Here is a 72,089-nt window from a genome sequence, read left to right as displayed (position 1 = left end):
GGTCAGCCCTGTGTTAATTTGACCTGGTTGTAAACGGTGCCGCTCCACCCTTAAGTGAGCTGTTAGTGGAATCCTTTTACTTGCGAGCTAGAGGCGGGGACGTAGGCACAGTTGGCCGAACCCCGATAACATATCGTGCGTGTTCTTTACATTTCCGCAACTTACTTACTGCACGTGTATGTTATATTGTAAATGATTAGATTTACATTTGCATAGACAGACCCTAGGTTAAGTAATACTGCTTATCTGGTTTAACCTAGGTGATAATTTTTAAATACCCAATTCACCCCCCCTCTTGGGATTGCACCAAAGCTAACATCCAATATTCCTGCTATCATTACTAAAATTACATTTCATATATTCTGTTTTATTTCTACTTATCCTAAAGCCTCTAGATTCCGAAGCTTTTCTCTATAATTTTAACTCAACCTCTACTTCGTCCCAAGTTTCGTCAATTAATACAATATCATCTGCAAACAACATAAACCATGGAACCTCCTTTTGAATACTCTTAGTCAATTGGTCTATCACTAAAGTAAAAAGATAAGGACTCAAAGTAAATCCTTGATGTACACCTATGGCAATTGGAAATTCTCTAGTTTCTCCATCTATAGTCCTTACACTAATCATTATTCCATCGTACATATCCTTAATGACATTGGTATACCTACAAACTACACCATTTTTTTTCTAAAACCCACAATAGAACTTCTCTAGGTATCCTATCATATGCTTTCTCAAGGTCAATAAATATCATATGCAAGTCCCTCGTCTTTTCCCTAAATTTTTCCATTAATTTTCTTAAAAGATAAATAACTTTTGTGGTAGATCTCTCAGGCATAAAACCAAATTGATTTTCTGAGATCTTTGTTTCTAACCTTAATCTTTGTTCAACTACTCTTTCCTATAGTTTCATCTTATGACTCATAAGTTTAATTCCACAATAGTTATTACAATTTTGAATATCTCCTTTATTTTTGTATATAGGTATTGAAGTGCTTTTCCTCCATTCATCTAACATTTTCTTAGTTTTTACAATTGTATTAAATAACTTAGTTAACCATATAATTCCGTTATCACCCAAGCATTTCCAAACTTCAATTGGGATGTTCTCTGGTCCCATAGCTTTCCCATTTTTCATCTTTTTTAGTGCAAACTTAACTTCGTTAACTCTAACTTTGCGAATAAATCTTATATTTTTAGTCTTTTCCTCATTTGACAATTCTAAGTTTAAGCCTTCTATTTGGTTTTCGTTAAACAACTTACTAAAGTAACTTTGTCATCTTTCTTTAATATCTTCGTCCTTAACCAAGACAATATCATCCTCACTTTTTATATATTTTACATTTCCTAAGTCCTTACTTTTCCCTTCTCTAACTTTAGCAAGTTTAAATATTTCTCTTTCCCCTTCTTTTGTACCTAATCTATCATACAAACAATTAAATGATCTATATTTAGCTTCACTAACGGCCCTTTTTGCATCTTTTCTTACCTCCTTATATTTTTCAAAGTTATCTTTGTTTCTACATTTTTGCCACGTTTTATACGAAATTCTTTGTCTTTATGATTTTTTGTACATCTTTATCCCATCACCAACTTTCTTTGCTATTCGAGAATCTTCCCCTTGATTCACCTAAAATCACTTTTGCTATCTTTTTAATAGAGCTAACTAATCTATTCCAAAGAGTATTTGTTTCTATCCCATCCTCTAAGGTCCAATCCCCATCTTTGATCATTTTATCTTTAAATTTTATTATATTTTCTCCTTTTAGGTTCCACCATCTAGTTCTCCTACACTAGTTTATTTTATCCTTTTTCTTCCATTTTTTAATACATATATCTAACACTAAGACTCTATGTTGTGTGGTTAGGCTTTCACATTGAATAACTTTACAATCCTTGCATGATAAATGATCTACCCGCCTAGTTAAAGAAAAATCAATTTGACTTTTATTTTGTCCACTTTTAAAGGTTATTAAGTGTTCTTCTCTCTTCTTAAAGCAAGTATTCATTATACTAAAATCATATGACATAGTAAAGTCTAAGATCATCTCCCCAGACTCATTTTTGTCTCCATATCCATATCCTCTATGTATCCTCTCATAATTTTTATTATCTCTTCCAATGTGTCCATTCAAATCTCCTCCTATAAATATTTTCTCAGTCCCTGGTATGCCTTGTATAATACTATCCATATCTTCCCAAAATTGTCTCTTAAGGTTTTCTGCTAAGCCAACTTGAGGAGCATAAACACTAGTGATATTTATTATCTCTTTTCTTAATACTATCTTGATTTTTATAATTCTATCCCTTACTCTAGTTACATCCACAACTCTATCTTTTTAGTTTTTGTCTATAATAATGCCTACTCCGTTCTTATGTTTTTCTTTTTCAGTGTACCAAAGTTTAAATCCTAATTTATCAATTTCTCTAGCTTTCTCCTGAGTGCCCTGATATTTTTAGTTTGATGGTTGAGTAGAGGGAAACTACTTGTATGGGTGGGTAATCTTCCATATTCTTAGAGACTTGTCTATATACATAGCCCGAGGGCTTACCGAGTAAGGTGAGTGCCCTGATACTGGATTTATAGCAGAGGGAAGCTACTTGTATAGGCGGGTAATCTTCTCTATTCTCGAACTTTATTATTAAAAACAAATATTAAATGTGAGTATTTATTTAAAGATTTATGATGACATTAATGATGTGTCTTCTTAGTAGGGGTTGGTGATAATTGGCAAACAATATTATATTTTGTAATATTTAAACACTCTGCCACACACTACTATGATTTTTTCTTCCTTACTGAGATGTGTCTCACCCTAGTGGATGATTATATTTTTAGGTCCATTAGGAGATCAGGCTTAGGGCTCTCGTAGGGTAGTATTTTTGGTTTATCTGGGAAGTCTATAAAAACAATTTATGTAAGTTTATGTTTTTTTTTTTTTAATACCAGTATGTAATATAAATGAATGGTGGCGAATGGTTGTTGGGTATATATATGTATATAGGTTGAATCTGGTATTTGAATTTGAGGTTAGATGTTTTTATTCCGCTTTATAATTGTCGTGTATGGTATCATAAGCAAGTGAATGTAAGACGTGACCTTCGGGCCCCACTTAGAGGGTCGGGCGTTACAACTGGTATTCGAGCATAACGGTCTTGCGGACTTTAAAGGATAATGAATACTAAAGCATAGGTTTGAGTTAGGATAGGAATAAGAGTGGGTAGGTTAGGATGAATAGTGGTATGGAAAGTTGGAGGTGATAATCCCTTGATGTCTTCTGTAATTTTTCAAGGGTGACAATTTTTTGGAAAACTACAGTAAATCCATTAATGGTTTTATTTCTGGGTTGAGAAAGTGGAATTTGGGCACATAAGTTGAAATGATAGGTCGATTGACTGTGTAGTTGTATTGGTGTTATAACTCTGTATTGAGATACTATGAATGAATTGTGGATTGGAACTTATGTGTTATAGTAATTTTTCGTGCTGAAATTTGTTTTAGTTGTGATAAATGAGGGATTATAAGCTTATTTTTATTCTATCTTCAGGATGGATCATAGAGGGAAGGGCGTTCATATTGGAGGAGATATACATGTGGATACATCCAGTGAGGATGACGTTGACGTTACGGCAGTGCTGCGTAGCATAACACATCATGCTAGGCAGGAAGAATGGAAAGAGCAGGGACAACCACTTGCATTTGGGGGCTCCATATTTTAGCAGTCCACCCGAATGAATCCACTGGCTTTTGAAGAAGGTGCAAATCCGATCGTAACTAAGGACTGGATTCAGGAGATGGAGGAACTCATGATTGTGCTACACTGTACTGAGAAGCAGAAGGTACAATACGCCACCTTCAAATTGGTTGGGGAGGCAAAGAGATGGTGGAGGTCGAGGAACAGCAGCCTTGGCATACATCTATTACCTAGAGTCGTTTCAAGGAGGTGTTCTTCGGAAGATACTTCCCGATTGCCACCCAAGAGGCGAAAGTATAGGAGTTTCTACACTTGACTCAGGGGTCCATGTCGGTGCAACAATATGTGACTAAGCTTGTGGAGTTATCATGTTTTTCTCCACACATGGTTTCGGATAAGCCGCTGAAAGCTCGGATGTTTGAGAAAAAATCGAGGATACGCGCTTAGGTGGTGGCATTGATGACTCAGAGTTTCTCTGAGATGGTGGATAGTGTCATGACAATTGAGATTAGTATACAGGAGTGTGAGGTAGAGGCGAAATAAAAGAAGAGATCCATATCTTCTAGCTCACATACCGATACTTGACATGATTCCTAGAGGGGAGATCGTGATGTTGGGTGTAAGAGGTCAGATAGGGCTGATTAAGATTATTAGCAGAATGCATTTTTCCCCCTTTGTGCCAGATGTAACGGGAGGCATTAGGGGGAATGCCGAAGTGGGAGTACTGTGTGCTATAACTGTGGCAAACTTGGCCACATAGCTCGTGATTCTTGTGCTCCACCAGCCAATGCACCTACCCCTGGTCGGAATAGAAGGAACAACCCAGTACCTCTCGTCGACGAGGACTTACTGAAAGAGGTTTTCAATTTCTAAATTTCATCAACGAGCTCCCGGTTTCATCCACAAATGGTATTCTTGGGCTTGTCGATGAGGCCACGTGACGGTTGCCTATAAATAGGCAAAAATCATAATTTCAATAAAGGGATTCATTTCTATGTTGTTTCTCTCTCTAAAACTCGGCCCCTATGCCTTCTCTCTACGATTTTGGCCTCATTTCTCCTTGGTTCAACGATCAGAAGCTACCACGTTGATTATAGGGAGATTCTCTACAACTTGGCCGGAATAGAATTTCAATTTGAGGAGTTTGGGAACCATCCTAAAATCAGGGTAGGTAGGATATTTTAAGTTATATTGTTAATATGGAATGTGTAGGGCATAAGGAGTGATAAAATACCATTTTGTTGAAGTTTGGGTTGATAAATTCAGGGTTTTTTTTTTTTTTTTAATTAGGGTCTGAGTGAGTACCGTCGGTGTCGTTTCGGGGTTTTCGCAGGCATAATTTAGAAGAACAAGTAGGGGGAATTAATTATAGTAGGATTTTTATTAAAGTTTAAACTGGTTACTTTGAGAATATAATATATATATATATATATATATATATATATATATATATATATATATAGAAATTGTGTGGCCAGAATTCAACTTTTAACAATTTAATTGGTTGTTGTAAGAATAGGATGATGAAATATACTGTTGGATTGAGAACAATGGTTAATTGTGGATTCTGGCATGTTATGAATATTAATTGGTGATGAATGTGGATTGATTGTGAATACTATTTCTTGAGTTTGTTGCATGACAAATAATGTGATATGTGTTTGTGAATTTTTGTGTGGTTATTCGTGTGTGTCACAATATAACGTTGATAGGCCTGAGGAATTCGTTATATTGCCAAAATGTAATCACGATATACATTGGCAGGCCTGAGGAGTTTGTATATTGTCATTATATATTGGGGTAGAGCATTGGCATGCCTGAAGAGGTTGCTCTACTAATACACTACGGGTAGGTCATGGGGATTGGTATGGTGGCTAGTGGTGCCTGTGTGGGCCACGATGTGTTATGTGATGATGATTGTCCTGTGTGGACCATATGATGATGTTTATCTTGTGGACCAGTCATGTGTGGATCATATGATGATGTCTGTCCTGGGTGGACTAATCCAGTTTGGACCATGTGATGATGATTGTTCTGTGTGGACCACGTGATGATGTTTGTCTTGTGTGGACCATGTGTTGACATTTGTTTTGCATAGATGAGAGTCCAATGTGGACAGTATGTTTATGTGGAATATGATTTGATAAGATGAATGATAAAATAATTAAACTATATGTATATATATAATGACAAAGTAAAACTTTCTGCTAAGAGCTTGCTGAGAAAGGCGAGTGCCATGGTATTTTCAGTTTGATTCCAGAGCAGAAGGAAGCTACTGGGCAGGTAATCTTCCCTATTCTTGTTGACTTTTCTATATACATAGCCCGAGGGCTTCATGAGTAAGGTGAGTGCCCGGATACTGGTATTAGAGCAGAGGAAACTATAACGTCCTGCTACTTAATTTACATTTTTTTTAATATCAACTGTTTGAAATATTACTGAAAATAATCCAAGCTCAAAAAGCACTGAAGAAACTCTATCTGTCATACTTAACTAAGTAGCGGTGTACAAAGCTGGAGACTGTTATATACAATACCAGGAAACTATAATGCTCTGAAATATAAGTATAACAATAAACACCCAATGACAACATAAAAATCTGAAAACTATCCCCAAAATCACTGATACCAAAAAACACACCTACCCTTTTAGCAAGGAAAGCTCTAGTCAACCTCTACCCGCGAGTTTGATATGCTCGCCTAGTCGGATCTCCTGATAAATACTACATCACTGGGATAAGACAACACTGAGTAAGTGGAAATATGCTATTACTAGTGTGTGGCGACTAAGTTGAACATTTAAAATACTGAAATAGTATTGATACTGTAATCTGAGTAATCTGATAAACTGTACAGAATATTTAGAATATAATTTTAAAACATAGTTGTGTATCTGAGTTCGCTATCTGAAGGTACTGCTAATATAATAGTATAAACTGTTGCTATGTGATATATCTGTACATAGGAACTACTGCTATATCCTGGGATCTGTATATCAAGATATATCCCCTCATGATAGGGTTGTGCGGCCCATAGGCTAGACTTACTCTGGTTGGCCTACCAGGCAAGTCAATCTGAATCTCTAACATCCGCCAATCTGTGTAAATCTAGCCCACTGCAATCACTCCGAACCATCTCTAACCTCTGTCATCGTCTAATTGGCTACCTCAACCCAGCATGCTGGGGAGACTGCAATCTCTTCTAGCACGGTTAGATGGAATCGACATACTATCTAAGTCATGTGGTTGCACGTGTCTGTACTAGCAACGGTACCATGCTCTGCTGTATATATATATGTTTGTAATTTTCGTAGGGATCTGATATTGTGTAATACTGTATACATATATAAATATATAATCATCTTGCTGCTTTTAACATGATTTCAAAAACAACCATGACACTATAAATCTGGGCTCTAATATCTGAGATATCTGACTGAAATATATAAATAATATTTGTCTGTATCATCTATGATTTTTGTCTGTAATATCTGTATACTCTGTCTGTAATATCTATATAATCTGACTATAATATTTGTAAAATCTATCTATAATATCTGTAAAATTTGTCTGTAATATCTGTAAAATCTATCTAAGTGTTATGGTTTAAAAATCATGTTATTCTGAGAAATATTGTAAGTCTCATTCATTACTAATAATCTAAAATATCTGAATATTTGTAATTCTGTAAAATCTACATAGTATCCTGTAATAAACTCATGCCACACATTTGAGTAAACACAATCTTATGTTTAATTTCTGTAATTCTGTTATAAAGATAATATTCATAATTCTCTGGAAAAATAATATGATCTGTATGCTTGTAAATACACATTCATAATGTTCTGTATACATATTAAAAATCTCTAGCATAGCATATATCCCTTACCTTAAATCTGAAAAGCCTCTACTAAACTCTGGCCTTTTACCCACAGGGTTCCTAACTTAACATCCTGAAAACAACATCCCCCAGAACAAAATATCAGTATTTCCCTGCATACAGCATTTCTTATAACTGTAGGGAAAGCTAATCCTGAATAAATTGTCTTACCTTCAAATTGGGATGAATTTCAAACTAACTTTCCCCATGATCAGCTCTGGCAGACTTGTAGAAAACTTCGCCAGAAGGATTATGGTGGCCTGAGATCTTCAATCCGGTGAGAAATGGGACCAGGATCGAAGAGAGAAGGGGAGGGAAATGTAAAGAGAGAGAGAGAGGAAAGGTTTATGCATTGAAAATTTTGTTAAAAATACGAGTTTCAGCTATTTATAGAGTCGAATTCGTTGACGAGACATGTCACCTCGTCGACGAGTTCTGTAGAAAGTTCCTCGACGAACCTGCATCCTCATCAATGAGTTTTAGTCTGCCTTAAACTCTCTCTCGGTATCTTCTCGTTGACGAGATGGGACTTTGTCGATGAAATCCTGAAGAGCCCTTGTCGACGAAGCCCCTGTGTTCGTCGACCAGTCCTGTAAAAATTTCTTGGGTTATTACATTCTCCCCTCCTCATAAAATTTCATCCTCGAAATTTACTATGTGTAATACCTTCTATCATCCTATAAAGGTAAATGGTCTACTTATTTTTTTACTTGCCCTCACTTATGACGGAGGAATACCATGGTTACATTCCAAATTTTGGGAGATTACACATATTAAACTAATAACTACTCTTATCTATTCAATACATGTACCTGCAAAAGAAACATTATCTAGCTATAATACTTTACTCGATTACCTCTAAACCTCTTGGAACAACTGTGGGTATTTCTGTCTCATATGCTCCTCGAGCTCCCAAGAAGCTTCTTTTATAGCATGATTCTTGAACAAAACTTTTACTAACTGAATTTCTTTAGTGCGCAATTCTTGTGTCTTTCTGTATAAGATCTGTACGGGTACTTCTTCATAAACTAATGAATCCTTAAGTTCTTTTTCTACATAGCTGATTATATGGAATGGGTCTGGGACGTATTTTCTCAACACAGCCACATGAAACACGTCATGTATTCTAGTTAACGCTAGTGACAAAGCTAGCCTGTAGGCAACTAACCCTACTCTATCTAATATCTCGAAAGGGCCAATATACCTAGGACTCAACTTACCCTTCTTTCCAAACCTTATAACCCCTCTCAGAGGAGCTACCTTTAAAAATACTCGATCTCCCACGTCAAACTCTAATTCTCGACGGCGAGTGTCTGCGTAACTTTTCTGCCGACTCTATACGGTACTGTTTCTTTCTTTAATTAGTTGGACCTTATCGTACACTTGATGTACAATATCTGTACCAAAAACTTGCCTCTCGCCTACCTCATCCCAGAAAAGAGAAGAACGACATCTCCTGCCATACAGTGCCTCGTATGGAGCCATGTCGATACTAGCTTAGTAGCTGTTATTATAAGCAAATTCAACTAGTGGTAGAAACTAAGTCCAGCTACCCCCAAAATCCAGTACGTAAGCATGAAGCATATCTTTTAATGTCTGGATCATCCGTTCAGTATGACCATCTGTTTGGGGATGAAAAGCAGTGATAAATGCTAACTGTGTACCCATAACCTCCTGAAAACTTTTCCAAAGTCATGAAGTACACCGAGGATGTTGGTCCGAGATTATGGATACTGGTACTCCATGAACAAGAACTATCTCCTGAACGTATATTTATTCCAGTCTGTCCATGGAATAACCGAATTTAATAGGGATGAAATGGGCAGTATTCGTCAGACGATCTATAATCACCCAAATCACATTCAATCCCTATCGCACTGGTGGCAACCCCGTAAAAAAATCCATAAAAATGTGGTCCCACTTTCACTATGGAATAAACAATGGCTGCAACTGCCCTGCTGATCTCTGGTGCTCAGCCTTAACCTTTTGGCACGTCAATAACTGCTGAACAAACTCATCTATCGCCCTCTTCATTCCACTCCACTAGATGTACTCTCACAGATCCCAGTACATTTTAGTGCTACCTGGATGTATGGTGTACAGGGATCTGTGATCCTCCTCTAATATAGTTCTTCTGATCTCAGTGTCTACAGCAACACAAAGCCTAGTACGGAACCACAGGGCCCTATCATGTGACATGTTGAACTCTTCTACCTGACCATCTCGCACCTTAGTCATTACCTCTGCCAATTCTGCGTCATCACCCTGAGCAGCCTTTATCTTCTCATATAGTGTAGGTTGTACCACCAGGCTAGTAAAAAATGCTTGAGGATTATCCTCTACTAACTCTATGCTAAGTCTCTCCAAATCCATCTAGATTGAGTGTTGAATCTCTAAGGCTGCCAGTACTGGTCCCACTGATTTCCTACTCAGAGCATCTGCCACTACATTTGCTTTTCCCGGGTGGTAATTAATAGTACAGTCATAATCTTTAATAAGTTCTAACCACCATCTTTGTCTCATATTCAATTCTCTCTAGGTGAAGAAATATTTCAGACTCTTGTGATATGTGAAGATTTCGCACTTTCCACCATACAAATAATGCCTCCAGATTTTAAAAGTGTATACCACTGTAGTTAGTTCCAAATCATGCACATGGTAATTCTTCTCATATTCTTTAAGCTGTCTAGAAGCATATGCAATGAACCTGCCGTGCTACATGAATACGCACCCAAGTCCCTTCAGAGACGCATCACTGTATATCACAAACCCATCCTTCCCCGATGGGATAGCTAATATTGGGGCTGTAACCAACCTCTGTTTCAACTCCTAAAAACTTTGCTCACAGTCATTAGTCCATTCAAACGTTACATTTTTCTTCGTGAGTCGCGTCGATGGACCTGACAAACTAGAGAAACCATCCACAAAGTGCCGATACTAGCCTGTTAAACCCAGAAAACTCCTAGCCTCTTGAACATTTCTAGGCCTTACCCAATTAACCACTGCCTCTATCTTACTTAGATCAACAGATACACTTGTCTCAGAGATTACATGGCCAAGAAAAGAAACCTACTTCAGCCAAAATTCACATTTCTTAAATTTAGCATACAAATTCCTCTCTCTCTCTCTCTCTCTCTCTCTCTCTCTCTCTCTCTCTCTCAATGTTTGCAATACCAGTCTCAAATGATGCTCGTGCTCCTGAAAACTTCTTGAGTGGACCAGTATATCATCAATGAATACAACCACAAACTGCTCTAGGTACTGATGAAACACTCGATTCATTAAATCCATAAATACCGCTGGTGCGTTAGTTAACCAAAATGGCATCACTAGGAACTCGTAATGCCCATATCTCATCTGAAATGTTGTCTTCGGGACGTCTTCTGCTGTCACTCTCACCTGATGATAACATGACCGTAGGTCGATTTTATAATAGACCTGGATCTCCTAGAGCTGATCAAACAAGTCATTGATCTTGGGAAGAGGATATCTATTCTTAACTATCACTTTATTTATCTCCCTTTAATCTATACACATCCTCATTGTCCCATCTATCCTCTTCACAAATAAAATTGGTGCTCCCCAGGGCAACACACTAGGCCTAATGAATCCTTTATCCAACAATTCTTACAATTGATCTTTCAATTCTTTTAACTCGGCTGGGGCCATCCAATACGAAGCTTTAGATACTGGTGTTGACCCCGGTAGAAGATCCATTGTAAACTCAACTTCATGATCTGGTGGCAAACTAGATAATTTTTCTGGAAATACATCTGTAAATTCTCTGACCACAGGAATCTCAGCTTGTTTCAATTCTTCTTTTGAAAATTCCTTAATGTATGCGACAAATCTCTGGCAGCCTTCTTGAATTAATTTTCTCACCTGAATTGCTGACGCAAGTTGAGGTGAAGAACAGACACATGAACCAAGAAATCTGAATTCTTGCTCACCTAGGGGGTCTGAAAATCACTTCTTTCAAATGACAATCAATACTAGCATGATTATCTGCCAACCAATCCATACATAGAATGATGTTAAACCCCTACATATCTAATATCACCAAATCAACTGGCAATATCTTTCCCTAAATAGTTACTGGAAATCTCCTGAGTACCCTTCTACATCTCACCACTGACCTAGTCGGCATGGCTATAGCTAACCCAATATCTAACAACCGTGCTTCATACCCCGTTAATTTTGCATAAACCAAAGAAATGAAAGAGTGAGTGACACCTGTATCAAACAAAACAACAACTATAAATGAGAAAGCAGTAAGGGTACCTGTAACTACGTCTCCAGCTGCATCAGCGTCGCTTAACATTAATGCGTACACTTTTGCCGGTGCAGTATTCCTCTGCTGTCCTCCACGGGGTGCCTGAGGTATGGTTTGGGAGTTGGTGCCTGAGCTCGCAATCCCTGACACGACCAAGATCTATGCACAGGTCTCCCACAACGATATTAGACATCCTCTCTCATCTTGCATTCACATAAATGTCTACGGCCACATCTAGGACAAGTAAGAACAGTCCGACCACCTTGAAAACAACCATGACCCAACATCCATCCCTGACCACCTCCATATCGATCTTCTCTCCATGGCCCTCAGCTAGAGCTTGCCTGTAAATCCTGAGGCACAAACCTCTTCCTCTGACCCTGAGCTGCAATTCCTTGCATACCACTCTCGATAATAGCAACTCTATCCTACACAGCGGATACATAGGTTATACAACCATTTATACTGTACAATACCAGAACTCAGAATACTCAAACCATAGTCATATTAAACAACTCCCTCCAGTATCACCTACCCCAAAAATACAAAACTCTATCACAACTCACCCAACAATCAGAGTAACCAAGTAACCTTTCTATCCACGAGCTTGATCTACTTGCCTAGTTGGCTCACTTGAAAAAATGGTAAAGTAATGGGGTGAGACGATGCTCAGTAAGTGGAAATATGATATTGCTAGTGTGTGGTGACACTATAATAATAATATTTAAAACAACATGATTTAGTAAAATTGTAAAACACATATATAGTAGCTTAATACATTTGTATCATCTGATCTTTCTATCATTCATATTGCTATATCATACTATATACAAAAAAAGCTGTAAAACTGTATATATATACACATACATAACTGTGCTCTTTCCTTGAGATTCTGTATGTCATGATTTGACCCCTCATGACAGGGTTATGCGGCTTGTAGGAGGGACTTAACTTGGTCGGCCCTCCAGGTAAGTCATCATACTCTACACTACCTCAGCCCGACCAAACTGCATCCACTCCTAAGTTCGGGACTGGATGCTATCTCGTCAAACTGGCCCCCTCAACCTAGTGAACTGGGGAGCTGCATCCTCTCAAATCACAGTTTGACGGTACCCACACACTATCTGAGATATGTGGTTGCACCCTATTCTGTATATAGCAACATCACCGTGATCTGTAAACTATATTTGTCTGTAATCTTTTCCACAGGGATCTGATACTATATACATACATAGTATACTCTTTTTACTATTTTCATCATGTTTCCAAAATAACCATAACGCTATTAATCTGTACTATAAATACTGTAATATCTATAGCATCTTGATGCTATAACTGCATAATCTGTCTGTATCTTCTATATGTATAATCTACCTATATACTTTGTGTGTTATGGCATTTAAGAAAACATAACATTCTGTAACCCCTATACATATATATATATATATATATATATATATATATATTAATCTTAATAAACATCTGTATACAGTTATATATATCTGTCTATATTAAATCTATAAATATCTAACTATATCTGTACAACTTGATATACTAGAAAAATATATAAAACTCCATATCAGATAATTTCTACTCAGGTCACACATACTTTAAAATTCATATTCTATATAATAATTGGCATATATATATATATACATATAATTTCTAGTAACGTAAGTAAGTCTCCTAGCATAGCATATTTCCCTTACCTAGTTTCTGAAAAGCCCTCATTGAACTCTGACCCTACACCCGCAAGGTTCTCCACTCAACACCCTGAAAACAACATCCCCCAGAACAAAATATTAGTATTTTCCTACATACAACATTTCTTATAACTGTAGGGAAAGCAGATTCTAAATAAAACACCTTACATTGAATTTAGGATGAACTCCAAACCAATTCTACCAACGATCAGCTCTAGTAGTCTTGCAGAGAACTTCACCAGGAGCGTCATGGTGGCCTCAAATTTTTGATACGGCAAGAAACGGTGCCGAAATTGAAAAGAGGAGGGAGAGGCTTTTAGAGAGAGAGAGAGAGAAAGAGAGGAATATTTAGGCCATTTTTTGCAAATTAACCCGGGTTTGCACTATTTATAGGCCCGAATTCATTGACGATACACTTCATCTCGTCGACGAGTTCTTAAGTGATTTTATCGACGAACCTTACTTCCTCATCGACAAATTTCAGACTACCCAAAACCCCTCTCGGTATCTTCTCGTCGACGAGACATGGTTTCGTTGACAAGGTCTCCTTATGTGCTCGTCGACGAGGCCCTCTATAAATCTTCTAAGTCATTACATCCAAAGTGCAACGTTGTCAACGAAACTTGCTGCCTCCTTATGTTTCTGTTTCTATTTTCCTTCCTCTTTATTATTTAAATACTATTATTCTTCAGGTCATTACATTGATGGGCTTGATGCATGCCTTAGTTCACTAGAGCAGGGGATGACCACTTGTTTTGATAGCATAAAATCTAGTCTAACTAGGATATTCGATCTTCTCAGGCTAAATGACTAGGACCTCTCTCTTTGATCATGATCAAAGAGGAGAAGTTTGTTGTTGCTTGCTGTCATATGTTGTTATGTATCTGGGGAGTATTGTGTTGTTATGAATGTGGAGAGTATTCTAATAGTGGTATAGTAGTATAAAAAATTGTTGGGTATATAATTTTTGGTATTTCAGGCATAAATATGTAATGGTGCTCAATATGTTCTTAATAAAATATTCAGATTTTTTGCTTAAAATGAAAGTTCAGTGAATGTTTCGAATTGTTTCTTGCTACTTTATATACAGTGAACTTTCTAGTAATTACACATTTTGATAGTAGTATAATAGTATAAAAAATTGTTAGGTATATAATTTTTGGTATTTCATGTACAGATCTGTAATGGTGCTCAATATGTTCTTAATGAAATATTCATATTTTTTTTTTAAAATGAAAGTTCAGTGAATGTTCTGAATTGTTGCTTTCTGCTTTATATAAAGTGAACTTTCTAATAATTGCACGTTACAACTCCAATCAATATGAAATATAGAGTTAAATAATTTAATTATGCCTTATATTGATGGCCTTATAAGGCTTAACATCTTATTTTGATGCTAATGAACAAGTAGAACTTAACATGTTTTGTTTGAGTGCTGTATTTTCAAGACTCAATGATGAATGCAAGGTTAAAGAATTCATGAAAGCTTATATTTCAAAGAAGGATGATCAATATGAAGCTTAAAGCATGGATTCGAAAATGGATTTAAAGATAAAGCTTGAAGATCATGAGAGCATGAGGATTAAAGAGAACTTGATGAAAGCTCAAAGAAAGATGAAACAAGTATAAAGGCCTTAAGGAATTCAAGAATTGAAAATTCAAAAGAGTCTAGGAAATTTTATGTAAGTACTTCAAAGAATTTCAATATGGATGCATGAAACTCTTAGGTAAATTTATTAGACCTAGATATCTTTGAACATACTTGGAAAATATTTTTATAAGGTAAAAAAGTTATTTCAAAAAGGTTATAATCATTTTTGGAATGAAAAGCACCAAAAAGAGGATTTTCCAAATGCTGTCAATTTTTCTACATCCACGTTTAAGTGCATTTTTCTCTATCAAAAAATTATTATTTTAAAATGTGTTCAACATGTAAGTTGTATTATTTTCTCTTACCTTTCTTTTGAAACTAATCTCGTCAAATTTGGAGTTAGATAGAAAATGTTATGATCAAACTACTGAAGGGTACTCAAAGTTGACAGCTTGACAGACGACTGTCAAGATCTGGATAGTCGACTGCCAGAGCACTTTGAGGCATCTGTTCGTGTTTGGAAAATCGACCGCCACCTTGCTGTCCCTTTGGTTTAATTAGACAGATGACTACCACAAATGTAGAGTCTACTGCCACGCGACTGTTTTGAATTTTTTCATAACGGTCAAATTTTTAAATGAGGTTACTTGGGGCTCAAAATTTGTAAAAACTTGGGGAATACTCCAAATCACTTGGGATCAAGTTACATACTTTTTAAAGACTATAAATAAGCATCAAAGATCATTGAATCAATGTACCAAGAATTCAATTCAGCAAAAATTCAAAAGCTCTCTCAATTGCTCTCAAATTCACAAGGCTCCCTCTTGCTCTCAAGCTCAAATATTTTGCACGAATTCAACTGAGTTTTTGTTGATCTTATTCCATTGGAATTGTGCTACAAATTATAAATCTTTCAATCATTGAAAAAATTAATCGGTGATATACTTCATTGAGCTTCAAGTTAAAATTCCATATTGTTATTTACTTTGAAGTATATAGTGTTGTAATTGTTGTACTAATCATCTCTTTGAGGAGCAAAATTTTTCTACACATATTGTGGTTGTATTTCTTGTAGATTGAAGATTCTAAGGGTTGTTTGGATTGTTGTCTAAGCAAAGAGATATTGCTTAGAGAGGCGGACTCTAGCCTAGGTAAGGAGTGATCGGACAAGGGGATATCGTTTGGAGAAGGTGAGCTCTAGTCTTACCCAAGGAGTGTTGTAAAGGTTTTTTCCGCCCGTTAAAGGAATAGGTTTAGTGTATCCTTTGGTGGTTTGCCAAAGGCGAGGACATAGGCTGGGTATAAGCCAAACGTCGTAAAAATCCCGATCTCACTCTCTCTTTCCCTTACTCTTTATTTTCAGTATATTTAAATTGCGTGGATGGTTTAATTGATAATCATATACACTACCCAATATAGAAATCAAGTAAACTTGAAGTCTAATTTTGATTTGGGTTGCAGAAACCGAAAGGGAGTACGTTGGTTATACCATATCTTGCGGAAACCATATGGGAGTACGTTACTTGGTTAATAGCTCAAGGATAAATTAACTGAGAGTTTAGTTGAGTTCTGAATATTGGGAAGAGTGTAGATATTGTATTGATTGGATGTTGTATTGCACATCATATTAAAAAAGCAAAACAGTTAATACAGGGCTTTATATCAGCAAGTACAAATTTCATATATACAGTGCTTATATAAACAAACAAACTATTTTAAGTGCTTACATTGCCAAAGTGGTGTATGTGTTAATTTTGGTTTGGTTGTTTACTTTTAATTTGTGATTGATTGATTGACTTGGCTATTTGGTTGAATGACTGATTACTTGTTTGGCTAAGCAATAGTATTGTTGATTGGATAAAAGAATCTAAGTTCTTTTGTGATTAAAGAGTTAAACAAACAAGTCAAAAATTGTTTAAAAGAAATAAAAGAAGTTTAAGAATTTTCAAAAGGAATTAAAAGAAAGTTTTTAAATCCAATTCACCCCCTCTCTTGGGATTACACCTTACTTTTCATGCACATAGTAAGGCGGAGTAAAATTTTCATCTTATTCAACAATATGCATAAATTAAGGGGTATCTTGTAATTTTATCTTGTAAGAACACCAATGATTTGCCACCATAAAAAAGGGAGTGATTGTTAGCCTTAGTGGCTACATAAATTTTGATGATAGCAACCCATTAGTGGCTCTGAGTAAACTAATTGTTGCATATCAAGCTATGATAGGTACAAATTCAAGTGCAAAGATCAAGTAAATACTCAACAGGTTAGACATCATCAACAAGGGAGAGATTGTTGGCCTTATTGGCTACATAATCATATTTTTATGTATTTTGATGATATTATCCTAATTGTAGTTCCAAGTTTAACCTATCTTTGCAAATCAAGTTAGTAGAGGTACAAGTGACAAATATATGAAGGTACTAGATCAAATGTGAAAATCGGATTGAGTGGACATTCGAGAATAAACGATCAAAGGGGACAATCACTCGGTAGAATTCAAGCATATCAAACAAAGTCATAGTGTAATATGGAGTGTTTGAGGTAGGAACTACTATAACTTTTACCGTATTGTTTCACCCAAAATCATTAAGAAAAAGTTCAGCAAATGCATTTCATATTAGGTTATAAAGTATATAGGATATCACCAAACTCTTATAACAAGACTTAATAAGTTTTCAAAGAACAAAACAAAGAGTTCTACATAAATATCCTATACTTATTACGTTTTCATAAGGGACAAGTTTTAAATCATCCTAGTGTTGTAAATATTTTATACACTTGATCCCGGTTAGGTTAAAACCATTATCATGCACCTAAGTAAACAAGAAAATCAAATTTGTAAAGAAACAATTCGTTGACGATTTGGCCCAGGTGCATTGACGATTTCAGGCAGAGAGTTAATTAAATTTTGGCTTTGAAGGAGACTGTCGACGATTTGGGGGATCTCGTTGATGGTTTGCGTCGAGATTCTACACCCAACGACTATAAACGACTAGTTTTCAAAGTAAACAATTAATTTATTAGCCCAACAGCCATAAAACGGCTAGTAGCTCAATTTGCCTATAAATACAAGTCCAAAGACTTGTTTAAAGAATGATCTTAGTAATTATATATCATTTGCAAGCACTCTTCAATTAGATCATCATCTTTGTGCTCAACTTCTCCCTTACTCTTCAATCTTAGTGTGATACATTACTTTAAGAGAGTTGTGTGAGGATTTTATTGTATCAAGTATCTACTCATTCAAGGAGCCTTGTATTTGTAAATCATTTTCTTCCATTTTTTGTAAAAGGGTTCTTGGTGAACCAAAATTGCAAGGGTTCTTGGTGAACCTTACTGAAAGGCTCTTGGTGAGTGAAAGAGATTTGTTCTCGAGTTGTAAAGGCTTCTCCACCAATGAAGGAGTTGTGTTAATGGATTGTGGAAACCTTGGGTGTAACTCAAGGTGTGGACGTAGGCAAAGGGCCGAACCTCGTTAACATCAGTGTTGAGCTTTTCTTCCCTTTCTCTTTAATTTATATCTTGTGCATGATTTATATTCTACATATATAATCATTTGTATCTTGCTAAGATTTTGTATTTTGTAGAGAAAAGCAAAAATACGCAAAAGATCGATTCATCCCACCACTCTAGACCCAACTCTAGGGACCTAGGTTAGGTTGACGCGGGTCCCCAGATTGGCTCTAAGGTTTTTAAATCTGGGTTATTGGATGTGCGTATTCGAGTTTTCGGCCCTGACCTGTCTGGATCCTGGTTAAACAACCAAGTCTTTTACTGAATTTTTATTTAAAATTTCAAGATTTTAGTTTGAATTTTAAATCTTGAAAACTACTTATTCTTTTAAACCTTGAATTTTCTAAATCTATGTGAACCCTTGATTTATTCAGGAATGATTTGATCACAAACTTAGAACAAACAAAATTAAAAGAAAAAAAAAAGAAGTGCTAACCTTTTTCACTCCTTTTGTTTCCAAATCCTTAATTCTGCAAATTTGGCCCTTCTCTTTGCTATCTCTACCTTGATATTCCTTCTCTACCTTTCACTTCTAAAATATAAAGCCCTGCAAGCTGCCAATATGCCACCTTCTAGCTTCTCACCTTCAAACTTCAACCCCCCGATCTCTCAATTTTTTTCTTTCCTCACTTTCTAGTACCTAATTTTCTCTTAAATATTTTTTTTCCCAAACTTTTCACAATAACCAACTCTTCTCCATTTTTTTTTTCCTCCTCTCAATCTTTTCAAGATCACTATTTATTGGCCTAGAGGAGAACAGCCCAGTTAATTCTTATTGATGAATCAAATTAAAAATTTGATATTAAAATATATTGATTGATTTTTTTTATTTTAATTTTGATTTAGATTTCCAATTACAAATATGTAACTGAAATCTCTTTTTGTGTGTGCAGGTGTAAGCATGAAGTAGCTGGCCAACTAAATTTTCCTATTTTCATATCTCTGTTCTTTTATTTTCCATGTCTTTTATTTATTTTTTGAAATTGTACCAATGAATATGAATTTGAATTTAATAATGAAATGATAAGTCCAATTTTTTCTATACGGAGCCTCAGAAAAAATGGGGTATCTATAAAACAAAAATAAATTAAAAAAAAATGTTCATTTTCATCATTAAATCAAATAATATCATTAAAATATGATTAAAATAACAAAATTTCTAATAATACACATTAAAATACTATAATAAAAATAAAAATTATTATACTATTTTACTTAATTTTTATATTTTCAAATTTTACTTTACAATAAAGATTTAATTGGACATGATAATTGAAAAATAGTAAAAAAAAAAAATTATAATTGACTTTACTATTTTTTTAAAAATTGTCTATTTTTGCTTTATTTATATTTAAATTCATACAATCATTTTGTTTTAATATTAATTTTAAAGTGTACAAAATAAATGATTTAATCTAAAAGAATTGTTTTGGGATATTAAAATTTCTATCAATAGGTTGCCAAAACAACTAAAAAAATATAAAATCTGATTTTCAGTTTTTTCACGAACAATTGAAAATTGACAATAGAAACAAGAAAATGGCAATATAAAAAAAAAAAATTTTTATAACATGTGTTTTCACTATGAAGAAATAGAAAAAAAAAAATAACAATAATACCAAACAGACTCTAAACAAATGTGTTGTTGTAATATGTTTTTTCACTGTACAAAAACGAGATTAAAAAACAAGAAGTGGAAATGATACAAAATAGACCATAAGCATTTCATTTTTAATATTACTCATACCAAAGTTTGGGAATGATCGTGATTTCGTTCCGAAATGAATTTTATAATACTTTCCATTTTGTTTTATTCCTTCATCGTGGTTCGTCACTTATTCGGATCCTACATGTATAGGAGTTTTATGCACTGTACTGCCCTTCTATACCAAATATTGGGTTAAAAACTAAGTACCATTAATTGTAGCAAGGAGGCTGAGGATAACATGCAATTAGAAGGGAGTTCCCACGCCATTATACATGGTGGAGTAGCTAGGAAATTAAGAAACCTTAGCATGCGTCAATCATCCCTAACTGCTCCTACTGCTTTCATCATCCCTGCCGCTCACACAAGTAGGACAGCTCCACTCCAGTAAGCATTGCACTTTTTGCACTTCTCTTGTACTTTCTCCAATGGCTTAAGTTCCTTGGCAACAACATTGCCTCTAAAACCATATATTTATCCATATGCTAATATGCCACCAAACAAAAGCAGCTTTGATTTTTCCTCCAAAAGGACAATGTGCTTGTATTCATGATCCCCAATATCAATGTGCTAGCTGGTCCCAGAAACAGTCAGTTAATTTTTAACATATGCATCACATATGTTCTGAAAGTTCATCTGATTTTTGCTCCAAGGAAGAAAATATGTGTTGGTATTTGTCAATTCCAGTGAAGAATCAAATTTTAACCAATGAGCTAGCTATCCAAATCCCCAACTAGCTACCAATTACATAGAATGGGGCACAATACATGCAAGTTCTGCAATGGATGCGCCAATTTAATTAATTTCTTGCATTAGTATTTTTATGCAAGGGGGTTAGTTTCTACCACTTTAAGTTTACCTAAAAACCCATCTTATAAAAAATGATCAATGAAATAGCGAAAAAAGATTAGTGCATTGTAAAGCTTGCATGATACCAATTTCATGAGAGTTTTTCTCTTCGATTGCAAAATCGTCACAAATTTATTCTACCTGTTTGTACGTTTTTATACTCCCATTAACCACAACATCTTCATTCATTTAATTTCCTCTTTTTGGCTAGTTGGAGCTCACCTAATTGCCACCGTCCTCTCCTATATATTCCCGATAAATCATGCAAGAGACCTCCCCCTCTACGTGTCTGTGTACCTGTTTCCTAAATTGTACAGTTATTAAAAACGGATCTCCCTCTTTACATGTTTGATGATTATAGAATCAATTTAGCACATGTCTAACATCTAAAATATAGGCACATGAATACGTGGAGAAAGAGATCCCTTGTATAATTTCTCGTTATTCCCATATAAAATGGTTCTCATATTAAATAGTCATACTCTACTAATGTGTTGCGCCTGAGGATCCTTAATTTCCCTAGCCTAACTTATAATTTGTGAACCAAACGTATAAAAAACATCCCAATAGATAAAATTTGTGAGGTTATGCTTCATGTTTCATGTTCTAACCTCGATAAAGGCAAAAGGAAGTAAGAATTAGTTGTATAATACAACCCTTAGCCACTGATATCCAATAGACTTAAAAAAAAAAAAAAAAAAATCTGCGGGGATTCACGCCACAATGACCAGAAAGCGGCCTCTGAGTCTTGTAAACATAGGTTGACACTGCGCAGTTGACAAATTAACCATGAAGAACATAATGCATTACATAAAGCAAACTTAACCTATATGGTAGAGTGGTTGGAGCAGTTGCAGAAAGAAGCCCTGTCTCTTTCCACCCCCTCGCCTCTCTTCTCCTCTCTACCTTTAAGTTCATGACATACATACAATTAACGTACACAGCCTAGCTACTCTCAGACAACACTATCTAATTAAGATCCAGTTTTAATTCTGATCTCCTGCAATGACAAGAGACCCCAGCAAGGCCTGGCGGCCCTTCACGGCGGCGACGTGCTGTTCCGCGGAGGAGCAGACGGTGGTGTTCGGGAGCATCAGCCGGGACCGGCCGTCGCGGTCGGAGTTTTCAAAGAACGTGGCACCGTTGCGGTCGTTTCGAAGGTTGTCGTTCTCGGATCTGAGCCGGTCGTCGTCGACGCGGGTGGTGGAGGACCTGGCGCAGTCGTTGGGGTCTTCAGATTTGTATGATTTTGAGCTGAGGGAGCTGAGGGGGATAACGCAGAACTTCTCGGGGAATTACTTGCTGGGGGAAGGAGGGTTCGGGACGGTGCACAAGGGGTACGTGGATGACAGTTTGAGGCCGGGCCTGAAGGCTCAGGCCGTCGCCGTTAAGCTCCTCGACATTGATGGCCTCCAAGGCCACCGCGAATGGCTTGTAAGTGTTTGGCCATCTGTATTTTATTATAACATTTCATCATTTAAATTCACATTTAAAATCCGAATTAGAATCCTTCAGTTGCAAAGAATGTCATTTACAGATCCCTTTCTTTGAACACATAATTAAAATGAAAATTATATATATATATATATATATATATATATATATAATCAATAATGAGATTATATAGTATCAATGATTTATGCAATTAATTGAATATTTAATATTATTTGTTAAAATAACAACAAATTATAATATTATAAGATAATTTAATATTTAATATAAAATAATAATATAATTAATAAAACAATAAGTAGCAGTATATTTTATTACAGGATAGCATTAAATATGTTTATTATGTATAATATAAATATTGAAAATAATAGTTATAATAAAACTATTATATTTTTATATTTAGTGATACTATAATATTAATATTATTTGTTAAATTTATGTAATTTATATTATGTTATATTATAAATTAAAAATATTATATTATAATCTGTACATGCCCATCCGTTTATATTTATTACACAAGAGTTTTATACGCTTTTGTCTATCATATCTTTAAAATTTATCATATATAATTAATTATAATAAATAACATTTTTATTTTATTTTATTTTATAATAAATTAAAAGTCGTATCACAATTATATCGTGATATTTTATTATTTCTATTATTTTTTGTATATTTGTTAGATTATTATATATATAATAATAAATATTAATAATCATGATTATAATATTTATTTTAAAAAATATTATTATAAATTCATATTTAATGATATCATAAATCTTTTAAATTATGTAATATACATTATATTAAATTATATTATATTATTGAAAATATTCCGTTTATAATACATAGGGACATGTATATGTATTTATGTACGTGTATATATATATATTTTAATAAGGTAACAACTATTTTGTTTTCATGAATCAAAAGTTAATTTCAAAGTAAGACACAAGAATCAAAGAAATAGACAAAAGGGGAAAATGCCATCCCTACATGGAATAATAATCAAAATAAGATTACTACAAACCAAATGCAGAAATTGAAATCAATCATTCAGATTTCGATTTCAAAAGTTAATTCCCAATCATCAAACATCACTTAATTCTTTTTATGTGATTAATTTGAATTTTGTGTTTGATTTGCACAATAAATGATTTAAAAGATATGTGATACCCCATGAAAGAAATGATTAAAAGGATTAGATGTTATTACCCATATAAACAAGGTACACATTTCTTTTCGAAAGCCTTTCTATAAGAATTGTACGATTAAGCGTGTTTGGCTTGAAATAATTTTGGGATGAGTGACCTAGAAAATTTTCTTAGGAAGTGTGTGAGTTAGAACAAAACACACTAAAAATGACATGTATTGGCCTGTGGCGTTAGTCATTAGTCCAATAAAATTCGCCCCTTGTTGTCTGATCCAAGTGGAAGAGAAGAGATGCAGTTGTCCCTGGCAGACTTAAGTTGGGGCGTTACAAAATGGTATCAGAGCAATTACTCAATCAAAAGTGTAATGAGATTCACATCGCTTGGGTTCTAGAAATGTGGGGCTAGTTATTAGTTCGATAAGGTCCGCTCCCTGTTGTCTGGTCGAGGTGGAGGAGGAGAGATGCAATACTCCCTAAAAGACTTAGGTTGGGGCATTACAAAATGGTATGAGAGTAATTACCCAGCCGGAAGTGTGATGAGATTTACATCACCTGAGTTTGGAAATGGGGTTCATAACGAGAACGTTGCGTTCTATAAGTAGGGGAGAATGTGATATCCCGTGGAAGAAATGTTTAAAAAGATTAGATGTTACCACCTATATAAATAAGATGCACCTTTCTTTTCGGAAGCCTTCTCATAAGAACTCTACGGTTAAGCGTGCTTGACTTGGAGTAATATTGGGATTGGTGACCTTCTGGAAAGTTTTCGTAGGAAGTGTGTGAGTGAGGACAAAACACACTAAAAAAGACAAGTGTTAGTTTGTGGGGCCAGTCATTAGTCTGATAAGGTCCGCCTCCCTGTTGTATGGTCCAAGTGGAAGAGGAGAGACACAGTGCTCCCTAACAGACTCAGGTTGGAGCGTCACAAAATGGTATCAAAGCAATTACCCAGCCGAAAGTGTGATGAGATTCACATTGCCTGGGTTCTGGAAATATGGGGCCAATCATTAGTCTGATAAGGCCCGTCCCTTATTGTCTGGTCCAAGTGGAGGAGGAGAAACGTAGTGCTCCCTAACAGACCTAAATTGGGCATTACAAAATGATATCAGAGCAATTGCCTAACCGGAAGTGTGATGAGATTCACACGCCTAGGTTTGGAAATATGCGCTCAAAACGAGAATATTGCGTTCTGTAAGTGGGGGAGAATGTGATACCCAGTGGAAGAAAAGTTTTAAAAGATTAGATGTTATCACCCATATAGATAAGGTGCACCTTTCTTTTCAGGAGCCTTCCCATGAGACTTCCACAGTTAAGTGTGCTTGACTTGAAGTAATCTTAGAATGAGTGACCTTTTAGGAAGTTTTCTCAGGAAGTGTGTGAGTGGGGACAAAATACACTGAAAATGATATGTGTTGGTCTGTGGGGCCAGTCATTAGTCCGATAAGGCCCGTCCTCTGTTTTCTGGTTTAGGTGAAGGAGGAAAGATGTAGTGCTCCCTAACAGACCCAGGTTGGGGCGTTACAAGATAAATAGAATGATAAAATAAAATGATAATAAATTTTGTTTCATTTAATTTTATCAAATGCGTAAAGGCTTTGGCTTTAAGCATTAATTTTTATAAAAATAAAAGCCTATTTTCTAAATGAAAAAAAAATATTTATTTTCATTAATTTTTAGTATCAATTATAAATATATAATAATAAATTTAATGATGATATAGTATAGAAAAAAAATTAATACAATTGTACATTTCATGAATGCAGGCATATATATATATATATATATATATATATATATATATATATATATATATATATACATAAAATGATATTAATATTAGGACATCATTAAATATAAATATATATATATATATACATAAAATGATATTAATATTAGGACGTCATTAAATATAAATATTTAATAATATATTATATATTATAATATAAAATATTTAACCTATTATTATGAACATTTACATTATGTGTATAATAAAATTATAACACTAAAAATAATAAAATAGTTAAACCAAAATAATAATAATAATAATAATAATAATAATAATAATAATAATAATAATAATAATGATAAATATGATAAAATATAATACACAAGGTATAATCAAGTGCATAATTATTAAAATGATTTTATTGTAAAAAATTATTTATTACATATATTAATAAAATAATATTATATAATAATTATATTTATAATATTATTATTTCATATTAAATTAATATAATAATTTTTTTACACAAACTAGACTCACTCCCGCCTTGGCTCACAAGTACAAAGATTCCACTAAGGGCTCACTTCACGGGTAGAGCGACATTGAATACAACACGTTACCAAGATGGTACACCTAACTTTCCTAACCGGGTCAAAGTCAATCCAGGACTTTTCACTGGGCAAGTCTCCCTCTTCAGGACCATACTTGGAATACAATGAAATACAAATTCGACGTACAAATGAAGTGTTTCTAAACAAGCATATATGTACTACAATATAGTCCAGATAAATATACACTCACAGATGATAGTAATTATGCTCAGTGCAAATAAAGTGTGCTAAGACTGTTCTGGTGTAAATATGCAATCAACTCCTAGAGTGTATCTCCAAACAATATTTGAAACAAGGTATCAATATTAATCAATCGCAGCATGTTTCATAGAGTTTCAACAAGAGTATTCAAAATATCTCAAAAATGATTTTCTCAAAATATTTACTTAAGAGATATTTGAAAAATCAGTAAGCTTGTGAAAAAGATTGTACACAATCAAAAACACACAAACTTGATGAGTCTTGCAACAAATATGCAAAGACTAACTAGCAACAAAGGTTTTCCCAATCAAAGATTTATTAGTAAAAATCGGGGGAAAAAACTTTATGCTCAACTTTCAATCCGAAAATCAAATATACAACACAATGAGAGTTTCTTAACAAAGATAATAATGTACAACCACTCAAAGAACTCTCACAAGTATTGATTTATCAAAGGAATGGTAGTATGTGAGGCTATAGACTTTGTATTTTGAAAAAGCTCTCTAAAATATACAAAGAGTATTTTTGCTAATCAGAGTGCTAATTTATTACTAATTTGAGCAAATGAACCCATATATATAGGTACGGCCAAAATTATAATCATTAAGGACACATAGGGAATAATTAATTTTTTTAAAAAAATAATTTAAGCAAATTAATCTTGTTTAACCCCAATTAACCGCGGTAAAATTTTGGCCAACCTGAGAGTTTCGGTCAACCAAGCCATAAGTTCAATCGCCCGAAAAAACACAAAAAAAAAAAGTGATTTTTGAAGTTTGGGTGCCTAATCAAGGGTTCGATCTATTGACCAAGGCAATTTTCCAATATGTTTGAGGTTCGGTCGCCTGGTCTCAAGTTTAGTCTACCGAACTTGCACATTGGATCACTCAGGGGTATTTTGAACATTAAGTTCGGGCACCCGAGTTGTTGGAAATAGTAAGGGTATGAGTTCGATCGACCGTGGACACCCAAGTCATTTGAGTTCGATCGCCCAAAGTTAGGTCAATTTTTCGACCAATCAACAGGTTGGTCGACCGAGGCAATTCAAGTTGCCTTGTTGGCTTGCCCAAAACCCTTATGATTTTAAGCCTAAGTTTCATTCTTTAATTTAAATTTACCCTTGATGACATGTGAGTGAAGTGGGGATTTTCCTAACGTTTATGCAAGGACCTAGGGTCTATCTAAGGACTATTTTACTTAGTCCCAAAAATTCGGTGGTGGTCGACCGAATCCCTAAGGTCAATCTATGGTCTTTGAGCATTTAGTCCTATCATGCATGTAATGCAGTTATTATAGATCATATTATATAAAAGACTAAAAAATGAATGTAAATATAATAGCAAATAGGTCTTTATTTTTTCGATTCTTCAGTTGCCATAAATGAAGTTTGATCTTCATAGTCCATATGATTTGCTTGAGTTCCTACCATTAGTGGATGCAAGGATAAACCTGTTCAAGAAGCTAAGTGCACAGGTGAGAAACATTGGTTTTGTCATAATCAAAATGGGATAAGACTCATGGAGTCAACATTCTCCCCTTTTTTTATGATGACAAAAACAATTTGCAAAAATGACCAAAGCCAATAGGCGATCCCCTTAAGTATTTGCATATAATGTAAATTTGAAGTGCAAGCATATGACAAATGAAGACAAACATACACAAAGTATGCATTCAATTTTTGTTGTCAATAAAGCCCAAATAGTATAAAGTGATGATATAAATTGATGTGCAATTAGCTTTCCCAATTTTGCATTAGACATTTCTCCCCATTTTTGACATCATCAAGAAGGAGCTAAGGTAGGAAAGTAAACACAAGACATTCAGATATAAGTCAGACATTTAATTTTTGACATCATCTAAATGTTCTCGATGAATATGTAAGGATGAAATTTAATTTTTAATTAGTTTTCAATCATCATTTCAAAAATATTTTAACATTAATTTTATCACAATCATCTTTAGCACAAGGTTTTATTTTGAAAAAATTCATGTCGAAATTTTGGCAGCATGTCGTCTGTAAGTCAGACATTTCCCATAAAACCTGTAGCTGATAGGTTCAAACAAGCTATATATAATTCAGTTTAAGCATGCAAGAACCTACCACTACCAGCATGCAATTTACATCCACTGCATCCGCCATGTAGGAAGCATTCTAGACTACGCATGCAATTAGGTAGCAAACAACAACTACATAAAAATAAACCATCAATCAACGAATATACACAATAACAAAAAAAAAAAAAAGCTATGAGTTCAGTGCAATGCTTATATACAGATTCAGGCATAAATAATAGTTGAGAGCATTTTAATTTTTATAGACATGAAAGTGTAATGCCCCCCCTGAGTTAAGTACGTATTCAACTTATGCCTTAATTTTGTAACCCTTAGCCAAGGACTTCTAAATTTTTTTAGTGTTTTGAGCTTGACTTTAAATGCATTCAGCTTAGAGGACCAAAGAAGTCACAATAACTTATTTTACAGGGTCATAAGCCTACTTCTGCCTCTTTATGATTTTCAATGCGTGAGAGGCACCAGTTGGAATGGCTGTCAATATTAATTACATGTGCATAGGTCACTTTGAGATGTACGCATTCATCAAGATTAGGACTTAGGTAACCAATTTATCCATTCAACTTAATTCATGAGGATGAAGCTCTAAATGATTTTATATATAGTTCGAGAGCAAGTGAAGCAAATTAAAATAAATACTCTTAAAGTTTTAATCTCTATCATGTTCAAATGAGTATTCCGATGATGCAGGACATTTTTCAAAATAATTTTGTGATAGTGATCATGTCCAGGCTTGAGCAAAGAGCATTAAGGAGTAAATGAATTTCTTTGAATATTGCTCTTTGGTGATTTCAGATTTTCCACAAATGGAGGGTGTCCTTTAGACGTGATCATAAATTAATGCAAGGATACGAACCATTGAGAGGATGAATCTTTACTTAGATATGATCATGGTTTTGTAGAGATTTCCTATGGAAAGGAAGGCATTAGCATGAATCAAAACCAAAGAATTTTATATTTAAAGCACAAGGGATTATTTCGATTGAACAGTAAAGCATAAATCCCCTTGTCGATGACTTTAATTTGATTACGAGAAAGATGTCTATTAATAAGCACTTGATGAATAAGGAGTTATGATCAACGGTACTTAAGCCTAGGGAGATGATTAAAATTTTATTAGGCCTTTAAGACTCCAAGATGAGTTAATGATTAGACGATGTTTAACATATGATTCATTTCCTAAAGCTTAGTCTTGCACAATGGACAGAGTATGCTTAATGTTAGGTTTTCATAATGTGTTAAGCATTTAAAATTAAATACTAGGATAACATGCCAAGTCCAGTTGGAAGTGGCTTTTTATTCAAACAGCCAATAATTTCATATTTCAATCAATGAATATATGCATTACGTTCAGATTGGTTATATACTTAGATTTGCGGTTTGACTTGATTCTCAAATGATCTTAGTGCACCAAGGTAGAATGATTATTCTAAGATTTGACATTTTAGGGATGCTCCACTTCATAGACCAATAGATGGCACTCCCCCAAAACCTAGAACCTAAGAAAAGGATATATGTAACTCCTACTGGAATTTGTTCCTCCTTAAGTTCTAATGAGTTTCCTTTATTTACAACCCATACCATTTTAATATCTTTGAGTCTTGTTGGGTTAGGACAAGGTGGTACTTTGACTCTCCAGACCTGTTTGAGTTTCACACCTTTCCTTTTAACTTAAACGGGAAATCAAATTTTATGTGCCCCTTCTTTTTACACAAGACGAATATGGTGTGAGTATACAGACTAGAAGAGGTACTAGCATAGTGTTTTGATGCTCTTACAAAGTGCCCCATGTATAGGTTCTTTCTTTTCTTATTTTCAATCCCATTATAACCTATACCTTCTTTGTCTAAGGTCATCTTTTGTGAGCCTAGAAGCTTGTCTAAGTTTTCTTTGCCCCCGGTAAATGTATGAATGATTTTGGCTTGGTCCTCAAATTTTCTTTCTAGGCCTTGAATTTTTTATTCTTTCAAGCCTTTGCAAGCACCTTGTAATTTTATGGATTCATTAGTCATTGTGTTTGCTTTACATTGAAGTTCTGCAATGAGAAGATCTTTATTATTATCACTTGAAGTTTGAGATCTTAATGTCATTAGGGGTAAATTTAAATTAAAGAATGGTGCTTAGGCTTAAAATCATAAGGGCTTCGAGTGACCAAAACAGTCAAGTCAAATTGCCTCGGTCAACCAAACTGTTGACTGGTCAAAAAGTTGACCTAACTTCGGGCGACCGAACTCAAATGACTTGAGTGTCTACAGTCAACTGAACTCATACCCTTTTTCCAACAATTCAGGTGCCCGAACTTAACGTTCAATATACCCCTGGGCGACCAAATGTGCAAGTTTGGCAGACCGAACTTGAGACCAGACGACCGAACTTCGGATAGATTAGAAAATTGCCTTGGTCCACCCGAACTTCAAAAATTATTTTTTCTGTTGTGTTTGTTCAGGCAACCGAACCTATGGCTCAGTCGACTGAAGCTCTTAGGTTGGCCAAAATTTTACCACGGTTAATTGGGTTTAAACAGGATTAATTTTCTTAAACTATTTTAAAATAAATTTAATTATTCCCTATGTGTCCCCAACGATTATAATTTTGGCGCTGCCTATATATATGGGTTCATTTGCTCAAATTAGTAATAAATTAGCACTTTGATTAGCAAAATACTCTCTGTATTTTTTATAGAGCTTTTTCAAAATACAAAACCTATACCCTCACATACTACTATTCCTTTGATAAATCAATCCTTATGAGAGTTCTTTGAGTGGTCCAACGGTTATAATTTTGGCGCTTCATTTGCTTTGATTAGTAATAAATTAGCACTTTGATTAGTAATAAATTAGCACTTTGATTAGCAAAAATACTCTCTGTATTTTTGAAAGAGATTTTTCAAAATACAAAGCCTATACCCTCACATACTACCATTACTTTGATAAATCGATCCTTGTGAGACTTCTTTGAGTGGTTATACATTATTATCTTTGCTAGGAAACTCTCATTGTGTTGTATATTTGATTTTCGAATTGAGAGTTGAACATAAGGTTTTTCCCCTGATTTTTACTAATAAATCTTTGTGTGGGAAGACCTTTGTAGCTAGTGAGTCTTTACATCTTTGTTGCAAGACTCATCAAGCTTGTGTGTTTATGATTGTGTGAAATCTTTTTCACATGCTTACTGATTTTTCAAATCTCTTGAGCAAATATTTTGAGAAAATTATTTCTGAGATATTTTGAATATTCTTTCAAGAACTCTTTGAAACATGCTATGATTGGTTAATATTGATACTTTGTTTCAAAGATTGTTTAGAGATACACTCTAGGACTTAATTGCATATTTACACCAATTTAGTGTTATCACACTTTATTTGCACTGAGCATAATTACTATCATTTGTCAGTGCATATTTATTTGGACTATATTGTAGTACATATAAGCTTGTTTAAAAGCACTTCATTTGTACGTAAAATTTTTATTTCATTGTATTCCAGGCGTGGACCTGAAGAGGGAGACTTGCCCTGTGAAAAGTCCTAGATTGGCTTTGACCCGATTAGGAAAGTTAGGTACACCATCATGGCAAGTTGTTGTTTTCGGTGTCGCTCCACTCGTGAAGTGAGCCCTTAGTGGAATCCTTGTACTTGTGAGCCAAGGTGGAGATGTAGGAAGGATTGGTTAAACCCCGATATCATATTCGGTGTCAAGTTTACATTTCCTACAATATATTCTTCTTTGTGCTTGATATAATTTCCTTACTGAATATACTGCATATCTGATTGGCACGGTATTGCATTTGATTGGGAAATACTGGAATTGTGTTGTATGTGCTGAAAGGCAATTAATATATCGTATAAACAATTTCATATATACTTAGACTGCTCTTAGGTTGCGCTATTCTGTTTCTAGATTAATTAAACCTAGGATGAAATTTTTAAATCTCCAATTCACCCCCCCCCCCCTCTTGGAATTGCACCAAAGTCAACACTATGTCGAACCAAAAATGAGATAGGAATCTAGCATTCTATTTCCAATTCTAGTGAATTCTGATTCCAGATCCAATTTCAATTCCAATTGTAAAGCAAACACTACCTAGGACTATAAGGATTATAGTGTTTGACATAATATGGGTATTCTAATGTTATTTGAATAAAATTATTAGAATGTCCCCTACCCTAATTTGTAATGATAATAGTGTATTACATACATTATATTTATATATATATATATGTGTGTGTGTGTGTGTGTGTGTGTGTGTGTGTAATTACAACCATAATTAATATAAATATTTTGATGACAAACAAGAAGAATAAATTTTATACTAAAGAGATGTGTTGTGGGGTATTTCTATTCAATGAAGTTTGATTCTTACGAGAACTCAAGAATATCTAAGGTGATGTTTCGAAACATAGATTTAAGGTTTTGGATTTTTATTTGTGTGGATTTGAATGAAACTTAAAAAAAATATTTATTCTAAGTTGTCTAAATCTACACAAATATAAACAAATGGCTCAAAATTCAAACTCCCAAATATAAAGTACATTTATTGAACACATAACTATATTGTAGGAGGCATTTTGCATTTTTATGTAATCCAAAATCCACGCCATATAAGATTCTCTAGCTTGGACATATAGAAGCCACATATTTTTACAAGATAACCAAATCCAATGCCTCTTTTAAGTGTTTGTTGTTTAGTTTTCTTACACCACAACATCGTAAATGGCACAATGTCCTTAATACATTGTTAAGGTTACAAAAGTTGTTCTTTGTAAACTAAAGAAAATTATGAAATTTCTCATAACTGTAACTAAAAAGTCAATGAATAACTAATAAAAAGTCATACTATAGAGAAATTGACAATAAGTTAGAAAAAGTAAGGGGAAGAAAGCATATTAATTTGTAATTTTTAAATTATGTTTGCCAACTATGTTACAACCATTGGTATGTGTTTATTTTGTAGAGCCAAACTATAGTGAATAGATTTGGGCTACAAACTATGCTAGTGATGATATCTTGTATTTGGTCTACCACCTAGGGATAAGCAACATAAGGCCACGAGTGCATCTTCTTCCATTTGATATTTATACCTTCAAAACTCTTTAATTTAAGTCATCTAGGCATTTTTTTGTTTGGGGGGGGGGGGGGGGGGGGGGGAGTGGGGAAGGGCAGAGAGTAGGGATCGAACAATTCTAACCAAGGTAAATGTTTCGTAGTCTAGCAACTCATCAATTATATGGCACTATATGAATGCACTTATGGACATTATATGGATGCCTATATAGGATTTCTCTTGAGTCTTCTCGAAGATGATAGAATTGTAATTATTGTATGTATGTCTATAAAGACTATAAATACTTAAACACAACATTCTTGATGCTCGTTGGACTATAAGTTTAAATAAATCTCCATTTTGATTAGGGAGAAGTACATATAAGGGTATGAAACTCAATTTTTTTGTAATCATCCAAATCAAGAAAACAATAAAAGTGTTTCCTTTCTTGATTGCTACCATTATTTCTTTCTGCCTTTAGCTCTGTTAAATTAAGGTTGTCTTAGCACTTTTATTCTTCCAAGAGTGTGTAAATGATGCATGGGATGATGAGGAGTTTGAGACCTTCCAAGCCTATAACAAGTGGTATCAAAAGCATGGTTACAACAAGGAGTTGTGACTAGGCAAGATGTTTAACTCTAGTGTTAATTGTCAACACCATAGAACACTATAGAAGGAAGAAGGATAAGAGAAAGAAGGAGAAGTCTCACATAAAAGACACTATGACATTAATACAAGCACAACTTGCTAGGATGAAGCTTGTCATAGCCAATAGACAAGATAAATTTGAAAAGATAAAAAAAAAAATCATTCTTAGGGCTTGATTTGGGTGATGATGAAATTTTCATTATAATGCAAGGCCTCCTTAACTTCACGATGAACTAATGGAGGAGCCAACATAATGTTTTAAAGAAGCTACTCCAAGCTTGCTTAAAGGAAGAAATGAAGGAGATTAAGGTGAATTACTCTTTATAAGATAAGGAAAACCCAAGGTAATATTACTATCTAGGTTACATCTAAAGTACTTTGTTCTACAACCAAAATCCTATGGTACTTTGATGTTATAGGCATGAGGGTGGATTCTTTGAAAATTAAGGCCGCTGCCCTCTATCTTTCGAACTTTCCCTTTGTATAGTGGAGGTAGTTCCATTCCAGTATAGAGAAAGGTGACACTTGTTGCATCTGCACTGAACGACTTTAAGAAGGAGCTTAAATAGAAATTATCTTTAGAACATGCAGCATGAAGCTTGTGGCAAGCTTTGTCTCACCCATAAATGAGTATTCAGGATTGTGTGAATTAGTTCACCAACTTGTATCTTAAAATCCTAGACATGACCAAGAAGGTCCCTCTTTGCATGTATGATGGATGGTCTACAATCATGGGCTAGGTTAGAGCTACAAGTCCAAGGTGCACAAGACGTTCGACTATGGAAATGGTGGAATCTCTCTTGGAAATACAAGAAGTCCAACCCATCCAAGCACAAAGGGTCAAAGAACAAAGGTAAAGGTGAGGAGATGATCGCATTCAAGTAAGGAAAGAAAATCCCAAAATCTATCCTCGAGCAACAAAGGAAAATCAATTAATGGAAACAACATTGGTGGTGGCAATCGAAATTCCTTTTCCTTTGTAAAGGCTCTCATTGATCCATGGAGTACATAAAATGGAGCAAACTCTCCAATTTAATTTTTTTAAATAGGAGCATAATTATTAAGACATGGACGAGTTCATTACAACTCTTTAAGTACCATGAACACTAGGGTTAGGGTGTCCAAGAGTAAGAACAAAGGCTATATATACCTAAAACCCGTTGTGAACAAATTCAAGACTCATGCTTTGGTGGATATATATAGGTGCTTCCAAGGATTTGTCAAGAAAAAGGAATCTAAAAGGCATAGGACAAAATATACAAATAAACAAGCAAGTTTGAGGCTATGAACAACAAGGCAAAGCCCATCTATGGTGTAGCACATGAGACTAGGTTTTATCTTAGTGCATAGTGCATGCGATGTGGTAGATGTATTTGTGATACCCATGGGCAACTTCCAAATAGTTCTTAGGATGGAGTTCCTAGATGGTGCTCAAGCATTTTCGCTCCCTCTTGTCGATATCATGCATCTTCGATTCAAGGAAAATTCTTGCATGTTACTTATAAAGTATCCATTAAGGCTAAATCTTTTTTAGCCATGATACTGTCTAAAGAGTTAAAGAGAAAGAAACCACTATATCTTTTATCCTTGAAAAATAGAGAAAACCTTACTCATGACCCTATGGAAAGGCTACCTATAAAGATCCAATAGTCCATGAAGATCATGAAGATGTTATGCATGTGGAGTTATTGAAGAATCTACCACCTAAAAGAGAGATGACCATAGGATCACTTTAGAACCTTGTGACTCACCTCTAGTTATGGTACACTATCGAATGGCCTTGCTTAAGGTAGAAGAAATTTGAAAGCAACTTAAAAAGCTATTGGATGTAGACCTAATTAGATACGGTCGCCTTTTTCCTTAACATTTTGGGAGCATGTTTATCTTAAGTCTGACAAGTGGACTTTTAATGTTAGGGTAAACTGATAACTATATATGTTTGCTATTCTAATTTGAATTTTGTTTGTAGATGTTTAAACGAGGTTTTAAATAAAGGCCGCAACCATTACGTAACGGTTTTTTGGGTTACCAATATCATTACACACCACGAAATCGATGAGAAGAAAATTATGGTCGTAGCACCCGTTACAGACCGTGATCATTACCTAAAGGCCGCTACGACCATTACGTAACCACTACAGGATTGTTACACCAAAAAATTTATTTTATTTTTTACTTTTTCTTTTCACTTTTTCCCTCTCTTTCATAAATCATTCTCTATATACCATGTAGTGAGAGGGGGAAAAGATTATAATGAGGATAACGATGATACAAAATTTACTATTTCTTTAAATACTCACAATAGATGTATTAATTAATAATTTGAAAATACTAGTTAGGAAAATATTTTCTTTTGATAATATTAGTAATGTGACATTTATGTTCAATATTTTTCAACTTCAACCATCTTTCTTTTTTAGCTATTTTATATTTGTATTATTTGTATGTTTTATGTGTCCACTAAATTAATGGAGTGTATAATGTATTTTATTCTATTAATTTGTAGTACACATAAGAATTTATCACAAATAAGAACAATGAGAAGTATAAATACACACACACATAATTTTTCAATCAATGGTGGTTTATAACAAATATAAACTTATTGCCCTTATCAAATAACTTAGTTACTCGAACTAAAGGATCCAAAATACACTAAAACTCTTTCTAAAAAGGGCTAAAAGCTTAAAACATGCAAGTATACTAATATGCACAAGGTTGTGCGTGCTTCAAAAAAATTCATGGCCATTACACTTGCTTCTCGTCATGTAACATCCACTACTCCCGCTTCCCATTACGCCCGTTACCATTATGTTACGCTACCCGAAACCACAATTTAAAACCATGTGTTTAAATGAGTCTAAAGAGGAGTGTTGAAGTCCTAGTAGGTGATGGGTGAAAAACTTACAAGAAACAATTGTTTCATGTAAGAGTTGAAACTAACCAATTACACAATACTAAGTTAATATTCAGATTTACACAAATAAATATGTTGTTCCGTACAAATTCCAATGATATAGGTCTCCTACCACTTACTAGATCTAAATATATTATTATAAAATCTTATGAATGACAGAGTTTTGAATTTTAGAGGAAGAAACCATAAAATAGAGAGTTTCAATTACAACACCCGAAAGCCCATCTAAGTTGGTGCTTTCTGTTTTGTGTGTGTCTGGCTTCTAACAATGACCTAGAACAAAAGCCCATGTCAAACCTCACAACAATTTTCTTGAATAACATAATAAAATGAATGCTAAAATAATAAAAATTAAATATTGGTCAATGACCATGTGAATCTCGAGGAGGAAAACTTAATTTTATAATTGTATGTATTTGTTTGTCTTGGTGTATATGGATGAAGGCGGAAGTGATATTTCTGGGGCAGCTGAGACACCCCAATTTGGTAAAATTGATCGGATATTGTTGTGAAGATGAAGAGCGCCTGCTCGTCTACGAGTTCATGCCGAGGGGAAGCCTAGAGAATCACTTATTTAAGAGTACTCCCTCTATTTCATTTACTCCTACCCCACCCACCCTTTCTCTTAAATCTCTCTCTCTCTCTCTCTCTCTCTCTCTCTCTCTCGTCTCTCTCTCTCTCTCTCTCTCTCTCTCCTCTCTCTCTCTCTCTCGCACACACACACACACACAAATATATTTACAAACATACATTTCGAATTCGATATGATGCTATTTTAAATTTTACATCAATCATCATTCAAATTTGATGCACGAGACCCAAAAATTTCATATGAGATACAATGCTTGGGAAGGTAATCAACGAAATTTTCATTCTTAAAAATTGAAACAGGGATGTCAATGGCATTGTGTCACGGTCCGCCTTTTTCACACCGTTGTGAAGGGCCGTGCGGCGCTAGCTAAAGCACTCTTGCTTAACTAGCCAGCCTTTTGTTTACCAACATTCATCCACGGAACACTTTCATTAACATTCAATCAGATAGCAGCGGAAATTATAATCAATTCATGAAAGCCGTGGCAACCAAGCAGTAAATATTGAAGCAAACGTAATTCATTAATAAATCCTCCGTTGACATGTTGTACTTAGCGAGGGAGGCAAGTAGGCTAAGCACGTTGACAATTGCTAGTGAGTTTTACAATGATTGATGAACACTCACCCTCCCCTAAAGAGCTTTCTGGGCCATTCTCACTCTGGCACTAGGAAACATCAATGTGACCGAGGAGTCATACTGCCTTATTTGGCTTACAATGAAGTAAATACTGGAAAATAACCCTACACTAGTATTTACATGATGGAAACCCATCCCAAACACACGAGATAAGCGGTCACAGGCAAGCATAATGCCCTGAACAAGCTTAGCTCGTGACATTCTCCCCCACTTATGCGGTCGACGTCCCCGTAGACTTTGACGCTAGGTACACTTCAACTTCATCTACGAACGGTTGCATGTCTTCCGCCGAAACCCAGCTAATTTCTTCGTCACCAAGGCCTTTCCACTTTACTAAGAATTCCTGCCGCTTCTTCCTTGAGGATTTGAACTCTCTGTCTGCAAGGATTTCTTCAACTTCACGTCTGTCAGGTTGCCCTGTACTGATTTCTGCTCTGGCTGACTGATTTCTGCTTAGATCGTCAGTGTCGGCGTTGTACGGCTTGAGGCAGCTGACGTGAAACACAGGATGCACTTTCATCCAAGTCGGAGGGTTGATTTTGTAGGAGACCTTCCCGACTTTGGCCAAGATGGGGACTGGTCCTTCATATTTGCGAAGTAGTCTCCTATCTCGTCCTCGTAGTGACCTGACTTGTTCAGGATTGAGCTTAACAAGCACCAAGTCACCTACGTTGAAGTGCTGGGGTCTTCTCCCCTGATCTGCCCACTTCTTCATCCGCTTAGTAGCTTTCTCGAGGTAGGCTCGGGCAATCTCAGCATTTCGTTTCCATTCTTTGGTAAGACGTACGCCCTGGGACTCTTTCCTCTGTACGGCTCATCCACTGTGTGAGGTAACAGTGGCTGCTGGCCTGTAACAAGCTCAAAAGGACTCTTGCTGGTTGTGGAGCACTTTTGGGCATTGAAACAGAACTGAGCCACATCGAGTAGCTGCACCCAATTCTTCTGATTGGCGTTGACAAAGTGGCGCAAGTACTCTTCAAGTAGCCCATTGAATCTCTCCGTCTGTCCATCTGTCTGTGGGTGATAACTCGAAGAGATTTCTAGTTGTGAACCGAGGATTCTGAAAAGTTCTGTCCAGAAGTTGCCAGTGAATCTTGAGTCTCGGTCACTAACAATGTCGTGGGGAACACCCCAATATTTCACAATGTTCTTAAAAAATAACTGTGCTGTCTCCTCGGCCGAACAGTACTTCGGTGCGGCTATGAATGTACCATACTTCGAAAACCTGTCTATAATAACAAGTATAGACCCTGCGTCTCCCACTCTGGGCAGGTTGGTGATGAAGTCCAATGAGACACTTTCCCACGGTTTGGACGGTACTGGTAAGGGCTCCAACAGCCCAGCCGTTTTCCTCCGCTCAACCTTGTCTTGTTGGCAAGTGAGACAAGTTCGGGTATAATCAACCACATCATCAAGCATGTGCGGCCAATAGTACCCCCGCTTTAGTAAGGCCAAAGTGCGCTGCCATCCTGGATGTCCGGCCCACATGGTATCATGACATTCCTTCAACAATGTCTTTCTCAGATCACCTGCTCGTGGCACAAAGAGCCGGTTACCATGGGTTATCAGCAATCCATCTTCCATCCAAAACTGTCGTGCCTTCCCTTCTTCGGTAAGTTTCATTAAGTTCTGCGCAACTGGATCTTTGGCTAAGTTCTCTTTGATGCGCTCCCGCATCGTTGTGGTAACAGTGCTTGAAGTCAGATGCGTTACCATTTGTAAGGCCGCCAGTTCGGCCTTCCTACTCAGTGCATCCGCGACTTGGTTCAATCGCCCCGCCTTGTGCTCAAATGAGAAATCAAATTCTGCCAAGAATTCTTGCCATCGGCCTTGCTTGGGTGTCAACTTTGGCTGTGTGAAGAAATGGCTAACACCTGAATTATCAGTTTTCACCACAAACCTTGCCCCAAGTAAGTAATGCCTCCACACACGGAGACAATGTATCACCGCTAACATCTCCTTCTCTTGAGCTGTGTACTTCCGCTCCGCTTCACTAAGCTTACGGCTTTCATACGCAACAGGGTGTCCCTCCTGTACCAAGACTCCTCCAAGGGCGAAGTCTGATGCATCTGTTTGTACCTCGAAGGGTTTCATGACATCCGGAAGAGCCAGAACCGGATCTCTCATCATGGCATCCTTCAAGTCATCAAAGGCTCCCTGGCACTCCTCTGTCCAGTTCCACCCATGACCTTTCTTTAGTAGTTCTGTCATAGGGGCCGTTCTTCGTGAATACCCCTCTACGAACTTCCTGTAGTAGTTGGCAAGGCCAAGAAAGGAACGCAACTCTTTCACTGTTGTTGGGATCTTCCATTCTTGAATTGCCCTTACCTTCTCCATATCCATTCTGATATGACCTTGGTCAATCACATAACCAAGGAATTTTATGCTTTTCTGAGCGAAAGAGCACTTCTCCTTCTTCACATATAGACTGTTTCCCTTCAGCCTATCGAACACCTTCCGCAGATGCTCTTTATGTTCCTCCAGAGTGGAACTGTAGACAACGATATCATCCAGGTATACCACGACAAACTTGTCAAGGTATTCACGGAAAACCTGGTTCATCAAGGTGCAGAATGTTGCAGGTGCATTCGTTAACCCAAACGGCATCACCAAAAATTCATATGCCCCATACCGTGTCACACAAGTAGTCTTCGGCTCATCCCCATCAGCAATTCTCACCTGATAGTAACCTGACCTCAAGTCAAGTTTGGTGAAGTACTTGGCATGACTCAACTGATCCAATAAATCAGCAATCAACGGAATAGGATACTTGTTGCGCACTGTCACCTTGTTGAGCGCGCGGTAGTCTACACACATCCGCAGGCTCCCATCGTGTTTCTTCTGAAATAGCACCGGTGCTCCAAATGGTGCTTTGGAAGGGCGAACATATCCCGCTTCCAATAATTCATCAAGTTGCTTCCTCAATTCTGCCAACTCTGGAGGCGCCATCCGATATGGCCCTTTTGCAGGTGGTTTCACCCCTGGGAACAACTCGATCTCATGCTCCACACCCCGTAGTGGAGGTAGTTCGTGAGGTAACTTATCTGGCATCACCTCCTTGTACTCATCCAACACCGCTTGGATAGTTGTAGGCACCAGCTCTTTGCCTACTTCGTTATCTACCACCATCGTGGCTAGATATGTCTGCTCTCCCTTCCTCAGACCTTTCTTGAGTTGCATGGCTGAAAGGAACTTCCCATCATCTCCTTTCGTTGCAATAGCTTGCACCATGCACGGGTGATCTCCCATCAGGCATAGGGAACCAGCCGAAGGCATCATCACTGCCTTCGTTCCCCTTAGGAACTCCATTCCCAAAATGACTGGAAAGTCATCCAATGGCACTGCTGTAAAATTCACATGACCTTCCCACTGCCCAAGCTTCACAGTAACTTGCTTGGCTACTCCCAGAGTAGGCTGGGCTACAGAATTAACTGCTTTCATGCGTCCTGTATCCTTCTCTAAGGATAAGTTGAGTCTCCAAGCTTCTGGTTGCGAAACAAAGTTATGGGTAGCCCCGGTATCCACCATAGCGCGGGTGCTCTTCCCATTGATTCTCAAGTCCACAAACATTAGCCCTCTGGCTCGTGTAACCTTTGGTACTTTCGCCTGCTTTTCCAATGCGCTCACCTGCCGCATTGCACCCATCCTCGGGGTCTCATCTTCTTCCCCATCGTCTTCCCCTGCCTGTTCGGCAATGGAAGCCTGTAAAGCATTAAGTGATGCCTTGTGAGGGCACTCAAAGACTCTATGAGGACCTCGACACAAGAAACACTCAAGTTTACCCTTTCCTTTGGGTGTGTTGAACCCCCGAGACGACGAAGCTTCCTTTGAGGTTGATGCTTTATAGTCGGCTCCCCCATTCTTGGGTTTGCTTTTCTTGAAAGACTTTCCATTGTTTCCCTCTCCGCCAAATCCTTTGGACGAAGTGGTTTTCTCCCCAGCATAGTCAGTCAAGCGTTCGGCAGCAGCTTGTGCGGTAGGCAAGTCTTGAACTCTTTGTCTATGAAGTTCAGTCCTTGCCCACGGTTTCATCCCCTCAAGAAAATAGAACAACTTGTCCTTCTCCGACATATCTCGAATATCCAACATTAAAGCCGAGAATTGTTTCACATATTCGCTGATCGACCCCGTATGCTTGAGATCTCTCAGTTTTCTCCTTGCATTATACTCAACATTTTCAGGAAAAAATTGGGCCTTGAGCTCTCTCTTCAAGTCTGCCCAACTATCGATTACACAGTTTCCATTCTCAATGTCATAGTACTTAGCACGCCACCACAGTTTGGCGTCACCCACCAAGTACATAGTTGCAGTATCCACTTTCACCTGTTCCGAGGGCATCCTCACAGCGCGAAAATACTGTTCCATATCAAACAAGAAGTTCTCTAACTCCTTAGCATCACGGGCACCCCCATACGTCCTGGGTTCTGGCACCTTGGTCTTGCTGACTCCCGGAGTGTTGGAGTTCCCCATAGCAAGAACCATCAGATTCACCTTTGCATCCAGATCAGCCATCCGGGCCTGCAAAGTTTCCACAGTGTGGTGAAAGTCCTCTGACATTTCACTTGTCAAACTTGCTTGATGTTGCTGTGATCCCATCACCTCATCAACAAGTCCCCTCAGTTGGGCCATCTCGTTGGCCATATTGTTGGTTGTCTCTTCAACCTGTGCTTCCAGTGCACCAAGTCTCTCAGCAGTGTTTGGTGCCATGGTCAACTACAAAAGCTTCCCAAACCCAACAACGAAGGTAATCGAATTCACGTAGCAACTCAACCTTGGGCTCTCACCAAGTGTCACCGACTTGGGCTCTGATACCAAATGTCACGGTCCGCCTTTTTCACACCGTTGTGAAGGGCCGTGCGGCGCTAGCTAAAGCACTCTTGCTTAACTAGCCAGCCTTTTGTTTACCAACATTCATCCACGGAACACTTTCATTAACATTCAATCAGATAGCAGCGGAAATTATAATCAATTCATGAAAGCCGTGGCAACCAAGCAGTAAATATTGAAGCAAACGTAATTCATTAATAAATCCTCCGTTGACATGTTGTACTTAGCGAGGGAGGCAAGTAGGCTAAGCACGTTGACAATTGCTAGTGAGTTTTACAATGATTGATGAACACTCACCCTCCCCTAAAGAGCTTTCTGGGCCATTCTCACTCTGGCACTAGGAAACATCAATGTGACCGAGGAGTCATACTGCCTTATTTGGCTTACAATGAAGTAAATACTGGAAAATAACCCTACACTAGTATTTACATGATGGAAACCCATCCCAAACACACGAGATAAGCGGTCACAGGCAAGCATAATGCCCTGAACAAGCTTAGCTCGTGACACATTGCCATGGAGCACAAGACTGAAGATTGCGATCGGAGCTGCTAGAGGTCTTGCCTTCTTGCACGATGCCCAGAATCCTGTCATCTACCGTGACTTCAAAACTTCTAACATCTTATTAGACTCTGTAAGTACGTTTTTGTATACCATTGTTCAGTTTCTTTTATTGTCTTCTTCAGTATTATCTAATTAGTTGTCTCCTTGCACACTCTGTAAGTATGTTTGAGAGAAATTTTCCATTTGAATTTATAGATTTTGATAAAATATAATATAAAATTGTATTGAAACTTATCTAAATTTATTCAAATTTAGGTCTAAAGTTCAAATTCTAAATTCCCCAACATAAGAAAAGTGTACTTTAACTCTTAATTGATGTGAAATTTTAAATTCTCATGTATACATATCATCAAATTATCAAAATCGATTACTTTGTTGACTATTCTTATTGCAAGCATGTTATGATAATTTGTCTTGTTAAATATTTGGTACGCATTTACTTTGCTTTCACCAATATAAATATATATAGACATCATTTTCCTTATGGGTAAAGAAAAATGTAAACATCTAATTTGGTATGCAAATAGGATTTTACTGCAAAATTATCTGATTTTGGATTGGCGAAGATGGGACCAGAAGGTTCAAACACTCATGTTACAACGCGGGTGATGGGTACATATGGATATGCAGCGCCAGAATATGTGACTACAGGTAACTTAATTACATTATTATTATTATTATTATTATTTTTAAAAGAGTCGAAAGCCATCCACATAGTGGCTCTGATCTAAATTTATTAATAACTCTCAGTTATGATGAAGGAATAACGTGGAAATAAAAGGACACTTGGGTCTTACAAAATAACTAATAAAAACACCTCACGCATCAAACCAAACAAAAGAAGAAAACAAACTTATACCAATATCAAAAGAAAACCAACTAAACATACCTCATATAAGTCGTACCCATCTTATCCAATCTATACAAACCTGTAATAACTTTAGGAAATTGACTACTATCTGTACGCAACCTATTTCTTCTCATGGCACCTTGTCGAGTCAAAGCATCAACCACTTTATCCCCTTCTCTATACAACTGATTTATAGATAAATCTACTCCCTCCAATAGTTGCTTACTCTTAATAATTGAATATATAACAAAAAAGACATATCATATATTCTTTGCAACATATTTGGATCGTCACTTCTCAAATTTCTAACTTCACCATGTCCAAATATGCATAGACAACTAGGTGAATTTCTCAAAAGTAAATGCTTAAGCTATAATGCTCTTTTCAGAAGGTTGGTTGCCTTTGGATGTATGAATTTTATATATTTAGAAAATTTTAATATAATTTTATATTATAATTTATTCAAATTAAATATAAATTCAAATTTGAACCCTATCCAAACATAGGCTTGGAGAATTTAGAAAGTTCAAAATATGGATTAGTTAGTATTAAATTCAGCAAGAACTCCTGCATATCAAAACAAAGAGTTTTCATCTCAACATCTCCTATGTAATGTTGATCGTAATAGTTACAAAGTTTAAGATTTTCATATCCAAGGTTTTTAGTTTGCTCAGACCTTAACTTTTGTGAGACACATTGAAAAACATGTTGGGCGTTTTAAAATTTGAAAATTTGTCAAGAAAAAGTTTAATATGTCTAATTACTTTTAAGAATTTGCAAAAATTTTAAGATATGTCCACTTGTTTTGAAATAATAGTAATTTGTTTTATTTTATGGTTTAATTAGTAAAATATGAAAAACTAAAGATGCTAATGGTAATGTATAATCACAATGAATACTTAATTTTAAAAATCAACATTACAAAATATCTTAAAATATGAGAATTCCCACCCACCAAAGATTTTATTCATTTTCCAAACTGGTTTTTCCCCAATATACGACATACTCTCCCCCTCTTTGATCCATTATAAAATTTTGACAATAGAATCGTATTACTCTATCGTAAACCGTCCATTAACAGAGTTGTTGCTAACTAAATGCATATGACCTTCCTGCTAAAGCATGATGACCATGAAACGGTGCAGGGCACTTGACCACCAAGAGCGATGTGTACAGCTTTGGTGTGGTGCTACTAGAGCTGCTAACGGGGAGAAGATCAATGGACAAATCGAGGCCCGAGAGCGAGCAAAATCTGGTGGAATGGGCAAAGACCTACTTGGGCAGCAGCCGGAGGTTGCGCTGCATCATGGACACTAGGCTCGCTGGCCAGTACTCTGTGAAGGGAGCGAAGGAGATCGCTCTTCTCGCACTTCAGTGCATCAGCTCATACCCAAAAGACCGACCAAGAATGCCTGCCGTTGTCAATGCCCTCGAAGGGCTGCAGCACTTGAGGGACATGGCTGTCTCCTGCGGGCAATGGCCGACTACAGCAAGACCGGGAAGAAATGGTGTTTCTACTGCCAAAGGATGGAAGGAGATCAGTAAAGGTGGAATTCAGGTCAAGGGCAAACAGTCTGTTGTAGCTCCTAGAGGTGGGAGAAGCTGACTCCAACTTTCTTGAATTATAAATATAACGGCTCCTTCTAAGAGTGGAATGCAGCTTTGCACCTTAGGGAAGAGCTATATTATATAAATATGGAGGCACTTTTGGGGGGGGGGGGGGGGGGGGGGGGGGGGGGGGGGGGGTGGTGAGAGGAAGGGGGTGGGTGCTACCATAGAGACCTTGTTGCAAGTCATTGGACTAAAAGTCCAACAACGGCCAAATGAATGTGTATGGTACATTGTACACACATCCATCGGGTTGTGTATGTCATAAAAGACCCCATGTATTTATAGTATCTACGTGCAGGCGCATCCTTTCAATTGAACAAAAATGAAGGTCTTATACTAAAAGAGTAAAATATCAAAGATTTAGAAGGGTTTTAGCTAGATATTGGCTCAAGAGCAATGTGGGGAAAATGATATCCATATGTAACATATAGATGTAGTAAACATAGTTATTGTAGACACGTCATTTTGTTTTGATCAAATATTAGAAGAATTTCTAGTATTATTATTATTATTACAACCCCAAAAAATATTTTTCAAATGAAGTGTAGGAGAACCTAGAATTTTGCACTCAAATTAATTTATGCCCGAATAATAATAAATGATCTTTGATTAAAAAAAATATGCAAAGTATACTTCAAAGATCTTCAAATTCTCAAAAGCAATCTCTATAAATATTTTTCAAAATGAAGTATAGGAGATATTAGAGTTATGCCCAAAAATGAACTCATGCAACAAAGGCAAGATAGACTTTATGAATCTTGCAATATAAATGCTAGAGATTCACAGGCTAGAAAAAATATTTCTCCCATGATATTTATCAAAGAAATATGTGGAGAAACTAAACTTATACTCTCAAGGAATGATTTTAAAAAATAAGAGCAAATAAGAGTAAATGATATTTGTTGTGAAAAATAAACGCTCAAATAAATATACTCTTGAAAAGATTTTCAATGTAATAAGTATAGAAGAGTATATGAGAATGAAAAAATCAAAAATATTTTTAGAGGATTTTTTTTTAAATCTAGTCTAATGTTTAAAAATGAGTAATGGAAGGGAATATATAGGCATTTCAAAATCAGACCGCTCCTTCAGCAAAAGATGGGGGTCGCATACGCGTGAATTTATCGATCGTGCAGCTCCGTTCTCTCAAGCTCCTAGCCATCATAGCCATCACCTACTTGGTGACACTACGCAATACTGCGTCAGGGTCTCCACCACCCATACTGAAAGGTCCTACTCCATCACCTCCCGCACTCGTGTTACTGTTCCCCAGATCCATCCTGCAAAGGGAGCAACTAATCTCAGCATACAATTACTATCACACAACCAATACACTGCTATAATTCATAAATTACTCTTCTACAACCATTTATCTCCACATCCTTAATCCTCATTTAAGATTCAGTCCTACCACTCAGAAATAAGACCCAGGGACAATATCCATGGTTTTCCTGAAATCGTCACCCTGGGAAAAATAAAGAAACAACCCTGGTACTCCTGTCTCTAGGCTGCAAGATAGAACCCTAAATTCTCACCTCATCCTCTAACAATTACTAACTCGCATTTCAATCTACCCATCTCCTATTTCCCTCGAAATCCACTCCTATGCTCTGATATTGTATTCTGCTGTTCACTAAAGTCTATAGAACCTAGTAAGCTAGCTCTGATACCAAACTATGATGCCCCGATTTTCGTACAAATTTTTTTTATAAACAATAATAAATATTCACTCGTCATCAATAATATTCATAAATTAGTCACGTCAATAACCCTATTACCACTCATATGACCTAACCCGCATTGGGTACCGGGTAAAAAGTCATTTTATTTATGCAACCTAACAACGAAAGATAGTATATACTTAACAACCAGAATACAATACCTAAAGTATCAACAAACATATATATACATTACTGTCATATACCTAAAAACAACACAACCTTAGGGGGAATTACACCCCCTTAGTCCAAGAACTTACCCTGTGTAGGGTCTCAGCTCCCTATGGTCTCGGAGCCCTATCACCTGGCCTATCTCTATTCGCTGAAAAATTTAGATAATTTGTGTTAGACACATCTCAGTAAGAAGGAATAAATTATTTACAGTGTGTGGCAATATGAGTTCAGTTATAACACACTTTACTTCAAATCATCATTTCATCTAAAAGAAAAATACACTGATAAACATATTCTTATAATTATATAGATATACAACACAAGTTTTTATAAGCTTTAAAACAATTTCTCAAGTTCAATTATTTCCAACACATATTTACCCGTAAAGTTCCTGAGAATAGGGAAGATTACCCGCCCATGCAGGTAGCTTTCCTCTGCCCTAACACGTTATGCAGTCAGGTATGGCCACATCTGATATCTATCAGGGTACTCACCTTACTCAGTAAGCCCTCAGGCGGAGAGTTTCACTTCGCCTCAAATATTTATATTATTAACTCACACGGATCCATTTCTCATTTTATCATTCCTTATTTCTCATTTTCCATTATTTCTTTCATTTCTCATTTTAGCCTATTTTATCATTCTTTCACTTTCTGTTTCCATTTCACTATCCGACTCATGAGTATCCTTAGTATCTAGTACCAACATTGTGTCTGTAACTCATAGCTACTCTGAGGATCTTTCTTTCCATGTCATGCTTCCCCCCATGATCAAGGTTGTGCGGCCCGAAGGCTGGATTTAACCGCAGTTGGACGATCCGGTTAGATCAAAATATCATATCACATATATCGCGTCAGTAGTACGACTGGCCGACCTATAGCCCACACAGTTTTCTTCTAATATACGTAATATATTAATTTCACAACGAAAATTACCATAACTTTATTTTCCAAATATTCATTCAATCATTAATATAAAAATACTGTTATAATTTATTCCCCTTACTTGACTTACTCAAAGTCCCATTAAAACCCAGATCCTACACCCTTGGCACCCGAAACTCAAATCCTTCAATTCGCGTTTTCCCCATATTAATTAACTCATTTCTCAAAATAATACCCATATAACCTACCCTAGGCTCCATAAACTCCCAAATTAACACAACCTCAGAATGCCCATTATTCTAGCATTTCTAAATCAACATTAATTAAATAATAATTGGCCCCTTAATAACTCCCTTATCCCAAATTTTGGGATTATGCTTACAACGACCCCACGAGAAATCCGCTCTACTAGACTTGCAGAGAATTATCCCTAGATTCTCGTAGTGGTGTCTGATCGTCAATTAGGCTTAAAATTTACAAGAAACTGAGGTAAAAGTAGAAATTTAGCTTACCTCAAGAGATACGCCTACACTGCTCCTACAACCAATCCGCTCTAATAGAAATGACGGCGGCGAAAAATGGAGTCCAATGGTATTTTCTGATTTTCGATGAGGTGAGTATTCGTCAAGAAAATGAGGAGAGAGGAAGAGAGAATAAGGAGAGAAACGAGAGACTCTGGGCGGGGGGTTGGCTATGTGCAGCCTCCTCTTTGAATGCTCAAATCCTAAAGCTTCTTTTAAAGCTTCAAGTAAGTGATATATATATATATATATATATATATATATATATATATATATATATATAATTATAAAATAATAATATAATATTTAACTAATAATAATTATTTATTTAATTAATAAAAATAAAAATTAATTATTTTTAAAAATTAATTAATTTATTATTTTTTTGTATTACTAATTTTTTATTTTCATTTATTATTATTATTATCTTTTTAAATCACTCCACTAATCTCGTATAACCATTTTTTTTTTTAGTTATTACATTCTCCCCTCATAAGAATTTTGTCCTCGAAATTTGCTATTCATCTACTTCCCATCTTTAGAGAAAATACTTCCAATTTTATTAATTATCCTCACTTATTGCGGAGGAATACCGTGGTTACAAAGAGGGTTCTGAGAGATTACAACTATTCAAAATTCTCCCAAAGCCATTCACATTCCAAAACTAAAAATTCTATTTATCCTACGTTACACTATACAAATCAAAATACACAATATTATCCCCTTTATTCTGATTGGCTCAACTCTAAACTCCACTGAATAAGTGTGGATATCTCTGGCCCATCTGATCCTCCAATTCCCAAGAAGCCTCCTCAATGGCATGATTGTGTTATAAAACTTTTACCACTAGAATCTTCTTCTTACGTAGCTCCTATTCCTTCCAGTCAAGAATCTACACTGGCACTTCCTCATAAGTCAAGGTATCACCCAACTCCAGTGCTTCATAACTAATCACATGAGAGGGGTCTAGGACGTATTTCCTCGACATAGAAATATGAAATAAGTCATGGATCCTAGACAGGACCGGTGGTAATGTCAACCGATAGGCAACATGACCCACTCTTTCAAGAATCTCACCTCATCCTCTAACAATCATTAACTCATATTTTAATCTACCCATCTCCTATTTCTCTCGAAATCTACTCTTATACTCTGGTATTGTATTCCACTGTTTACTAAAGTTTACAAAACCTAGCAACCTGGCTTTGATACCAAACTGTGACGACCCAATTTTCGCACAAATTTTTTTTATAAACAATAATAAATATTCACTCGTCATCAACAATATTCACAAATCGACCATATCGACAACCCTATTACCACTCATATGACTCGACCCGCATTGGGTATCGGGTAAAAAGTCATTTCATTTATACAACCTAACAGCGAAAGATAGTATATACTTAACAATTAGAATACAATACCTAGAGTATCAACATACATATATATATACATTACTGTCACATACCCAAAAACAACACAACCCTAGGGGAATTACACCCCCTTAGTCCAAGAACTCACCCTGTATGTTAGGATCTCAGCTCCCTATGGTCTAAGAGCTCTATCACCTGGCCTATCTCTGTTTCCTGAAAAATTTAGATAATTTGGGTGAGAGACATCTTAGTAAGAAGGAATAAATTATTTACAGTGTGTGGCAATATGAGTTCTGTTATAACACACTTTACTTCAAATCATCATTTAATCTAAAAAAAAATACACAAATAAACATATTCTTATAATCATATAGATATACAACACAAGCTCTTATAAGCTTTAAAACCATTTCTCAAGTTCAATTAACTATGTTTTTTTTATAAGCTCTTATAAACATATTTTGTAACGACCTGTTATATTAACTAAGTTTTTTTTCCCTCTTTATAATAATAATTATTGTGAAATTCCATTACTCTGATACCTTCATATATAAAATTAGCCATCCACCTAAGCTGCAAGAAGATAAAATCACATAACCACCACCATATATAAATATGTACAATACCAAAGAGTTACAATGTTCCCAAACTATACATATAGGAATGTTTCCCAAAATACCCTCATCTGGACTAGGGCTATACAGAAATACTCCCAAAAATACTCACCCTACTGATAAGGCAGTATAGAAACCCCTCTAACTGCGAGCCTGATCTGCTCGCCTGGTTGGATCACCTGAAAAATATTAATTTAATGGGATGAGACGACGCTCAGTAAGACAAAATATGTCATTGCAAATGTGTGGCAAATGAGTTACAATACTATGAAAATTTGTTTCTATATAATCATGTATAACTTAATTTGTAAATGCAGTACAAGTTATACAAACCACCACCTTTTTCCATGCTGCTTAACATATCTGTATTTTAGGTTTATATACACAATACTTTTAATATATATAAGTACATTTCCTGTTTCTGTCAAACTATACATACATAATAATAATTGAAAACTTCCCTGGATGGATAACTGTATGTCATGATTTAACCCCTTATGACAGGGTTGTGTGGCCCGTAGGCGGGATCTATCACTCGCTGGCCTACCAGGATAAACAACTATACTCTGTTAGTCAAATCAGCCCTCCTCAACCCATATATGATGGGAAGCCTGTCCACACGTGGGCACGATCGACCTACCAACCACGTATTATTTAAATTGGTGGTTGCACTCTATTCTGTATATAGCAACGGTACCGTGCTCTATAAACTATATTTGTAATGGTCTATCAGGGTCTGATACTATATAATACATCTCTATATAAAACTATCTGTTTTACCATGATTCTGTGATAACTGTATTAATCATGACGCTATAGTAAACTGTATTTATATCAACTATTTTTCTAAAATTAACTGTAAATATGTATGTCATGGTACTATAAACTGTATAATCATGGTATTCTATAATTTCTATAAAACATATCCGCTGTCTGTATATTCTGTAAAAGATAACTCTAAAAAAATACTGTAAAGCATGTTTCTGTACTATATCTATATTCTCAAGCCACACAGAAATTTAAAACATATTATACATAATTGATAAACTGTATAAAATTTTGTTGTGAATAATAATCTGGTAAAAACGTATAATTTATACTAAAACATACTAGAATTGCCTAGCATAGCATATTTGCCTTACCTGACTCCTGCTAAAATCCCCTACTGTGATGGGTCCTACACCCGCAGGGTTCTCCACTTAACACCCTGAAAACCATACATTCCAAAACAAAATATCATTATTTTACGTCTACTATATTTCTTACAACTGTTGGAAAGCCAAATTTTGCTTAAAAGACTTTACCCTAAATCTGGGATGGAATTCAACTTCATTCCACCAACGATCTACTCCAACAGACTTGGAGAGAGCTTCCCCAAGAGTGTCGTGGTGGCTTCAGATCGTCGATCCGATGACTAACGGGGCCAAAATCGAAGAGAGAAGGAGGAGGAAACGTAGTAGAGAAGAGAGAGAAAGTGTCGATGAATTTTTTGTGTAAAAATCTTCGTTTAGTACTATTTATACTACAAGCTTCGTCGACGAACCATGTCATCTCGTCGACGAGGCCAAGTAGGAGGTTCGTCGATGAATGCCATCTTCTCGTTGACAAAATTAAGAGCTTAGTAACAACCTCTCAGCATTTTCTCATCGACGAATGCCCTGTATTCGTCGACGAGAGCCTTATATTTTTTTGAGTTATTACATTCTCCCCTCCTTATAAAATTTCATCCTTGAAATTTACTTATCCACATTGTTGACCTTATAGGTCACACCCTGGTTTTGATAATGAAAAATACAATTGTATTTAATAAATATCTAGTTCATGTGCAGGTTCATATTAGCATATCTTCAGTGGCACGTGAAAAGCTTAAAGACTTGAAGACAATTTCATACTCTTAATTGTAATAGTTTTTAAATGAAATTTGTCTATAATAGTAATTAGGGTTTTCAGTTTGTAATAAACTCACACACATCACATGCATGATTTAATTTGTAAGCTCAAACCAAACCATAGAAAGACCTTAGGGTGAACCATCGGTCGACCGACACCGGACTTTTTCGGTGTTTCCAAATTGGACCCCAAGTGACCTTAGGACACGCACATATGCACATATGTTTATTAGGCACTTGAAATAGACTTATTTGGGTCAATTCGGGACCGAAATGCACACTTGGTGCACTTTCGGTTGACCGGCCAACTCAGTTCAATCTGGCCTAGTCGACCGAAACCGGTCCGGGTCAACTGTTTAACCCAGGCCCGGTCAACCGAGCCCTTATAGGTCATTTGACCTCGGTCGACCGAACCTCCTGGGAGTCAACTTTTTGACCTCCCGGTCGACCGACTAGATTTGTACTCCAGCTACCTGGTCGACCGAGGGGTCTTGGGAGAATTCCCAACGGCCTCGTCGATCGAGCCCTGTAGTTCAAAAAGGCCCCGATCGACCGAACCTCAGAAATTTGGCAAATCGCCCTCTCTAGTCGACCGAGCCACTCAGTTCAAAATTGCCCTGGTCAACCGAGCTACTTGAGTCCTGGTCGACCGAACCATTTCTGGTCGACTGGACCTCTCAGGTTGCTCCCATTTTTTACCGCAGTTAATAATTTTTTAACAGGGTTAAATTATCTTAAGTGTCATTAATCTTTTCCAAAAATCGCTAATGAGTCCCCAACGGTCAAAATTTTTAGTATGTCTATATATACTCCTTCATTTGGTGATTTAAGTACGGATTAGCAAAAAGATTAAGAAAATTTCTCTCAAGCCAAAATACTCATTTTTGCCTCTCATTACTCACATTTCTTTTGATACTTACTCAAGCTTACCTTCCTCATCTATCTAAATCATTTGTAAGTGTATTGAGTATTATTGCTTAGAGATTAGCTCTCCATATTGTTGAATATCTGAATCGATTTTTGAGAGCGTAACCTAAGTCTTCTTAGGAGGCCTTGCCAATAAGCCTACCCTAAGAAAGACTTGTGGTGACTTCCCAAGTATTGCATTATCATTGCAATATCTTTGGAAGTGTGTATTTGTTTTGATTTGCAAAAACATATTTCAAGCTTACTCAAATATCTTATGGAATTTATTGAACTATTTGTGAAAAGATATTTGTGCTTGTTACACTAATCTTTGTGGGATCATTTATATAAGTATATATATATCATCTGCCGAAAACAAAGATTATATATATTTTGCAATCCAAGCATATACACATTCGTATAATTGACACATTCTATTAATTGATTATGTTGAGGATTGTTTGATACTCTGTATGAACACGCTTAATTGAATATTTTGAAGTACACAGATTACTATTGACACTCTCACGTGCGTACGTCACTTATAGAAAAATTATTTGAGAGTTGAACCATTTAGACCACACTGAGCTTACATTATTTAAATCATCTGTGGTGTTTGTGTGTGTGCGCATTTGTGGTACAAATCTGCTTTACGTGAAAGCACTCTTGTATTGTACCTTTGATTGTATATCTGAGTGTTCCAGGCGTGGCCTAAGGGGGCGGTAATTCAGCCCGGTAAGGATTGTTGTAAAGGTTGAGGTCAGCCCTGTGGTAATTTGACCTGGTTTGTATAGGTGCCGCTCCACCTGTTTAAGTGAGCAAGGAATTGTGATAATCCTTGTGCTCGTTAGCCAAGGTGGGGACGTAGGCAGTTGGCCGAACCTCGATAACATATCTGCGTGTCATCTTCTCTTTACTGCTTTCTGGTGGTTGAATGATTGTTTAAACTGCTTTATTTAATTTCTGGTATATTTACATTATTTGCACTAGATTGACGCTTGGCTTGTGAACATACTGCTATTAGGAGGAATACCTAGAAGATAAAATTTAAAAATTCCAATTCACCCCCCCTCCTCTTGGGTTCACGGTAAAGCTAACACACATGATTCCTCATCCTCTAAGGGCAAAATGGTCTACTTATTTTATTACCTGCCCCCACTTGTGGTGGAGGAATATCGTGGTTACATAGGTAGTTCTGGGAGATTACAACTATGAAAGAAAATTCCCCCAAAACCAAAATACTACCTATCATATACTACATTACAATTACATTGTACAAAACAAAACAAAATTACAATTACCTTAATTATACATCACTATTGTATTCACTAAACAAGTGGGAATATTTTCGTCTGATCTCATCTTCAAGCTCCCACGAGGCTTCTTCAATCGCGCGATTCCTCCAAGGGACTTTTACTAGTGGTATCTTCTTATTGCGCAATTCTTGTTCTTTTCTATCTAGGATTCGTACTGGAGCTTCTTCGTATACTAGATCACCACTGAGTTCCAATTCTACATAGCTAATGATATAAGAAGGATCTGGGACGTATTTCCTTAACATAGAAGCATGAAACATGTTGTGAATCCTGAATAGAGATGGCAGTAAAGCTAGCCGATAGACAAATGACCCAATCTTTTCGAGTATCTCAAATGGGCCAATGAACGTAGGGCTCAACATACCCTTCTTCCCAAACCTCATAATTCCATTCAGCGGTATTATTTTCAGAAACACATAATTACCCACTTCAAATTCTAGTTCTCGCTGGCGAATATCCGCGTAACTTTTCTGCTAACTCTGTGGTACACTGATTCGATCTCGAATGAGTCAGACTTTATCGTACATTTGCTGGACTATCTCTCGCCCCAAAACTCGCCTTTCACCCAGCTCACTCCAGTATAGAGAGGAACGATACCTCCTATCATAAAGTGCTTCAAAAGGAGTCATGCCTATGCTAGCCTGATAACTGTTGTTGTAGGCAAATTCCACTAATGGCATATACTGAGTCCAGCTACCCCCAAAACCTAACACACACACTCGCAACATATCCTCAAGTACCTAAATCGTTCTCTCTATCTGACCGTCTGTATGAGGATGGAAAGCGGTGCTGAATGCTAGCTAAGTCCCCAGTGCCTCCTACAAGCTCCTAAAGAACAGCAATGTAAAACGTGGATCACGGTCCGAGATTATGGATACCGGCACTCCATGGGATCGAACAATCTCTTGTATGTAAATCTCTGCTAACCTGTTCATAGGGTAGCTAACCTTAATGGGCAACAAGTGAGTTGTCTTCGTCAACCTATCAACCACCACTCAAATGGCATTCTGACCATGCTGCGCCGGCGGTAGCCCAATAACAAAATCCATGGATACGTGGTTCCACTTCCATTCAGGAATGAAAAGTGGCTGCAACTAACTTGCCGGCCTCTGGTGCTCAGCCTTAACATGCTGGCACATCAAGCACTACTGCACAAATTCTGCTATTTCCCTCTTCATGCCACTCCACTAGAAATACTCGTACAGATCCCTATACATTTTCATACTGCCAGGATGAACAGTGTATAGAGATCTGTGTGCCTCTTCTAGAATCGTCCTCCTGATGCTATCATCTACAGGTACACACAATTTGGTGCGAAATCTCAAAGCCCCATCGTCAGAAATACTGAATTCTTCTCCCTGACCATCCTGTATTCTGGCTATCACTTCTGCCAATTCTGGATCATTCCTCTAAGCTGCTTTATTCCTTTCGTAAAGTTTAGGCAGTATAACTAGACTAGCCATGAACGCCTGAGGATTATCTGTTACTAATTCCACTCCGAGCCTTTCCATGTACATCTGAATTGGATGTTGGACTACTGCTGCTAATTGTGTTGTATCTTCTAATTTATGGCTCAAAGCATCAGCCACCACATTTTCTTTACCTGGGTGGTAACTGATGGTACAGTCATAATCCTTGATGAGTTCTAACCATCTCCTCTGGTGTATATTCAACTCTTTCTGTGTAAAGAAGTACTTTAGGCTCTCGTGATCATAAAATATTTCACACTTCTCACCATATAAGTAATGTCTCCAGATCTTTAGCGCGTGTACAACCACAACCAATTCCAGATCATGAGTAGGGTAGTTCTTTTCATACTCTTTCAACTGCTTGGATGCATATGCTACCACCCTACCGTTCTGCATTAATACACAACCGAGTCTTTTTAAAGATGCATCACTATAAATCATATACCCATCACCTCCTGATGGAATCGTCAGTAAGCGTCTAGTGACGAGCCGCTGCTTTAGTTCCTGAAAAGTCTGCTCGTATTCTTCATCCCACACGAATCTGGCATTTTTCCTAGTCAAACACGTGAGAGGTCCTGAAAAAGCTGAAAATCCCTCCACAAATTGACGGTAATAACCAATCAGTCCCAAGAAACTTCTGACTTTTTGCACATTCTTCGACCTGACCCAATTCACCTCTGCGTCAACCTTACTGGGATCCACTGAAACACCATCCCTTGAGATCACATGGCCTCAAAATGCAACTTGCTCAAGCCAGAACTCACATTTGCTAAACTTGGCATAAAACTTTTCCTCCCTGAGTGTCTGCAGTACCTGCCTCAAATGCACCTCATGATCCTCAAAACTCTTCGAGTACACCAGTATATCATCAATGAAAACTACTACAAACTGATCTAGATACTAGTGAAAAACTTTAGTCATCAAATCCATGAACATAGCCGGGGCATTCGTCAAACCAAATGGCATAATGAGAAATTCATAGTGCCCGTACCTGGTCCTAAAGGTTGTCTTTGTAACGTCCTCTGCCTTTACTCTAACTTGATGACAACCTGATATGAGGTCGATTTTGGAATACACAAATGTACCCTAGAGCTGATCAAACAAATCGTCTATACGGAGTAGAGGATATTTATTCTTAATAGTGACCTTGTTGATTTCTCTATAATCAATACACATCCTCAAAGACCTGTCTTTCTTCTTTACAAACAACACTGGAGCTCCCCATGGCGATACACTGGGTCGTATAAATCCCCTATTCAGCAAGTCTTGCAACTGATTCTTCAATTATCCTAATTCAATTGGAGCCATACAGTAGGGAACCTTAGAAATCAATGTCGTCCTTGGAGGTAAATCTATGGGAAAAGCCACCTCGCGTTCAGGAGGCAACCCAGGTAGCTCCTCTGGAAAAATATCTAGAAATTCTCGTACGACTGGGGTACTGTCAAACTTCAATTCATTCTCTGACGCTTCCTTTACAAAAGCCAAAAACCCCTGAATTCCGTCTCGGAGCAATCTGCTTGCCTGCATGGCTGATATTAGTTGCGATGGAGCACATATACATAAACTAACAAACCGGAATTCTCGCTTACCAAGGGATCTAAAAATTACTTCTTTCTGATGGCAATCAATACTGGCATGATTAACTACCAACCAATCCATTCCCAGTATTACATCAAACCCACACATATCAAACACAACCAGGTCTGCTGGTAGCACTCTCCCCTAAATTTCGATTGGATAAGCCTTGAGTACCTTTTGACACCACAACACAGACTCGGATGGTGTAGCTATCGACAACTCCATATCTAATGACTTGATCTCACTTCCAAATAATTTAACGTACGATGCAGAGATAAAGGAATGAGTAGCACCTTAATCAAATAAAATAATAACGGAATGTGATAAAATAGTAAAAGTACCTATCACCACATCCGTAGCAGCCTAGGCATCACCCAGTGTCAACGCGTAAATCCTCGCTGGGGCCACATTCCTCTGCTAACCACAACGAGGCACATGATATCCTCCCCAATAGGGCCTGGGAGCTGGGACCTGGTCTGGCGGACCTGGGCATGCACGTGCTATGTGGCCAGGTCTCCCATAGCGATAGCATACATCTCTCCCTACCTGATACTCCCACAAATGACGTCTTCCACACGTCTGACACACCAGGAAAGTCGGCCCACCCTGATTCTCACGAGGTCCTGCCATCTGCCTCTAATCTCCCCTATCATGACTTCCTCTCCATAGACCCCTACTGAAACCAGCCTAAAAACCCCGAGGCGCCAGCCTCTTCCTCTGACTCTGAGCTACTAGACCCCTCTAAATACCACTCTCAATGATCGCAACTCTGTCTACAACCTCCATAAATGTCTGAGCTCTGAAACCAATCACCTGCTCAAATAAGTTTTGCCTCAGTCCTTCTTCAAACTTTCTTGCCTTTTTCTCTTCACCAAGTGTTAAATGTGGAGCAAAATGCGATAACTTGATAAATCGAGCCGCATATTAAGATATGGTCATCTGTCCCTGTACCAAGTGCATAAACTCTGCTGCCTTCGCACTCCAAATGATAGAAGGGAAATATTGCTCTAAGAACAGCTCCGTGAATATGTCCCACGTCACTGGCACTAGAACTTGCCTCTGCTCCTCTATTAGTCGCACTGATCTCCACTAGCGCTTCACCACCCCTACTAGTTTAAATGCTGTAAACACTACTTTTTGCTCATCCAAACAAGGAAGCACAGCCAACGTCTCTTCGATGTCCTGGACCCAATTCTTAGCTACAATTGGGTCATCTCCTCCAGCAAAGGATGGAGGCTTCATCCGCACAAATTGCTCGATCAAACTGCCACACTCCCCAGAGCTCCTGGCCATTTTAGCCATCACCTGCTGAGTGACGCTGCATAGTACTGCGTCGGTATCACCACCTATGTTGGAATGTCCTGGCCTGTCTCCCCTAGCATTCGTACCACTGCTTCCCGGGTCCATCCTGAAAACAAGAAACACACTTAAGAACCTTATCTCCTACACAAACCTATCTTATACCAATTCAAAATTAACTACCTTCCCTAACCTTAATTCAGAATCCAGTTATGCAACCTAAACACATGACCCGATAATGGTTTACTATGGTTTTCCTGAAATCATCACCCTAAGAAAAAACACAGAAACCACCATGGTAATCCTATACCCAAACCACAGAAAAAACCTCAAATTCCTCCCTATATACTCTAGTATTGCTTCCGCTACACACTAAAGTCTACAGAACCTAACAACCTAGGCTCTAATACTAAACTGTAGCAACTTGCTAAATTAACTAAGTTTTTTTTCCTCTTTATATTTATAATTATTGTGAAATTCCATTGCTCTGATACCTTCATATATAAAATTAGTCATCCACCTAAGCAGCAAGAAGCTAAAATCAGATAACTACCACCATATATAAATATGTACAATACCAGAGAGCTACAATGTTCCCAAACTATACATATAGGACTATTTCCCAAAATACCCTCAACTAGGCTAGGGCTATATAGAAATACTCCCAAAAATACTCACCCTACTGATAGGGCAGTACTGAAGCCCCTCTACTTGCGAGCCTGATCTGCTCGCCTGGCTGGATCACCTGAAAAATATTAATTTAATGGGATGAGATTATGCTCAATAAGACGAAATATGCTATTATTAGTGTGTGGCAAATGAGTTACAATACTATGAAAATTTGTTTCTATATAATCACGTATAGCTGAATCTGTAAATGCAGTACAAGTAATATAAACCACCACCTTTTTCCATGTTGCTTAACATATCTATATTTTAGGTTTCTATGCATAATACTTTTAATATATATAAGTATATTCCCTGTTTCCGTGAAACTGTACATGCATAATAATAATTGAAAACTTCCCTCGATGGATAACTGTATGTCATGATTTAACCCCTCATGACAGGGTTGTGTAGCCCATAGGCGGGATCTATCACTGGCTAGCCTACCAGGATAAACAACTATACTCCGTTAGTCAAATCAGCCCTCCTCAACCCATATATGATGGGGAGCCTGTCCACACGTGGGCACGATCGATCTACCAACCACGTATTATTTAAATTGGTGGTTGCACTCTATTTTGTATATAGCAACAGTACCACACTCTGTAAACTATATTTGTAATGGTCCATTAGGGTTTAATACTATATAATACATCTTTATATACAACTATCTGTTTTACCATGATTCTATGATAACTGTATTAATCATGATGCTGTAGTAAACTATATTTATATCAACTATTTTTATAAAATTAACTGTAAATATGTATGTCATGGTACTATAAACTGTATAATCATGGTATTCTATAATTTCTATAAAACATATCTGCTGTCTGTATATTCTGTAAAAGATAACTCTAAAAAAATACTGTAAAGCATGTTTCTGTACTATATCTATATTCTCAAACCACACAGAAATTTAAAACATATTATACATAATTGATAAACTGTATAAAATTCTATTGTGAATAATAATCTGGTAAAAACGTATAATTTATACTAAAACATACTAGAATTGCCTAGCATAGCATATATTCCTTACCTGACTCCTGCTAAAATCCTCTACTGTGATGGGTCCTACACCCGCAGGGTTCTCCACTTAACACCCTGAAAACCATACATTCCAAAACAAAATATCATTATTTTACGTCTACTATATTTCTTACAACTACTGGAAACCAAATTTTGCTTAAAAAACCTTACCCTGAATCTGGGATGAAATTCAATTTCGTTCCACCAATGATCCGCTCTAGCAGACTTGGAGAGAACTTCCCCAGGAGCATCATGGTGGCCTCATATCGTCGATCCGGTGACTAACGGGGCCGGAATCGAAGAAATAAGGAGGAGGAACCATAGGAGAGAAGAGAAAGAGAGAGTGTTAGTTAATTTTTTGCTTGAAAATCTTCATTTAGTACTATTTATACTGCGAGCTTCATCGACGAGCCACGTCATCTCGTCGACGAGGCCAAGTAGGAGGTTCTTCGACGAACGCCATCTTCTCGTTGATGAAATTCAGAGCTTAGAAACAACCTCTCGGCATTTTCTCATCGACGAAACATGTAATTGTCGACGAGACCCTCTTGTATCCTCGTCAACGAATGCCCCATATTCGTTGACGAAAGCCTTATATTTTCTTGGGTTATTACATATTTACCCACGAAGTTCCAGAGAATAAGGAAGATTACCCGCCCATACAGGTAGCTTCCCTCTGTCACAACACGTTATGCAGCCAGGTATAACCACATATGATACCTATTAAGCACTCACTTACTCAGTAAACCCTCAAGCGAAGAGTTTCACTTTACCTCAAATATTTATATTATTAACTCACATGGATCCATTTCTCAATTTTGTCATTCTCTATTTCTAATTTTCCATTATTTCTTTCATTTCTCATTTTAGCCCATTTTATCATTTTTTTCACTTTCTTTTTCCATTTCATTACCCGACTCATGAGTATCCTTGGTATCTAGTACCAACATTACATCTGTAACTCATGGCTACCCTGAGGATCTTTCTTTCCACGTCATGCTTCCCCTCATGGTCAAGGTTGTGCGGCCCAAAGGCTGGATCTAACCGCAATTAGCTGACCCGATAGATCAAAATATCATATCACATATCTTGCGTCTGTAGTATGACTGGCCCGCCTATCGCCCTGATCCGGACTCAGGGGGCACAACAACTCTAATAAACAGCTTAGTTAACTATCACGCCACTCACTCCAAGAGTCCGTGTGGTTGCATTACACCACTAACAACGGTGTCGTGCTCAATATTACTACCCATCATTAGGGCTTCCATAACCATCCATCAGGGTTATCATTACCACATTCCCACAATCATTATGCGGTATTGGCATTTCATCAATCATATTTCAATGATCCCATTGCAGAAGTCGCACTTTGTAATGTTCATATTTTCTCAGTATTTACAATCAGTATACCTAATTCAATAATCTTATTTCAATTCCATATTACAGTATTCATATTTCCTATTTTCACATTTCAGCATATACGTTTCAGAATTCACGTTCTCATTTTTACGTTTCAATATTTTCACATCAATATACACAATTAATCTCATATTAATATATCTCAATTCATCTCATAATAGTATATATGATGTTTCACGTATCTCAACATTTCTCAAGATACCCATATAAGTAATTTACACAATCTCATTTTCATAAAAATCATTTCTATTCACATATAAATATCATATTTTATTATTTTTCACTAACATATCAATAATTCTCATTTCATTATTTTCTCATAAATTATTCATCATTATATTTCAGATTTTTCATTATGCGTCATATCCCACATGGTTTTCTTATAATATTCATAATATATTAATTTCACAAGGAAAAATACCACAACTTCATTTTTCAAATATTCATTCAATCAATAATATAAAAGTACTGCTATAATTTATTCCCCTTACTTGGCTTACTGGGGGTCCCGTTAAAACCCAGGTCATACGCCCTTGGCACCTGAAACTCAAATCCTGCAATTCGCATTTTCCGCAAATTAATTTATTCATTTCCCAAAATAATACTTATATAACCTACCCTAGGCTCCATATACTCCTAAATTAATATTTAAACTAATATTTAACACCCTCACTTGGTTTTCTAAACTATATTTGTAGGATCCAGAAATTACACCCGCGGCGCTCACCCGAGCCCTGAATTCCAAAAGCCCTACTTAAACCTCAGAATGCCCATTATTCTAGCATTTCTAAATCAATATTAATTAAATAATAATTGCCCCTTAATAACCCCCTTATCCTAAATTTTGGGTTTAAAGCCTACGAATAATCCAACGAGAAATCTACTCTGCTAGACTTGTAGAGAATTATCCCTAGATTCTCGTGGTGGTGTTCGATCGTGAATTGGGCTTAAAATTTACAAGAGATTGAGGTAAAAGTAGAAATTTAGCTTACCCCAAGACATACGCTTACGCCACTCCTACAACCAATCCACTCCGATAGAAATGACGGTGGCGAAAAATTGAGTCTAACGGTATTTTTTGATTTTCGATGGGGTGAGTACCCGTCAAGAAAATAAGGAGAGAGGGAGAGAGAACGAGGAGAGAGACGAGAGACTCTAGGGGTCTCTACACAGCCTCCTCTCTTAATGTTCAAATCCTGTAGCTTCTTTTGAAGCTTTAGGTAAATGATATTATATATATATATATATATATATATAAAATAATAATAATAATATTTAATTAATAATAATATATTTATTTAACAAAAATAAAAAATAAAAATAAAAGTTCTATATTTTTTAAAATTAATTAATTAATTATTTTTTTATTTTACTTATTTATTTATTTTATTTATTTTTTGAAATCACCCAACTAATCTCGTATAACCATTTTTTTTTTTTTGGGTTATTATATACACACACTTCTTACACATTTACCCACTTTTTCTTACACACACTGTTGCACATTTGCACGCACATGTTGTTTACATACACTTACCCACACAGATCTACACATACTTTTCACATATACTATTTGCACACACATGCTGTTTACGCACACTACTATTACACACACATTTTACATATAGTGTTAGCACACACATTTAGAGATACTCGCACACACATTTTTACACACACTTAACACATCTTTAAACACACTCTTGCACACACTTTTGCACACTGTTAATAGACATCGCACACTCATTTATGCACCGTTAACACATAGCCGTAAACACTTTCACGGTTGACCCACTGAACCAGTTTCACACAATTTTCTCTTTTTTTTTTTTTGAATTTGTTTATTTTTGTACTATATTATTTAATTGTCTTAAAAATTGGGAAAAAAAAGTATGGAAAATTACAAAAAAGAAATTCAAAAAAATTAGAAATATTTTATATATATATATATATATATATATATATATATATATATTCTGACTTGATTCTCATCATTTTCCTTAATTGTGTTTATGCCATTTAATTGTTCAAGAATTCAGGAAAAACATGGAAAAATCACAATCAAAAAAAATAGAGAAAAATCAAGGAAAATAATTTTGAGGTTGGAAAATAATTTTTACACCTTTTATCCCGAATGAGTTTAAAAACTTACCATAAAAATTTTAAAAATACTATTTGATATATATATATTTTTTAAAAAATTCTATAGAGTTTGTGAAGCAATTCTAGGAGATATTTTTGTACAATATTTTCTCGATATTCTTCCCTATGTTTGTAATAGAAGGGTATTAGCTTTTCAAGCTTCCCGTACCCTAGTTCTGAGGGAATATGTACATATTGTATATTATGTATGGTTCATTTATTTGAAGTTTGTAAATTCACAAAGGGAGTGAAATAAAAGGCTTTTTGAATTAAAATTGGAATAATTTTTAATTAATTAGGTACCGTTCATAAGAACGGGCGTAAAGGGGATGCTAATACCTTTCTCTCACGTATTCAAACTCTCGACCCCTGCTTTGGTAACGCAGACCGATTCTATCCTTAATTGGATAGTAATCAAGTGTTCTAACTGCACTTCAAAATGTTAGTGGTGACTACATCACACAATGTTTTCCACGAAAATATTTTAAAACCACCTTGTCCAGTTCGCCTCGCTCCCTGCCTCGAGAACGTCGCAACAACTTGGCGACTCCACTGAGAACTTTAGAGAGTCGAGCCAATAATTAATTGATAATTATCCCAAATATAAATTTAATATGCCTTTGAATCACTCCTTATTTTGTTGAATATGGTTTATACAATTGCAAATATTTGATTGCATATGTTTACTTGCACATATATTTTGTGAATATTGTGCTCAAACATTTAATTGTGTATATATGTTTGAATATGGTTGATTAAATGAGAATATTTGTTTCTATACTTTTGAATAAGTATGTAAATATCTTTGTGAATGTTTGTTCCCATGGTTGTTTGAATAAGCAAGTAAACATCTTTGTGAATATTTGTTCCATGGTTGTTTGCATAAGCATGTGAATATTTTTGTTTAATTGTGAATATTTGTTTTCATATTTGTTTGAATAAGCATGTAAACATCTTTGATTAATTGTCAATAGTTGTTTCCAAATTTGTGTGAATAAGCATGTGAATATCCTTGATTAATTGTGAATATTTGTTTCCATATTTTTGAATAAAGCATGTGAATTGTGAATATATGTTTCCTCATTTTTGAATAAGCATGTTAATTGTGAATATTTGTTTTCATATTTGTTTGAATAAGCATTTAAACATCTTTGATTAATTGTGAATAGCAATTTCCAAATTTTTTTGAATAGGTACTTGAATTTATTTGGTCAAATTGTGAATATTTGCTTTCATGTATGTTTTAAATAGCATGTGAATAAATGTGAGGATTGTGGGATTAGTCTAAGCATATGAATTCACATACTTTCGTGAGCCTTCCACCCAAGCTTCACCCTTTAGGATTAAAAATGGAGCACATTACCGTTAGCCCTCATGAGACTCGGTCTTTGATGGCTCGCAAACCACTCTGCTCAGCTTGAACTCTATCCAAGCCCATTGGGCAAGGATAGGGGATATGTTGGGAACCTGTTGTTTATAAAGACTAGAGCCTATCCACATATAATTCTTCATAAGATTCCCTCTCTAGGATAGAGCCTGGAAAAAACCCTGTAAAATAGACATCTATCTGGGGTTGGGACAAAAGCCTCATCCTTCTCCATGTGATTTCATCCAGTCCTTTGTGTATATGCTTTGTATTGTGTCATGCATTTTGCATCCTTTTAGGCATCTTGGCCAAGATTTTGGAAAAGCCAAATCATCCATGGAAGATTTAAATCCTATTTCCCAAGATACTTTGCATCCATAAAAGGGGGAAATGGATCAGTCCCGAGATCATTAATGGAAAAGGTTTTTCCCATAACTTTAGTCGAATGATTACCTAGGTTGCATTGAATGCATTCATGCATAAATTCACGTATGACCATGCATAGTCATCTCCAAAGGGCTAGTAATCACATTTCAACCATCTGTAAAACTAGTACGCTAAAGGGGTAGAAGCAAGATCTGGGATTCCAACATTGAGTGAAGCAAGGACGATCTCTTTGCATCCTTTTTAATTCCAAAAAAAAGTTAGAAGCACGTGGAAGCAGTTCGAAAGCCGCATAAGAGCTCTTGAGCAAAGTCATGAGAGTATCTACCAAGATGTTCGGGAGATTAAGGATCAGATGGTTAGGTTACTAGAGATAGTCACATTTTTTAGCAAAACTTCACAATTGCCCAAATATGCAGCTGAAAGCAAGTTGTTGTTTCCACCATGATCTACACCTGTTAGTGAGCATCTTTCATCACCATCGGTGGAGTTGTTAGGTATCTTGGGCCTAAGCTTGCACACATTTGTCCTAATAACTCAGGACCCAAGTTTCCAATCGAAGAAGAATGTCCAGGCACTGCTAGAAGGGAAAGTGGTTGAAGAAGCAAGTAAAAAACAAACCCTCATATCGAAAATGAATTATGAAAATAAAATGGAGAAAGTGTAACGCCCCGAACCCTTAAACTCGAGTCCGGCGCGTTATACCTGATAAAATCCCGATAATCCATAATTCATGATATACACAGCAGAAAACATAAATATAATCTTCATATAACATAACACCAGAGTTTACTAATTCTAACTAAAATCCATAATAAATCATCCATTGCCTGCATTTCCTTAAATCTACATAACTCCCAAAACATTTCAGTATGTTCACAACCATTCCATTCTCAACAGACTTCAAACATAAAGACATAAAACATAGATATTTATAAAAATATACCCTTTCTCTTTATACAATCCTCAGAAGGCTAAAAACCCTCGAGCTCTCTAAGCCCGACCTCAAGGATGTCCTGAAAAAAAAATACATTTATATTTGGGTGAGACACATCTCAGTAAGGGAATAAACAATATATTAAAACAGTGTGTGGCCAACATGAGTTTATATATGACATATTATTTAACATTTAAAAATCGTTAACATAATTTCTAAAATCATTCCCTGAACCTAATCAAACACATGCAAATGTTTAACCCACGAGATTACCTGAGGATAGGGGTGATTACCCGCCCATACAAGTAGCACCCCTCTGCTCTGATATTTAGGCAACCCAAAGGTCGCAGCTAAAGCATACCAGGACACTCACCTTACTCAATAAGACCTCAAGTGATAAATTGATCTTGTACTCACACAGTTCATACAAAAGTTTATCGGCGAAGGCCCTAAGGATAGGGAAATCTACCCTCCCATACAAGTAGGTTCCCTCTGCCTTAGTATGTTATGTGGCTACTGCCACGTCTGTCGCTACTAGTGCACTCGCCTTACTCAGCAAGCCCTCAGGTGAAGAGTGCGCCCTGCCCAAACGTAACATGTTTTACATACATAAATACTTCCAATATCATAATACATCATTCTTTCTATCATTATTCAATTGTACACATCCGTTTATATTCATAGCTTAACATTGCACTGCATTTCACTTTAAGTGACTCTTTCCCATTTTACATTGTTCACATTTCACATTTCATTTATTTCCTTTTTCATTTCATTTCATTTCATACCCAGCATCTTTCAGACGTTTTACCCAGCATTTTTCAGCTGTCATACATTTACCCAGCATTTTTCAGCTATCATACATTTACCCAACATCTTTCAGTTGTTTTACCCAGCATTTTTCAACTGTTTACCCAGCATATTACAGCTGTTTACATGGTTGCATTAACACAGACAAGCAACATAGTTCATTTCATGTTTTATTCACAATGCATTACTTACTTAACCTGCATCTCATACATTTAACATATATTTGCACAAAATTTACATTTACTCATGCCACACAAGTTAGCAATAAAATTCATACAATGTCTGTAAAATAAGCCAACCAACATTTAATGTTTATATACTGAAAATACCTTTCATTTCTTAGATAATTATCTTGAAAATATTTTCCATTTTCATCAATTCATTTTCGCATATACATATCTAATAAACAACCCTAAATTTGAAAAAATATATATAATTTAAATGGCTGGCATTTTACCCATACCGAAACATATAAACGTACATATAACACAATTTATTTTTCATTTAATTCATAAAAATTATGATTTAATATATATTTTCTCCCTTACCTGATTTCTTAAACTACGCCAACAGGGACCCCGAAAAGATTCCTGCGGCGCTCACTCGGACCCTAAAATTAAATTCCTAGTTCCAATAAATTATCCCTGAATAAAATACTATTTAAATATTTCCTATGGCCAAAATTCTCAAATTAACAGTTATACCCGCAAATTTAACTAATTTGCCAAATTTCTCAAATCTCACTTTCACCTTGGAGTGGGGCCTAAAAAACTCCAATTGGAAGTTTACCTACGCCAAAATGACGACAACGATGACTAAGACCCCGTATTGGTGTCTAATCGTCGATTTAACCGTATATTAATAACGAAATTAGGAAAATGAAGAAAAATTACCTTTTCCCAGGAGCAGTGCCTAAGCCATTCCCACGACAAATCTGTTCCAATAGAAATGTCGGCAGCGGAACCAGGAATCCAACGGCACCTTCCATTTCCTGATCTGCTGCAAATCCGCTGAGAAATTGAGAAAGAGAGAAAGAGGGAGAGATGGAGACGAACGCACAGGAAAATAAAAATTTCAGAGGAGGGGGGGGTTGCGTGCCTCTGTTCTTCTTCTTCTTTCTTCAGTATATATATATATATATATATATATATATATATATATATATATATCTATATATATTATATATATTTATTTTATTAGTTTTTTTTTTAAATCCAATGTAAAAATGTTTAATTTAATAACTAATTATTTAATTTATCTTAATTTAATTTAATTTCTTTAATTTTAAATTTTTTCTTCTTCTTTTTCCCACACCATTCCTTTTATTATTTATTTGGTATTTCATCTATTTTTTTATTATTTCAATCATTTTAATTTTTGAGGTGTTTACTAAAAGAGTAGTTGCAAGATATAGGGGATGCTTTTAATCTTGGTTTAGTAACTAATTTGATACCTCCAAAGTTTGAAATCTCAAATTTTGAGAAGTTCAGTGGGTTCAAGTGTCCTCTAGCTCATTTAGGAATGTATCTCCAATAGATGGCTGCACATTCTGACAATGATGATCTGCTCATTCACTATTTCCAAAATAGTCTGACAGAGGAAGCTCTAGGATGGTGTAGTCGAGTAAAAATTCACACATGGAAGGACTTAGCTTATGCTTTTATTGCTCAATACAATCATGATCCAACTTTAACTTCAAAGAGCATGGAGGAGAAGATGAGCGAGTACTCTCATAAAGGTAAAAACATGATAGCACAAGGTCACCCCTCGGTTAAACAGAGAAAAGCAATTTATCCATGTGACAACCCTCTTGAAAATCCATATATTGACCATTTTCCTAGAAGCACCCCCAAGAATGGTCCTAATGGGCCAATCAACGAAAAGCGAATTAAAGAGGCAATCAGTATTGGAAAAGCGAACAAAGATTAGGAAGCCTAGATGGCATTTTGCTTGGAGGAATCTGTATCTGAGAGGGCGGAACCAATGCCCTAGAAGAAACTTTGTTTTCAAACCCACAATAAATCAAGCGATGCATGCAGAAACGAAGCCCCAGTTTATGGCTCCTAGGCCCAAGCCAGCCCATCCAAATTTGCAGACACGTGATAGTAACATCCCCCAAAACTTTCAAAGAGTAGATCCCATCCCCATGACCTATGTCGAGCTGTTTCCTCGATTGCTAGAAAGAGGAATGGTATCAGCAGTACTCGGGATTCCTGTCATTAACCCTCCCCCACAGTGGTATGATCTAGAGGTCTGTTGTGAGTACCATGCTAACTCTCCTGGTTACACCATCAATCGGTGTTGGCCCTTCAAGCATAAAGTTCAAACACTAAGGGATGCATGATGGATAGTGTTTAAAGGCAAGCAGCCAGGGATCCCGGGCTATCTCCTATCCAATCACGGGGAAGGAAATGATTAAGATGTTGGAAAAGGATTTGGAAGCCGAAATGAGCATATTAGTCCCAAATCCAAAAGATTTCGTGATCAACCAAAGTGGATAGGTCTACCTTCTGACCGTAGGAGCGGATACACAAAATTGGCATATTTTTTACTATCTAATCCATTTCATGTGATGCTTTTGTCTTTTTTGTTTCTTTATTTTTATTTTCTCCTTGTAATCTTTTGACATCTTTGTTCATCTCATCTAATGCTTTTGTCTTCTTTGTTTCTTTATTTTTATTTTCTCCTTGTAATCCTTTGACATCTTTGTCCCAGGAATTTTTGTTCCCATCAATGAAATGAAGTTATATACTTTCATATATCACTTGCATCATGAGTTCCATTTCCAAAATTCGTTTTCTTGTGTTTCATGCGGGAATAGGAAAAACAACAATACCAGTATTCATGGGCCTGAAATTGATGTTAATTTTGTTAAACAGGCTAGAAGGCAAAAGTAGAAGAAGGAGAAACAATGTTCCTCATCTAGTGAATTCAAATACTGCGAAGAAGTGTTTTTTTTTTTACTCATGTTTTGATCAAATGACAAATGACCCTCTTTGCCCAATCAGTTGTCCCCTTAAAAGAACCAACATTTATTTTACCATTTGGTAAACCCGTTGAGCTCAAATGTTAAACCATTTTCTTCAAAAGTCATTTTTCCAAAAAGTTTAAATCGGGTTCGGGGTTGTAACAACCCCAAATTTTTGCAGTATATTTTTTTTTTCACATACTAATAATACTCTAATATAAAACATAGTCAAAGTTAACCCGGACCCATAGGTATTGGGGATTTACCTGTTTATACATACATGTCATTTAAGCAGCGGAACTATAACATACTTAACTTATATACAATACCAGAGATTCATTGTTCTATATATACACGTATATACCCCAAAAATTCATCATGTCTCCGACACGATTACTTACCCTGCAATTGGGGTAATACCAACGAACTCCTCTATCACGGAGCTCGCTTCACTTGTCTGTCAGAATTTCTTGAAATATTTGTAATGTTGGGGTGAGACACCTCTCAGTAAGG

General features: G+C 36.3%; 1 protein-coding gene across 1 annotated transcript; it reads left to right on the top strand.

Annotated features, from left to right (window-relative positions):
- Window positions 1-22,218: 22,218 nt before the first annotated feature.
- Window positions 22,219-46,109, top strand: LOC131155920 (probable serine/threonine-protein kinase PBL15). The gene is made up of 6 exons (XM_058109379.1): window positions 22,219-22,647; window positions 37,479-37,614; window positions 37,926-37,938; window positions 43,600-43,723; window positions 44,181-44,304; window positions 45,649-46,109. Exons 1-6 carry the CDS (start codon window positions 22,219-22,221, stop codon window positions 46,107-46,109), a joined length of 1,287 nt encoding a protein of 428 aa, XP_057965362.1.
- Window positions 46,110-72,089: the final 25,980 nt, after the last annotated feature.

Source organism: Malania oleifera, chromosome 5 (genome assembly GCF_029873635.1).
Source record: "Malania oleifera isolate guangnan ecotype guangnan chromosome 5, ASM2987363v1, whole genome shotgun sequence".
NCBI classification, from domain to species: Eukaryota; Viridiplantae; Streptophyta; class Magnoliopsida; order Santalales; family Ximeniaceae; genus Malania; species Malania oleifera.
The sequence above is the reverse complement of the archived record's forward strand: the minus strand, read 5'-3'. Positions and strand labels throughout refer to the sequence as shown.

Coding starts and splice junctions, on each gene's coding strand:
- LOC131155920 (XM_058109379.1), top strand. CDS start 22,219: ATGACAAGAGACCCCAGCAAGGCCTGGCGGCCCTTCACGGCGGCGACG. Junction 22,648..37,478: donor AAGGCCACCGCGAATGGCTT/GTAAGTGTTTGG, acceptor ATATGGATGAAG/GCGGAAGTGATATTTCTGGG. Junction 44,305..45,648: donor GCCAGAATATGTGACTACAG/GTAACTTAATTA, acceptor GAAACGGTGCAG/GGCACTTGACCACCAAGAGC.